Here is a 71,820-nt window from a genome sequence, read left to right as displayed (position 1 = left end):
GTGTGGTAGCCCTGAGTGTCGTGACTGAACAACCATCAGTCTTAGACTGTTAAAGAGGCTAAGAGAGGACACTTGTCAGACATTATTGTGTCTGATCGCCACAACCCACGTGTGCTATTTAAAACCATTGACTCTGCTCTGAATGCCCCACAGCCTGTCTGCCTGGAAGCACCCACTGAAATGTGCAATGACTTCCTGCACTTTTTCATTGACAAGGTTGTTATCAGGAGGGCTCTCATCTCAGCTCCTGCCGCTGACCCCTCTGCTTCTGTCCGTTGCCCGGCTGTGTTCGATAAGTTTGAGCCTGTGACTTTGTCATTTTTAAAGATGTGGTTGGCCACATGAAGCCATCAGGTTCCCCTCATGATTCTGTCCCTCCTCATTTTTAAAAGAGGTTTTCCCCAGTATGGGGCAGTCAGTTCTGGGTGTTAGTAACAGCAGTCTGTCTTCTGGTGTTGTCCCCATTAGTTTTAAACATGCAGTAGTGCAACCACTGCTTACGAAACCTGGCCTTGACAGCACTGTATTGGCTAACTTTAGGCCCATCTCTAAGTTGCCTTTTATTTCTAAGGTCTTGGAGAAAGTTGTGTCTGCTCAACTGAAGTCTTTTCTGGATGAGCATGATATTCTGGAGGTTTTCCAGTCAGGTTTTAAGACTCTGCATAGCACAGAGTCAGCACTGCTTAGGGTCTTCAATGACATCCTCCTGGCAAACGACTGTGGAGATGATGTGATTCTTGTCCTGCTGGACCAAACTGCTGCCTTTGATACAGTGGATCACAATATTTTATTATCTCGGTTGCAGTACCTAGTGGGCATTTGTGGTAGTGCTCTGCGGTGGTTTAGGTCCTATCTGACAGACAGAACTCTGTGTGTAAGCTTTGCTGGTTCTGAATCTTCCCCTGCTCCTCAGTCATTTGGGGTTCCACAGGGCTCAATTTTAGGGCCTCTCCTTTTTTCATTGTATGTACTTCCTCTGGGCTCCATTCTCATCAGCATGGCATCTCTTTTCACTGCTATGCTGGTGACAGTCAGATAGATGTGCCACTAAAGAAGAAAGATGCTCTCTCAATCAAGCCACTTCTGTTATGTCTTGATGACATTAAAGCCTGGATGGCCCTAAACTTTTTCAATTTTAACGAGAAGAAAACTGAAGTGATGGTGTTTGGTCCCAGTGGCTCCTGTGAACCTCCCCCTATTGACTTGGGCCCCTTGGCTCTGTATGTGAAGCCAACTGTTTCAAACTTGGGTTTAAGATGGACAGGGATTTCAAACTAGATCGTCAAATAGGTGCAGTGGTGAAGTCCAGCTTCTTTCATCTGAGGCTGTTAGCAAAAGTGAAGCCCTTTCTTGCAGGAGAGCATTTTGAGACTGTGATTCATGCCTTCATCACGTCTCGGCTTGATGATTGCAGTGCTCTTTACTTTGGAATCAGCCAGTCCTCCCTCTCACGTCTCCAGTTGGTACAAAATGCTGCTGCTCGACTTTTAACCGGAGCAGGAAGAAGGAGCCCATCGTTCTGGCCTCCCTCCACTGGCTGCCTGTGCACTTCAGGGTTCATTTTAAGATTCTTTTATTTGTTTTTAAATCCTTAAATGGTCTGGCCCCCCTTACCTCTCTGAGCTGCTTCACCCTCGTGCTCCTGCTCGGTGCCTCAGGTCAGCTGACCAGCTGCTCCTGGAGATACCGAGGTCTAAGCGGAAGCTCAGAGGGGACAGAGCCTTTTCTGTTGCTGCTCCCAAATGATGGAACGATCTGCCTTTGCACCTCAGACAGGCTTCTTCACTGTCCATTTTTAAAACTAATCTTAAAACCTATATTTATTCCTTGGCTTTTGACCCAGCATGAGACTTTGCTCCTGTTTTAGTATTTTTATTGTTCTTCACTTGATTATTATGTTTTATGACTATTTATGTACAGCACTTTGTTTTCAGCTGTGGTTGTTTTTAAAGTGCTTTATGAATAAAGTTGAGTTGAGTCTTAGTTTTCAAAGACCTTCTGCCCTTGGAGGAGAGTTTTAGGCCTTCCTGGTGTTGCTGGACAGGCGGAGCAGGGACCGAGCAAAGCTGTGGTTTCTAAGAATGGAGAAAGTCCCTGACAACATGACGCTTGGGCCCAGAGTTCAAATACTGAACCTTTCCTTCAAGTATCTCTACATCAGTTCCTTTGTTCCACATCAAAACCACTGTTTTGGCAGTCCAACACTTCATCGGACAGTTGTATAAAACAATGCTGCATTCCTACTTTGCCAGGTTGCCTTGAATGTGGCGTCACTTCCTGTTCTGACACTCTGCTGCTTTTTCAACATTTTTAACAAGAAATGTTTGTTCACAATTCACTGAAACGAGTGTGTTCAATGCCACACATTTACAGACCTTTGTGTTTCCTTGAAGGTTCATGTTGGAACACTGAACGTAGTAAAACCTGTTCTTTAATGGGAAATCCCTGTAGATGAAGTGGAACATTCCAGAACTTCACTTTAACACACTCCAATTCCAGAGCTTCTGTTTGAATGGAGCTGTTGTTCATGGATTTTGATGGACGATGCTTGGTTTTCCATTGTCCAATGAATGTTTGACCCTTCCAGTCCTCTAAAGTGATGGACTAATACTGGCAAGATGCAGAAATCCTCTATTGTTCAAAGCACAGATTCTGTGTTGATACATTGTTGTAGTTTTTATACTTGGAGAAACCAGAATCTGACAGGAAATCACTGTAGAAAGTTGGCTCAGTTTCAGAAAGTAACAACTCAGTAGCTTCACTTGACAGTGACGGACCTTAAACTGGGCTATTTTGATGGACTCCGCTTGCTTTTCCACTGTCAAATGAACTTTTCTAATGGGAAATTCCTGCTCATAGACTGGTTTGTTTCATAAATGAACCAGTAAGAGCCCTGAACTGAGAGAAGAACCTGAAAGGTCCTTGTTCTTCATGTGTTTTCCATGATGGGCCTGTTTTCCTGCAGTTGAAAGCACATTTCTCAACACAAAATGGACTGTAATTTCATCAGTTTGGACTGGGAAAGCTGCTGGGTATTTTTACAGTTTCTTCCATGGAATTTTGTGGAACAGTTCATGACTGTAATTGGACGGTACCGTCTGGAAACGCTGCTGCCAGACTTTTGACCCTTTTTTTTACAGTGCAGTAAAGACCCAGGCCCTTAGACCTGTCCAGCCTCACACCATCTGGAGGTGTTGGTGCTGAATGGGCTTGTTCAGTGAACCCTTGGGGCTCCATCCACCAAAACCTGTCCACGTGGTCTCGGCCCCACTAGGACCAGGTCCTGTGAGTTTCAACTCTCTATGTACCAGGGCCCAGGAGCTGGAGGGCTCCTGAATCAGCAGTGTTGGTTTAGGTTGAGGGACAGAGTTGCTGAAGTTGGGGTTTTTGAATGTAGACACTGAGAGGACGGTCTCCAGTGACCTTTGACCTTGACAGAGGCCTTCCCACACCTGTTCTGGTTTGACCTGATTTGGGCTCTAGAGAGAGGAGAGGACAGGAGAGGACAGGAGAGGAGAGAGAGGAGAGGAGAGGAGAGAGGAGAGGAGAGAGAGAGGAGAGGAGAGAGAGGAGAGGAGAGAGAAGGAGAGGAGAATAGAGGAGAGAGAGAGAGGAGAGGAGAGAGAGGAGGAGAGAGAGAGGAGAGGAGAATAGAGGAGAGAGACGAGGAGAGGAGAGAGAGGAGGAGAGGAGAGAGAGAGGAGAGGAGAATAGAGGAGAGAGACGAGGAGAGGAGAGGAGAAGAGACAGGAGAGAGGAGAGGAGAGAGGAGAGGAGAGGAGAGAGGAGAGGAGAGGAGAGAGGAGAGGGGAGGAGAGGCCTCCATGTGGCTCATGGATCCCTGCATGGAGAGACCGTCCCTTCTCCTTCTCTGTGTCCACAAAGCCACGGCGGTGGAACCAAAGGTCTCCAATGTGCAGGGTCCTTGACAAAGTGGGGCTTCATGGTGGTGGACTGATGGCTCTACCTGCTGCTACAACACAGGCTTGGGGTTTCTCCTCTGGAGCACACAAGGTTGAGGTGGGTTTTCTAGCCCAGCCTGGAAGGCTCTCACACACTCGCCAGAATTCAGTTTCTTTGATGTGTCCTGAGATCAAAGACAGAATTCTAGGATCAAATACACTGGGAAAGCCCCCTGATGACATCATCAGGAATCTGACTTGGATCTGGTCCTCACCTGAGCCGGTTTCGTTGCAGCTCCTGGTTTTTGCGACTGCACTCGTGGACACGTTCAAAGATTTCTCAGTTTTCCACAGCGCCTGACCTTCAGGTCTGAGAGGACTGATGGACGGTGGTTCCTCTCTACTGAGCTGCTGGTTCCTGCCATGACATGAATTCTACCAGTTGGTAAAGGGAGCTGTCAGCTGGGGACAAACCTGACTTCTGCTCAGCTCCACTGATGCTCCACCCCAGGAAGAAGGTAGGAAGTTCCACCAAGGAACCTGACAAGGTGAACCTGAGAGGGGAACCTTTTCAGGTGATGACATCATGAAGCTCCCTGAGAGAAGGACGAGCAGAGGGAGGCCACTTTGAGGAGCTAGAATATCAAACCTGTTCCAGTTCTTAACAATTCTTGGCTCTACTCCATGACTCCATGTATCTTGTTTGATATATTTGATGTCTTCAGTATGAATCTCCAAAGTAGAAGGTAGTCCAAATAAAGGACACCACTGAAGAAGAGGGTGTCCTCACTTCTGAGCGGTAGTGAGTGGCTGCTCTGTCCATGTCCTGTTTTTAAAGTACTATTTATTTAGTGGCTTTAGGGGCAGACAACAAAAACAGCATCCCATTTTTAAAGTGTTGCATCGTGAGGTGTAGAGGTCCCAGGTGGAGGGAGGACTGCTACCCACAGTTCTCTGTGCTGCCTTGACCCCCCCCCCCCCCCCCGCTGAGCCTTCTGTTCAGCAGCCTGTAGCTGCCGTGCCACACGGTGCTGAGGCCCTGCCTCAGTTGTAGAGAGCAACACTCCAAGAGCCAGGATCCAAAAGGGGTAACAGCTCACCTTCACTATCTTTGTCCAACAGAACCCCCACCAGCTTCGGGTGGTGGACCAGGCCCCCAGCTCTGGCTGTGATGGAGTTCTGTGGCCCTGATGGTGTCCACTTGTTTCCAGGCCAGACCAGGCTACCAGGAGACATGTGTGGAAACAGGGAAAGGGTGGTCCACCACCCATTCTCCTAACCCAAACCCAACCCCCACTGAGGAAGCAGCGTGTGATCCCAACCCACTTAACGGCCGCACCTTTGCACCTCCCTGCTGGATTTGTAGGCATGGCTTGTGACCAGGACATGGATGAATCCTGAGGGTTCCTTCCAGTGTCACTGCAGGCAGCATTGCAGAAACACATCAAAACAGGATTACAGTTCAATAGCAGGGATTTTCAGGGAGTTCAAGGTGCTGGGGAGAAGTGGGGTCCCAAGAACTGAAGGACTGTGCACCCCCTTTCTCCTCCTCAGACAGGTCTTTGCCCTCCTCCCCAACCAATTTTGTTGGGTTTTTCTTTTGATCTTTTGTTGTGAAAGTGCCTTTAGTCGTTTGTTTTATTGATCCTTTCATTTAAAAGCACTTTTAGTTGTTTGTTTTGAACTAATGAGCACATTTTTACTCCTAATTTCTAATATCATGTTGAATTGGTGATGTAACTGTTTAATGTGTGTTTTTAATATTGACAAATGTTCATGTACTCAAATAAATGTTCTTCCTTCATTTCACTACGTTCTCTGTCCTCTTTGATCCTCCTAATGACTCACTGATTTATCCTTCTATGGTTCTGGTTCTATCAGTTCTAAAATACAGTCTCCAACAGACAGAACCAGAGACCTGCGTGTGCTCCAGAGTCCCTCTGCTTCTCCAGCTCCCAGGTTCTCCACCTTCTTTTCTCAGGCTGCTTGTCATTGCCTGGACCAAGACCCAGGATCTCCATGAGGTGCAGACACCATGCTGGTGGTTCAGCTGGGGAACCCTCCTTTCCCCCTATGACACTCATCAAACTGCCTTCAATCCTGTCAACAAACTCTCTTAGAAAGTGATGTTCTCTTTTTTCAAGATGGTGTTTCTTGACCAGCACCTTTTCAAGTCTCTGAAAGTGGTGGGAACTCACTGACAGGTGCATCAAGAAAGGATCCTCTCACCACATGGCAACGCGCTTTCCCCTGAAATGGAGGTCCCATGAAGGACTTTAGGTAGGAATGATGTGGTGTGGTGGAAGGTGAGAACTGGGATGCTGCATGTAAAAGGTACTCCTGAGGCTGGAGGTGTCACCCTTAACACTGGAGGGCCTCTTGCCACAGTTGGGGGAGCTGGGAAAGTTTCCGGAGGTCCACATTTACAGGGAATGAACAGGGGTGCTAACGTTGCTGCAGGAACACCTCATTCCAGCCGTAGTGAACGGGCTCCAGTGTGGCAAATGTTGACCGCTCTTAGTTGGTGACAGCAGCTGATTATTGCTGGAAAGGTGAGCTTGGAAGCTTTCCTCTGATGGTGACAGGTTTGATGGGGGGGGGGGGTGACCAACTGTGTCAGGTGAGAGATGAACCCCCCAGAGCGGTCAGGTTTTGTGTCATGTTAGATTAATTTGAACCAGGATTGCCTTCTCTGACTCTGTCATTGTCAAACAATGCACGGCCTCCCATCAACTTCATAAAAACCCATGAATGGGTATTTTAATGTGTGTCAGTATGTGTTTTACACACACACACACTCACACACACACACACACACACACACACACACACTCACACACACGTGAAGGACAGGTACCGTTTCTGGTCTCAGCTCCCTAAGATTCCATGTGACTCACCCCTTCATAAAGGTGAAGTCTTATTTCACAAAAACTGCGGGGGAGCCTTCCAGTTCTGAGGTTAGCACCCCAATATCGGAAAAAAAGTGAAACACTGAAGACAAATCTCAAGAAGAACCTTTGTCCCTTCCCTCCCCAGACGGCAATGTCACGTCCATGCCCTAGCGGTGTTCTTGGTTGGCCTTGTGTCTGTCTTGTCTCCTGGCTCCCGCTTTTATATTGAAATTGAACTCTGCCCTCATTTCTGGTAACTTCCCTTCCCCTTGGTGTGTTTCCCACCAGGCCAGAAAACGGACCGAGTACCGTTTTCTTCATCTTCAAACGTTCTCGTCAAAGAAATCTTCATGTGTAAATGTACATTTTGGTGTATTGTTTGTTTGTTTTCTTTTTTAATCTGTTCCCCTCTTTGCTTTGGAATGTGATACAGCCTGTCAACCATTTGTTTGTTAAATAGACAAAACTAAAGAAGCAAATGAAACATTTCGCTGATTAGTTGTGAGCCTTTTTTTTGTATCACAAACTTTAATTTGTAAATTTGTGGAAAAGGAAAAGAAAGCAGGAGTGACCCTCCACATTAGGAGGGACTGACAAAGACTTGTACCTATGATAACCCAGCCTGTCATTTGGAAAAGAGATTCTATGCCTTGACTGAACTGGGAGGCTAACAAAGCCTGAGGAAAGCTAAAAACAATCCAAAACGTTGCACGCTGAGACTGATGTCATTACGGCTATGAGGGGCCCTAACCCTATGTTCAGCACCTGAACAAAGTACTTGCATGCTCTTCAGTGAAGTATTTTTGAGTAATTCTCTAGAATAGTACTCTCAAGTACTATGACTGGGGTGGCAGTATTTCAGTTTGTTTTATTTAGTACTCATTCCACCTCTCCTTTGCCACCAATACTTGTTGTGGTCTGCATGTCCAGCGAGTGAGAGATTGTGTCAAACGTGGTGTTTTAGGGCTCCTGATCTGTGTCCTCCATGTGACTGAACCTTCATAACTCTTTGTGGCCTCGCTAAAACCACCAGAAACCCTAACCATCTTTGGGTGGTGGACCAAGCCCCCAGGAAGGACTGTGCATTCCTGCTCCCCACGTTTGTGGAGGGCAGGCCATAATTCTAAACCTAGCCCTTACGGTTCCAAAGTGCACCACTTTTGCTGGGGTGGTAGTCTTACCTTATACCTCCACTGATTTTATGTGTTCAAAGAATATATGCCACTTTATCTTAATCACTAATGTTGTGATAGAGTGAGAATTGAGCTGTCGTGTTTAAAATGGAGCTGCCTAAGGCCACAAGGACCAGGTCATATTTAAAGGCTATTAAGTTGACTTTTTTGAAACCCCACCACCTTCAGGCTTCATGCAGGATATCTTAGTAACCCATGCGAAATGGGAGACGAGAAAGCACTTAGGTGGGAGGGGACACTTACCTTAAAACCCTGAACCTTCACCCTGAGCAGCACCGATAGAGTGGACGCCTGTCCGGATGGAGGGCAAACCTTTCACTTGATTTGTTTCACTGCTCGTGGAATTTAAAGTTGGCATCACTCAGGCTAGGAAGCTCCTACACACACCTGCTTGCTACCATCGGAAAGCCCGTACACACATTTGGGGAGGGTAGCCAGCGTCTCGGGACTCTGCCCCCTACAGGTTGTATGTACACAAAAGTTACTGAACAGTTTAGCCTCAAAGAGACGGTGACCTAAAAGACATGCATATCAAAACAGGTACATGGAGAAGGGGCTGTTAGCTCGGGTGCTTGGAGGCCACTTTTGTTCCTTTGCACCCAGCCTGAGGAAGACACAAATTGTGTCGAAACGTCGCACGGGCACATGTTGACGTTTTTGATTTCGTTCATACCGAACCCCTAGCCCTAACCGCTCTCCATGCACCTCAGACAGGCAGGGAGTCAAAGTGTCTCTGAACAGTGACACAAGCAGGTGGAGAGGGAGGCGCTGAAGAGAAGAAAAGAACAGGCAGAGTTTCACATAAGCCATTTCAGCCCATCGGACCACTGGGCTCCGACAGGTAGGCCGACCCTCTACCTGTCCAGGTGGTTGATTTAGTGGACTGGATGTCTTTGGACCTGAACAGCTAGGCATCTGACAGCAATGAGTAAGACTTTGGGGTAAACTCTGAAGAAGAGGAAGATGAGGATGATGGAGAGAAGAGGAAGATCAGGGTGACATTGACAACTACGATGACGGCGTGGCCAGCAACGTGGAGAAACAGGATGCCGACACCTTTGACCCAGAGGAGTACCAGTTCACTTGTCTGACATATAAAGGATCTGGTGAGGACGCCTCCCTCGGTAGGGGTTCCAGGCACGTCCAACAGGGAGGAGGCCTCGGGGCCGACCCAGGACCCTGGAGGGATTATATATCTCAGCTGGCCTGGGAACGCCTCGGGATTCCCCCGGAAGAGCTGGTGGACGTGGCTGGGAGAGGACAGTCTGGGCCTCCTTGCTGAGGCTGCTGCCCCCCCGACCCAGACCAACCGGATCAGAGGAGGACGATGAAGATGATGAAATGAAATGAAATCCCTCTTTTTCCTTTTTTTATTTTTTAACCCTTTAAATAATAAATGAAATGAAAGACACTTGTTTTGACTAATATATTCATCTGAAATTATGTTTTACGATTGATAATAATAATTATTATTTATTATTATTTTAATAATTACATCAGAGGTTAGTGGTTAGGGTTAGGGTTCGGTGAATGAGCAAAAAACCCTCCCCTCAATGGGAAGGGAGGTGCACGGTCCATCCACTTGTCAGACCACCATACCACCAGTCCCCTTGAGGTGGATGTGCACGGCAGCACTGGCCATAGTGCACTACCATCCACGGGTCATCATCCTTGGAGTTCCCCATTGCTGGGTTCTGTTTTTAGTGTATCGGGGTAGCCTTTGTCATGTATTTAATGAATTTTTAAGGGTCCTATATTATTTATTATTCATTATGAAAATATGAAATCAAATGAAATGGAAATAATGTTTTAAATTGTTTATGAAAAATCAAATCAAATTATTTTTAAATCAAATTGCTTTGAAATAAAAAACCAAAAAGTGTGCCAAAAGGCAGCGTTTCAACCCTGGGAAGAATCTTCATCAGGCCTGGCCCACAACAGCCAAGCACAACCCAGTGCTCTCCAGTGCTAATAAACAGGTGTGTAGTTTCCAGTGTCAAAGCAAGAAAGAGCCTCTCCTGCCCCTCCCTCTACTTCTACCCTCTGTATTTTCTCTACAGAAAAAACCATGGAGATGCTCTCTGCTACTTTGGCATTATGCCATGCTAATGAGCCTCCAAGAAGCTCAGCATCATCCTGGTCTTTCCGTCAGCAGGAAGCCTCAGAGCGATAGAAAGAGTCAAGACCATACAACCTTCAATGCCTCTGACAGAAAGAGGCTGTTGGTCATCCACTGTGTTGCCACTGCAGTGAGCCTGCTGTCATTCGGTTGGCATTCTTAAAGACGACATGTATTCCATGGTAGGCTTTCTTTAGAATGAGTGGTCAGTGGGTAATTATTGTTTCTTTTGGGGTGGTAGAAAACTTCAACATTTCAGAAGCATCCCACAGGAATGTGGAAAAATTGTGTGGGCCTGCTGTGCCCAACTGGAAGGGCGGAACCCTGAGACACAACCCAAATCAATCCAACTTTCTATGTCCCCTCATTCAGACCCTCTTAAATTGAATTTATATTTCTATTACTATTCCCATGAAATCATCTTATAATCATACTGCCTTTCCCTGACAGGTACAGAGATTGTCTTCCTGAGGAGTGACTCTGTGGCAACTGTGACGGCCTGCATCACAAAAAGCAGCCCCTCCACAACAGGGAATCCATCACTGATGGTTCTTTAAAGCTATTCCTCCAAGTACCCACATCATGAAAAACAACCATGGTTATTGCACCCACGAGCAAGGTATGTCTTGACCCAAGTCTTAATTTTTCTTCATATGTATCTCTGGCTTGTGACAAATAATAGCAGGGAGTGGTTCCTTTTTTTGGTCAGCATGCATTTTTCCAGCTGTGAGGGCACCATGCTGTTCTTATCAGGGCAAAAATACCGCCACATCACCGGGGAAACCAGTGATTTTAATGACTATCAATGGTGAGGACAATTCACTACACCACACAGACCACGCCGATGCAGTATGCAGCAAGAAGGTTCCGGGTGGGAGTCCCGGCTCGAGTGCAGGATCTTTCTGGGTGAGTCTCCATGTCCTCGCTGTTCCTGTGTGGGTTCTCTCTGGTTCTCCAGCTTCCTCCACAGTCCAAAGACGTCAAGAGGGGACGAGGCTGATTGATTCTCTAAATTGACCGTAGGTGTGAATGTGAGTGTGAATGGTTGTTCGTCTCTGTATGTTGGCCCTGCGATGGACTGGTGACCTGTCCAGGGTGAACCCCGCCTCTCGCCTGTAGACGCTGAGATAGGCTCCACCCCCCGCAACTCTGAATAGAAAGGAATAAGCGGAAGACAATGGATGAATGAATGAATGTTACGTTGGTGATGTCACTGTGAAATCCAGGTTTTGATATCAATGTTGTTTTTCTCCTTTTCAATGTTGACTTAAATAAATGTTCTTCCTTCATTTAACTACATATTCTTGCTTTTTTATCCCTCTTAATTATTCATTCAATTTATCCTTCTGTTTCCATCCATCCATTTTCTTCCACTTATTCCTGTTAAGGGGGGTGGAGCCTGTCCCAGTGACTGTCAGGCAAGAGGCGGGGTTCACCCTGGACAGGTCGCCAGTCCATGGCAGGGCCAACATATCGAGACAGACGACCATTCACAATCTCAGTCGTACCTACGGTCAATCTAGACTGTCAGTCAGCCTCGTCGCCTCTTGATGTCTCTGGACCGTGGGAGGAGGGAGAGAACCCACACAGGGAGAACATGCAGACTCCATCCAGAAAGGCCCGCAGAACCTAGTGTTGGTTGGTGCTAGTGGCTCATGTTGCTTTGGATGAGAGGAGACGAAGGAAAAGCTCAACGTGGGGGAAGGTGGAGGTGAGACTGGCACGGGAGAGCAAGGAAGAAGAAGCTGGGACGAGACTTGGCTCCATTGGTGGAAATGGCACCTATGGACAAGTCTACAAGAGACGACATGTCAAGGCTGGACAGCAGGCTACCACCAGGGTCCTGGACGTCACGGAGGATGAAGAGGAGGAAATTAAACTGGAGGTTAGCATGAAGAAGAATCCCAGCACAGAAACATGGCCACCTACTAGGGTGCTTCCAGTAAGAGGAGGCCTCTGGACATGAAGACCAGCTCTGGCTGTGATGGAGTTCTGTGGAGCTGCTGACCTCACACTCCTGGTGAGGACCTTTCTTTCCTGCCCCTCTCTTTCTTTCTCTATTCAAGAAGACTCGGCCTGTCGTGTGTGTTTATATTTAATCGTGCATTTTATTAAAAAATGCTAAGTTTTTACATTTTAAGAGCTCCTCAAAAGAGAAGACGTAAAAGATGGAGCTTTGTAGTTTTCAGTCCAGGCTTTCTTTGATAGCGATGGGTGGACGGTGGTGCGCTACAGGCGGCGGCGTTGCTCTCATCCAGCGACTGAGCCGCCCGTCCCTGAAAGATGAGGGAAATCTCCCCCAGGTGCTGCTCCACCAATGTCACCAAAACAACCCCACCTCAGGTGTAGAGAGCAACACTCCAAGAGCCAGGATCCAAAAGGGTAACAGCTCAACTTGAACTATCCTTGTCCAGCAGAACACCCGCCACCTTGGGGTGGTGGACCAGGCCCCCAGCTCTGGCTGTGATGGAGTTCTGTGGAGCTGCTGACCTCACACTCCTGCTGAAGAACACTAAGAGGAAACAGCTGAAGGAAGAATGGATGGCCTACATCTCCAGAGAGGTACTCAGAGTCATTGAGGACTTTCTCCTCCAGGAGGGGGGCCTGTGCCCTCCTCCCCACAACACCACGGATGGAACGTAAGCACCGTTCACGGAAAACCACCATCCTGAGGGAGGCACTTGTGTGAGTTGCATTTGCTTCCTGCTAGGGAGGACAGCTTATCTTGCTAGCGTTACGTTAGCTAGCAGCTAGGTTAGAAAGGTAGTATTCTTGTGTGGAGTGGAGGAGCATGGGTAATGCATTCCTACCCATGACCAGCAGAACATGTATGTGACCCATGTATTTTAGAGCAGCCAATAGTTCCCCACCTCCTAGACACGTGTGTTATTTCAAGTGGGTGTCTCATGAAAGTGTGGTTGAACGGTCAGATGGCTGATGCTGAGTCAGCATTCCTAAAGAGGCCAAGGCCGTTTGTAGCCTGCTGCACCACACTTTAGTGAGACGGATCAAAGTTTGTGTCCAGAACAACTTGACATTGGGCCGCTCATCTAGACAACCAGTCCAGTGAAGTCCTGCTGTCAGGTGACCTGGGGGTCATTAGCATGTGTGTTAGCTGAGAGGAGAGGCAGCCAGAGGCTGACACACACAGCTGCTCCCTCTACATGAAGAGAAAAGGGCCAGTTGGAATCAAAGCAGTGTAGGACTTTGGCATGAACTCCATCTGAAAACACTACTTGTCACCTCCTGGATTTGAATGTGCTTTGTCTCATTGTTCTGGCGCTGCTCGCTCATGTTGGTCGTCTTTGTGTGATGCAGGTGAAACTGGATTTTACCAAGACGCTAGAGGAAGGAGCAGACGTGACGCCAGCAGCACGTCAGCCTCCGTGACGCCGGACGCGCGTGATAACGAATGATTTCATCAGCTGAAGGCAATAAACTTCATCTGAAACAAATCTCACAACATGTCTCTCTCTGTCTGTCTTATTGTGAGAATCTGAGTCTCACGTCCCACGGTTGGTGAAGTCTCCAGATATCAGGATACCAGCAGTCCAGGGAAAGGTCTGGGGCCATGCTAGCTTCCCCAGCATGGGGGCCGAAAGGAGGGTTCCCCAGCTGAACCACCAGCATGGTGTCTGCACCTCATGGAGATCCTGGGTCCTGGTCCAGGCAATGACAAGCAGCCTGAGAAAAGAAGGTGGAGAACCTGGGAGCTGGAGAAGCAGAGGGACTCTGGAGCACACGCAGGTCTCTGGTTCTGTCTGTTGGAGACTGTATTTTAGAACTGATGGAACCAGAACCATAGAAGGATAAATCAGTGAGTCATTAGGAGGATCAAAGAAGACAGAGAACGTAGTGAAATGAAGGAAGAACATTTATAGAAACCAACATTTTATATTCAAACAACATTGATATTGAAACATATTTAATGGCTGCATTACAAACGTAACATCATATTTCAAATTATTTGTGAAAACGGTCTTTTTATTTAAACAAAGAACTAAAAGTGTTTTTGAATGAAAGAATAGAAAGTTCACAAATAAAACAAACAACTGAAGGCCCTTTGGAAAAAAGATGAAGAGAAAAACAACCAAAATCTCAGGGAGATCAAACAAAACCAAAGCGCTCAAAGAAGAAGGAGTGTCAACTCAATAGACAAAGTGAAGCCTTGACAGTCAGCATGTAGTGGTCTTGAACCTCCCGGTTCAAAATGGCAGTGCTCCCTCCTTTTGTCCTTCTCAGTAGACACTGTTTCCATCTTCCCCTCACTCTCCCCTGTCTCCACATGTTTCCTGGTTGCTAAAGGTCTTGGTCACAACCTTCCCAAGTTCCAGACCCAGACCATCTTCTGAGCCAGGTCAGATAAAGACTTTCCTGTCCTTCAGATGTTCAGGGTTGATGAGGATCAGGGGCCCGTTTCACAATGCAGGTTTAGTGAAAACTCGGGGTCTGTTAACCCTGAAATTAGGAAAACTCAGAGTTTTCCGCTTCACAAAGGGAGGTCACTCAAACCAGAGAAAGAGGGTTCACTCTGGCCTGTTTCACAGACAGCGGTAACTTAAACTCTCGGTCAGTTACCGCAGTAACAGACGCCCTGAAACTAACCTGGTCGGGACCAGGTTTTTGACAATGAACCTCGAGTTTCTCGCTGACTCCGCCCACTTTCAGAGCCACATCCCCCATTTGATTTCCACATTCATTCATCAGCAGACAAGTTTTGGCGAGTTTTCAACTAACATGGCAGGTCCTTTTGTTGATGATCCCGTGGATGAAGGTGCAGCATTGCTGCGCACAATTAAATATTCGTCAGGAGATGGAGATCAGACCATAGACGTTCTTGCTGTTCCAGACAGTATCGGAACCATTTCACATCACAGTCCATCGTCTACATACACAACCTCCTCCGTCCTTACATTGGCAACATCACCAGTCGTAGTCATGCTCTCATGTCATCTGTCTCTCTCTCTCTCTATGTATATATATATATACTGTATATATATCTCAAGCCATATTACATTTCATGAAGGCACTGGTGTCTTGGGGGTTTTGTTCTGAGGATGAACTCCCTCAGCCACTGGCCTTCCTACACTCTGGCTCAGGTCCTGCTCCTGTGCCTCTGTTAGAGGTGGTGGTGGTGCTGGGCCCCCACCCGTTTTACGGGCATCTGCCTTCTTTCTGTTGGCTGAGTAGAAGTCTGTGTTTGTTTAAAAAGGCTAAATCCTTTATTAGAACATGATATCCATGAAAAGACATTTGTGTATGAAACCAGCATTGGTTGGGGATCAAACAACTATTGTACACAGTCAAACAGCCACTTAATATTTAACTTACAATGCAGAACATGGGGTACCCCTGAGGTGGTCTGACTGTTTGAATCATGTTTCTATGCTTCATTTTAAGTTGCTGCCAAGTGCGTTTCTCCCCCGCGGTACTGCATCTAAACGATATCAATTAATGCGCTACCATGGAAGCAGCTTCCTCCGTAGTAATCATGATTGCAAAGGACTACATTTAAACTTCTGCATTGACCTGAGCAGCAGTGTTCCTCCACGCCATCTCTCTCTCTTTTGCAGCTGCAGCGGTGTTGCACTTCTTATTTAACGCGTGTTGGAACTCTTCACATGATGGCATCAAGATTTCCAACTCCACTGACGTGAACAACCAAGCTCTCCGCTTCTCCGTCGCCATGGTGACTCGGTGAATCGGGACTCCATTCATGCTGGCTTTTTAGAGTTGTCGTGATCGCGCTTTACCCCAGGTGAACCTACTCGGAGTTGATCAAACTGATTCAAATCTGCTGTTCTGAAACCGCAAACTGAGTTTTCTATCTCAGGGTAGATCAACTCGGAGGTCAGGATGAAACTCAGGGTTTGATGAACCTGCTTTGTGAAACGGGCCCCAGGCCATCTACTGGGTCAACGTGGTCCAAGTCTGTCCCTCACAGGTAAGCAGTCACCTTCCAGTTAGGACTCGACTCCTTGAAAACTCTGGTGCCCACCAAGTCAATGAAGACCAGTCCTACCTTGTATTTGGGGTTGGAGGTCAACGTTTGCTGACAGGAGCAACACCTCCTCTCCTAGCCTTTTCTTTTACTCCCCAAAATTTGCATTTGCCATGATGCTGTTTCAGTTGCCATCTTGGGAGGGAAGGAGCAAAGGTTCTTCTTTTATTCATCCCCAGTTTCTCCTTTTTTTCCTTGTGGATCATTTCTTAAAAGGAGCTTCCACTTTTGTGATTTGCGTGTGCTGCTCTTCATCAGAAGGTTCTTTTTCTGAATCAGAGTCAGTGGCTGCAGAGTGTCGATGGTCTGGCTCATTGTTGCTGCTGTCCAGCGTGATGGATGTTGAGGTGCTTGCCCCCATTTTGAAGGGTCCTCCACGGGTTTTTGTGAAATACAACGTCACCTTTATGAAGGGGTCGGTCACATGGTAGAACCTCTGGAAACCTGGTCATCCATCATCAGGGTTGAAGACTGTATACTTTTGATGTTAGTTTTTGTTTTGGGAGTTTTTGAATTGTTGGTTTGTTTTTGTGGAGTTTTGTTTTTCAGTTAAAGTCAAGAAATCAAGAGTGAACGAAAAACACTTTCCCAAAAGTAGAAAGGAACAAAAACACAAAGACAGACGACTCAAATTTATGTAAAAATGAGGACGACTTCAACAACACAAATCTTATTTCAGTATGAACTTCACTCCCTTGTTCGCTGGATAAATGTAGTGCATACTCTTTCTATTTTACAAGAAAAACATATTTAAAACAATTTTCTAACATTGAACAAAGAGAGAACTATCAAGTGTCAGTTCAGAGTCTTTGGTTCCCACTTCCCCAGGGTCGCTACAGGGTTCGGTACTGTGAGTGACGCAGCTCTGATGGAGAACTCCGAGAGGCACTTGGTTTTTGGTTTATCAAAAATAGATTCAAAACAATGTTTTAAAAAGCCGTGTTAAAATATGTCTTAAAAACTAATTTTTACAAGATTTTTACATTTTGATTAAGATGGCAGCGTAGATTTGGTCACACGACAGGATGTAGCGGGAACTGATATTGTAATCAAGTCCTCCAGTTTCCAGCTGTCACTGCATCATAATGTTCTCCAATCATGACCCTGGTCCAACTCGCTCAAACCTCTTCCATCGTTGCTCGGTTGTTCCTGCCGGTGGTTTTTTACGAAAGCCACAGCAAACCTTGTAAGTTAGCAGGCTACGAGGCTATGCTAACTAGCTAGCTTGTGGACAATTTCCAAGCAGTCCTCGAAAACCCCTGAAGACCTGGCCTTCACCTTGCTGACCCTCTCTGATGCTAACACTGTTAGCAGCGTGGATGTTAGGGTTCCCTCCTACCAACTGACTTGCTCTTCATGACTCGTTAGGATGGTGACGAGTATTTAGCTTAGCAACAGTGCTGGTAGCCAGATCCATTTTTAATGTTTTAGAGGGGGGTTGCCTCTTGGTTTGACCCTGCTGTGACTGGCCGTCTCACCCAAATTAGCTCAACATCATTTAAACTTCATTTTGAGGGCGGCTGGTTTTCCGAGTGTGTCCGACCTGCTGCGGCTCCTGCAGCCTGGTTGCTCTGTGATTGGGTGTAGGCCAGGGTTGGGAGGGGTCAGACAGTCTCTCTCGATGACTCCCTGCCTTGTCCGATGCCTCGGCAGTTGAATGCACGGGCCGACGCATGTCAAGGTGTCTCTTCCTCTTGTTGCAATTCTCCACCATCAATTGCAACGAGTCATTGTTGACATTTTGTCTTTTTTTCTTGAACTTTTCTGAGGCTTGGTAAATGACAGTTTACTCAATATAAGGAAGGGCAGCACAGACATATGAATAAAAGGAGTAGTTGTAACGACAGACTGAGCACATCAAATCAAATAAATAAAGAATCACACAGGATAAGAGAAGACAGGCAGCAAAACAAAGAAGAAGAGTGCAGGCGCCTGAGTGTGCTCTCACACTCCCACATGTGCACACTCACATACACACATACCCAACATCTCCCACATATTCCATCTGTGACTGTGGCATACAGGACCATGAGACCTCAACAAAACAAAAGAGAAAAACGGAACCCTCGTGGGGTCATTTGTCTTTATGTAGTCCCATGACCTGTCCCACAGGGTCGCCCCCTGCCTCCCATCATCACTCAATCTGCTCAGCACACATTCATAGGATGCAGTCTCACTCATTGCACAGACCCATTCTTTCGCCTGCGGAATATTTGATGTCTTCCGGTGTCTTCAAACGATCCGACACGCTGTTGTTATGCCAACTGAGATTCCAGAAAAGTGACATTTGGATATTTTGGGTGACTGAGATCTGTCCCCCAGTCAGCAGAGCTCTGGACGTGAGGGGATATCAGCTCTGAGCCAGGTTAAATCAATAGATTGGAGCACTGGACGCAAATTCCCACCAACAGTTCAGCTGTACTGGATGAAGCGAAGACACAGATTAGCTCCAGCTGGAGTCATTTGTTGGACTGAAGCAGGCTGAAGGACAGATTTGATGTCAGTTCAAGCTGTTATCAACAATGTGACCCTCAAGGAGTTTTGATGAACATTTGTAAATGAATTGTTTGTTTGATCAACATCAGGTCTGGGCCTGGTGCTTCATGTGGTTTTATGATCAGGCAGACCTGTCAGAACGCTCCACAGAGAAACTCCATTTAAACAGGGTCTCACTTAGCTAGCCTGGTGTCAAGGCTTTCCACTTTAAAGAGAAAGTGATTCCTGGGAATCCTCTTTCCACACACGGTTCTGTCTCTGAGTCCAAGGACGATCATGGGTCATCCATGTGACAGGAAGTAGAGTGAGTTGAAACATGACAGGATCCAGACTGATGTCGTTCCAGATGGGGTCAAAATTAATTCATGTTTAGCCTCGTGCCAGGTACATTTTTGGTTTCTCCCCAGTGTGTGTTCTCATGTGTTCATCCAAATGTCTTCTGTCACTAAAACCTTTGCTGCATGTTGAGCACCTACAGGGATGCCCATCCTCACTGACTTCTGTTTGAGGTTCAGCCCAGGCAGGGGACTGGAATTTTAAAATGTCCCCTGGAACCAGACAACCTGGGGAGGTAAAACCTCCCATCCTAGCCACTCAGATGCAGCAGCAGAAGAAGCTGTCATCCACCCTGACAGTCAGAGCATGGAGTCAAGAAAACATCACCATCTTGTAGTTCCAAACCTCCACCTGTCAGATTCAGCTGCTTCTGATTGTGGGACTTTAAATTTGAACACCATCAATTTGGACAAGGAGTTTTCCTTCCAGTCCAAACATCATCGTCCAGCCTCCAACCAGAGGTCCATCAGTGATCATGGAGCCACAGGTGGAGTCTGGGTTCTTTTCTGGAATGAGACGGCAAAGAAAGGCCTGCCAAGTGACATCACTGACATGACTTCAGTCACCTGACCGGATGACTTCAGTCACCTGACTGACATGACTTCAGTCACCTGACCGGATGACTTCAGTCACGTGACAGACATGACTTCAGTCACCTGACCGGATGACTTCAGTCACCTGACCGGATGACTTCAATCACGTGACTGACATGACTTCAGTCACCTGACCGGATGACTTCAGTCACGTGACTGACATGACTTCAGTCACCTGACCGGATGACTTCAGTCACCTGACCGGATGACTTCAGTCACATGACTGGATGACTTCAGTCACCTGACCGGATGACTTCAGTCACATGACCGGATGACTTCAGTCAAATGACTGACATGACTTCAGTCACCTCACTGGATGAACTCAGTCACCTGACCGGATGACTTCAGTCACATAACCGGATGGCATCAGTCATGTGACTGACATGACTTCAGTCACCTGACCCGATGACTTCAGTCACCTGACTGACATGACTTCAGTCACCTGACCGGATGACTTCAGTCACGTGACCGGATGACTTCAGTCACCTCACCGTATGACTTCAGTCACCTGACTGACATGACTTCAGTCACGTGACCGGATGACTTCAGTCACGTGACTGGATGACTTCAGTCACCTGACCGGATGACTTCAGTCACCTGACCGGATGACTTCAGTCACGTGACTGACATGACTTCAATCACCTGACCGGATGACTTCAGTCACCTGACCGGATGACTTCAGTCACGTGACTGACATGACTTCAATCACCTGACCGGATGACTTAAGTCACCTGACCGGATGACTTCAGTCACCTGACTGGAGGACACCCAGATAGCAAAGGTCCACTCTTGTGTGTCCTCACTGCTCCACAGGTCTGTCAAATGTTCTGTAAAATAGTTGGACCCAGCAGAGCTGCTAGATTAGGAGTTGATGGAGTCGTTGCAGATACCAGGGTCCAAAGTCCAGCTTGAACCTGGTTTGTGCAGTTCTTTGTCAAGCTAGCAGCCATTCTCTTCACTGCCAAGCTAAAGTGACTTCTGTCAACAAAGGTCAACATACAAAAGGATATTTCTACTGGCAGTTCAAGATTTGGATCAAAGTCCTTTTTCAGAGCTGGAACCTTCCTCTTGTGTCAGCTTTCTGTTCCCATCTCTATGGTAACGGTCGCTTTTGAGCCACGTCTCCAATCAGCTGTCAGATAAACTGAAACAATTTTCTATCCTCCAAGTTGTTTCCATCTCTTGGTGACCTTGTTAGGCTTCCTTATCCATGGAAATACTGGTTTATTATTTTTGTTGTGGGTCTCTGGGTCTTTTTTAGTCCCTAAACCCTGGATTTCTGTTTTGTGACACGTGTGTGTGTGTGTTCAGATGCATTTGTGACACGTGTGTGTGTTCAGATGCATGTGTGACACGTGTGTGTGTGTTCAGATGCATTTGTGACACGTGTGTGTGTTCAGATGCATGTTTGACACTTGTGTGTATGTGTGTGTTTGTTTAGATACATGTGTGACACGTGTGTGAGTTCAGATGCATGTGTGACACGTGTGTGTGTGTGTGTGTTCAGATGCATGTGTGAGGTGTGTGTGTGTGTGTGTGTGTGTGTGTGTGTGTGTGTGTGTGTACTATATACAGTACTAATCAAGTCCAGCCCTGACTGCTACTTTATCTCCAATGCTAGCTCCACCCACCTCAGGGTGAGGGTGAGGGTCAAAAAATCTCTCTGGATGGCTCCACCCACCTCAGGGTGAGGGTCAAAAAATCTCTCTCGATGGCTCCCCCCACCTCAGGGTAAGGGTCAAAAAATCTCTCTGGATGGCTCCACCCACCTCAGGGTGAGGGTCAAAAAATCTCTCTGGATGGCTCCACCCACCTCAGGGTGAGGGTCAAAAAATCTCTCTCGATGGCTCCACCCACCTCAGGGTGAGGGTTAGGGTCAAAAAATCTCTCTGGATGGCTCCCCCCACCTCAGGGTGAGGGTGAGGGTCAAAAAATCTCTCTGGATGGCTCCACCCACCTCAGGGTGAGGGTCAAAAAATCTCTCTGGATGGCTCCACCCACCTCAGGGTGAAGGTCAAAAAATCTCTCTGGATGGCTCCACCCACCTCAGGGTGAAGGTCAAAAAATCTCTCTGGATGGCTCCACCCACTCGTTCATCTACTCACTGACCAAAAATGCAGTCTAATTCCAGTAAATTTGTGCAGAAGAAATGGTCATTTGTGCTGCTTCTTTGTTCATTTATTTGGTTTAGTTGGTATTTTTGAACGTGTTCTCTTTCAATTCACATTTTGTCCATTACCTTCATCACCAGAGTCTCCATCTCATCACATGACTAAAGTCTGGGTTCTGTGTTGGTGGTAAAATACCCTTCCATGCCCCTCACTGGTCTGCACACAGAAAAGCATATTTGACTGGTTTCAGATCTCTTAGCTTGTTCTCTGTCTCAAAGCAGCTGAGGCAGCTTTCATTGTGTGATTGATGTAAAATATCAATATGGAACAGAACCACTGCAATCAGATGTCAGGACATTTGAAGGAATGTCAGTCTCCTGTTGAAATGTTGCAGTGTGCAGCTGAGGCTCTCTGGCAGTGGCACCAGGAGCCACAATGGCAGAACCTGGCAGAACCTGGACCCCCTCTTTTTAGTTTTTCCTTTTTTATTTTTTAACCCTTTAAATAATAAATGAAATGAAAGACACTTGTTTTGACGAATATATTCATCTGAAAATATGTTTTAAGATTAAGAATTATTATTATTTATCATTATTTTAATAATTACATCAGTGGTTAGTGGCTAGGTCACTATTTATTGTTTGTCCATGAACACACATCTGGAACATCTGGATCGGTCCCTCATAGCTCCAAGTCTGGGTCCACTCCTGCAAACACCGCTGGATGTCTGCCCGGTCAACCGCAGGTGTCCGAGTGTCTGAAGCGGGCAGCTGAAGCACCATTTCAGCCTCTTCCTCTGCCGAAAAATCCCTTCCTGGCCATCTTTTCTCGCTCTGCCACGTTCACGGCTTCAAGGACTACAGCGCTGCTTTACACAGCCAAGCTAACTTGACGCACGCCGGTGCGCAAGCCTCCTGTTGGTGCCCATGAAACCTGATCCCCTCATGCTCGGTACCGTTTTTTTCGTCTGTTTATTGGCTAAAAGAATATCTACCTGATATTCTGAAATAATCTCATAGGCTGGTGTCAAGTGTCAATCGAGTGATGCATGGTCCGCTCTGTAAACTGGGGTCTGGTTGGGGTTTCAGCCCTGCGGCTCAACAAGCCAGGCCCTGATTGGCTCAGCCTGCTACTGACGTGTTCAGCAGACCGTCACCGAGACTGAGAAGGAGTGTCGTGGAGATCGGAGCAACACTGGCTGCTAGCTACAGGGAGGGACAGGGGGACGTTAGCATGGCGACCGAGGAGTGGAGTGGTGCCAGCACTCCAGTGACACACTGAAGATGAGAGTTCAGCAGGGAGACAGTAAATTCTACTGCGTGGAGTCTTACAGATTAAGTTCATGCCGATAGTTTGAAGGTGATGACGTTGGGAGCATGAAGGTAGTTTGTGGGTGTTGCTTGCCGGTTGCCTAGCAACATTTTAACTCAGCTCCAGCTACAAGTAACGTTATTCATCGTGATTGGGTGTTTCTCAGTCGTTACACCACCAGGTTTCGAATGAGGTACAACATGATCGGATACATTGTTGCCGCTAAAATCCGTCCTCTTCGGACGTTGTTTACGAGCTGTACCGCCACCGGTACAGCGCTGCTTCAGAGGTTAAAGTCAAGTTCCATGTGTGGGCCATGTTCCATGATATTTTTAGAATATGCTGCGGGCCAATTAAAATCTGACCGCAGTGGGCCCGCGGGCCGTAGTTTGGACACCCCTGTTCTAGAATCATCTAAACAAAGCCTCCCTCAACATCGTGAAGCTAAAACTATTTGGCCTTCATCTGACAGGATGACTTTCTTTTCCCAATGATTCCATTGATAGTAAGTAAGGAAAGGAAGTACAATTGTATTTGTATAGCGCTCTTCGCAGTACTAATACACAGAGTGCTTCACAGTAAAAACAGACAGAACAGAAACAGCCAGGTGACTGACATCACCAACGTAACACAAAACAACATCAGTAATAAAAGCACAGCTCTGTGACAGAGGCCGTCTGACATTGGGTGAGAGTGCATTTTCACCAGCAATGAATAAGACGACCATCCAGCTGTGCAAATGAAAAATAATGGAAAAACTACTATTAAAACATTTGACATATCATTTTTGGGGTTTAATTTCTTTTTGATGAATAAAGATAAAAATAGATATTGTTTTCTGTCATGGTGGGGGGCTCCACCACCCACCCCCCATGGACTATGAAACTACAACCCCCTCCTCTTTTTATATCCAAGAACTAAATACACGGCCTCAAGGCACCACTACAGCCTAGGACCTGTGAGGGACAGACCCAGGACGCTACCACCTGGGCAAGCACTGTGCAGACCCGGCTACAAATCCAGACCTGTTCCCAACACCCAACTGGATCCACCAGGAAGTACGGTCACCAACAAACGTACAGATCTGGCCGTCTAGAATTTCCCCTGCCATCCGGCTGCCATCGGGCTGCCAGTCGGTCTCCAGCCAGTTTCCAGCCACTGGGAGTCCCCCCCCTCCTCCTGGGGGTGTGCCCTGAATCCACTACGATCACGCCCATTTCTTCAATTGCAGGGTGTCACCAGAAGATTTTTACTCTGCTGCATTCATCTTCTGCTTTAGTTTTGCTTTAATACATATTTTCGATCTGCAAATACATAATCCCTGATTTGTCTCTTACAGGATACTGCATGCCTACATAAATGTGTTCCAGTCCCTCCAGGATTTAGGAGTTTTTGTGATTGTGCGATCAAAAAAGCTTGATTTTGCAGCGGCTTCTCCCAAAAATTGCGCTATAATTTGTGAGGCTTCACTGTATGTGAGTTTTTGCAGTAAAATTGTGTCGATTGGCAAAAATTGCAGTTCAATAAAAAATGCAATTTTAAGAGAACAAACTAATGTCAAAAAGTCGTACATCATCACTTTCTTTATAATAAGCGTACCTCAAACTACAGAACCAGTCGAAAATATTTAGTTCTCTTCTTTTTCTAAGTTTGTTTACGTGGAGTTTGCTTTTCAGTTATCACCAAAAATGATGATGTAATTCTACTTGACATGCGCTGGAACAGAGACGGAGCTGCAGCAGAGCTGCTGGAGACCTCCTGTCCCTCTCATGTTGTGTATTTTCTGATCGGTGGCACATTCGCAGATACGGACACTACAACCCTTTAGATGACATTAAAACACTCATGTGATACTGGTTCGACTGTCTACTTCCCCTCTCGTGCTCGTGCCAGCATGAGCAGTGGGAGAGTTGCGCCGGTTCTGCATGTCTGCTGTCATCTGGAGATTCCGAGGCTTGCCAGTGATTTACACAACAGGCGCGCGGCTCTCTGCAAAAATAGACCATGAGACGGCCAGCAGACAGTCATATTAGTGTTGGTTCTCTGCATTGGCCTCTTTCAGTGGCCACACTCTGGAACAATGTGGGGCTGGGAACCTGTTTGGCTGGCCAGCACCCATTGAGCGAGAACAAGAGGATACACTCTGATGCTAATGATGACCTTTCAGCCTTTAAGCTGTTTTAGGAAAAAGAAAAACACACACGCAGAAGATTCTTTTGTGAATTATGTGTTTAACTGTGGAAAATGCAGGGACTGCAACATTACATTTGTCCAGTTTTTTATTGGACAGAATTTATTTTTACGAACAAAAGAAAGCTTTTTAGTTCCTGAAAGTCTAAACATGTCTATCAATATAGAATACATCCATACTGCAACATTACATTGACCCATAACCCTTTTTCAACAACAAGAGACACAAACAAAGTCATGGAAGAGGCTGCAGTGATTCCTCACATGAAAAGATCTTCCTCACAAACTCGTCCTCGTTCATTGTGGTGTGAGGGACGTTTTCCTGTTCACGTCAGAGGATCCCCACGGGCACGTCACTGTACGAACCTCCCTCATCATCAACGTCCTGAAAGAAGGAGCAGGGCATGATCACGTTACCATGACAACACAGCGCTACAAACAGCCTCAGTAAGTACAAACACAGCCCACATGTCCGCCCTGTTCAGTGTCCACCCACTGCCCAGTGCAGACACCGCTACACTCAGGACAGGTGGAAGGAGTTTGCCTCCTCCAGACTTCCAGCTGAGTGGACGCGGAGTCCGGTCATCAAACTGGTGCTTTGAGCGGTGGATGTCCGCTTCGAGTCGAGTCGAGTGTTTGTTTGTTTGTGTCAACCAAAAGCGGACGGTCGCCGGACATGTCGGACCAAAGCGCAGTTATGAGTGGGCAGACACCACGTACTCTCACTGGGTCCCACAATGTAGACCCCCTTAGCAAGTCAGCTGCCAACTTACCGGGACGACTGCTGGTCCGTGGTCCGTGGTGGAGCTAACTAGTTCTGGTGTCTGGCTCAGCTCAGCTTGCATTAGCTGTCTGGGAGCAACATACAAGTTACCTGGTTAGCTACCTTGCTAATAGCAAACTAAGCTAACGCTAGCAGTCGGGACTGCAACGGCATGCAACCAGTAACGTTCCCAGGTTCAAACTTACCGTTTGGTGGCTGAACTCAGGTCTTTCACCGGTGGTTCCAACGTGGGTCCAACAACCTGCGTGCTAGGACCTCAGCTACCACAGCTGAATTCCGTGTCTTTGTTCTGTCCCGTGTCTTCTCTGATTCAAAAAGCCCAGAGCTCACAAACGCCACCACTCTGTCCAAACTGGTATAAACTAAATTTTTGGCAAAATCTGAGGATACTGAGTTGTCTGAGCTCAGTCACATGAGTACAATAAGATAGGCTGTTAAAAAGTACAGTTTACTCAGACTTCAAAATTAATGTAAAGAAAAGACAGGTGTTTAAGTAATACAAATTCAGTTTGTTTGAGTAGAAACTATTGATAGGACTTGAAAATACATGAAGAGGTTAATGTATACATTAAATGCTGCAGGCATAGGACAGTAGAGCCGCTGTCTTCAGACACGGTAACCGCTTATGATGACTGCTCCTCCTGGTGGACTGATCAAGCAGTGCAGGTAATTTCCACAAACGGCGCTTAGGGGCTTTATGGGTCGCCCCGCGCCAATGACGTATTCCCGGGGATCTCATCGCAGTCACGGACCTGCCTACTGCCGAGCAGGGACCCGTCACGGACCGGTCAGGGCCCCAGCACGAGATTGCGCGAAATTCTAGGCGACCAGATCTGTAGGTGCTAAAAGGGACTGCCAAAGATCCTCTCAACCCTCTGCCTCTGGATGTCATTCCTGACCCAGTTGGAAACCCTAAGCCTCCTAAATCCTTGGTTAGACATTCCCCTTTGTGTTCCAGCGTGATGAAAATGAAGCCAGTGTTTCATTAATATCTGTCTTTTTCAGTTCTTCCAATACGTTTCTCCTGGTTCTTGCCGCCTCAAGCAGCTACATTGAAACATTACAGCTCAATTCTCACTCAGTCACAAGTTATCACGATAAAGTGGCATATAATCCTCGAACATGTGTTAGGGTTAGGTTAAGGGAGTGATGAAGGTATAAAGTAAGAGTACCAGGGTTAGGGCGTCGGGTCTGAGCTCCTCCCCAAGCGGGGAAGAGAGGCGCACGGTCCTTCCAACCCTCATCCCCACCATCCCCCAGTCCCCTGGAGGCCCACGGGCACGTTGGCGTCTCCTGCCATAACGCACCGTGATCCACCCATCCTCCATGTTGTTTGTTTGTATTTTTCTTTTTTTTTCAGGCTGATGGGTGGGAGTAGACACATTGGAGCTGGATGGGGTGGACAGAACAGGTGTCCAGTGACTGCTCTGGAAAGGAGAGGAGCTACAGGGGAGGCTGCCAGGGTGGGACGCACTGAGCTTCAACCCCAGCAGTGAAGCACCAAAGTTTTCATCCAGGAGGAGCTTTTCAAGTTCCTCAGTGGTCAGCTTGTCCACATTAGTATCCCCGAATGTGTTCTTCTCTGCATGTTTCTTGGTCTCGGAAAGACAATGAGGTCCTTTTCTGGTCTACTAGCAGAGGGTGTAGGTTGAGGAGCAGTAACGGTAGACTTGGACAGTTTTGGTTTTGAGGATGAGGATGCTCCAGAGGAAGACGGGTATGTTGAAGCTGAAACAGTCTGTCTCTTCTCCCTTTGCAGTTTTGCTAGAGCTTCTTCCTCCATGCGCAGGGCTTCCTCTCTCCCAACAATCCCCTTTGGCTGGGGGACATCCAGCTTCAACCACTACCACTTGATATCTGGGCCATTCTGCCAACTGCAGGGTGCCGTGAACATGACAGCCTTAGGGTCAGGTATCAGGTATGAGGTATCAGGTTGGGATGTGGATTTGAAATTCCCCATTCAAGCGAATGGGAGCGAGTGAAAATATGACAAAGTGTTTAGGGGAAGAAGTAGGGAACCTGTCCCTCCTCCCGTAGGAGGTATAGGATGCACGGTCCATCCCACCTCTACCACCTCCATAATCCTGACCCCCTTTGGGGTGTACGGTTCTGGACAACAGGACAACAGTCCAACCGTCCCCCATTGTTTGTGTGTATGTGCTTCCATTTCTTAAATTGTTTGTTTTTTTATCCAAAAAATGACATTTTTCTTCAAAAATGAAATCAAAATGTTTGTCAATGAAATAAAGTTGTTGTCTTTTGTCTTTTTTTCATATGTATATGTTTTTTTTAATTGACAAATGAAATGACTGAAACGGAGGTTTTCTTTTATGCTTGTAAATAAAAACCACTCCTAAACTAGGAAGGACAAAAAAACTCAAAGCGCTCTCCCAAAAATAGGAAGGATCAAAAACAATATTTATGTATTTATTTATTAGTTCTGTCTATACATCTTTTTAACATCAGCAACTAAGGAAGGTGTGCCAGCTAAAAACAAAAGAAACGTTTCGACCCGTCCCGGGTGTTCATCAGGTTCGGCACACAGAGAACTACCGTGGCTCCCTTGCAGTAGAAGTGGAGCATGAGATGTGATCTCCTTGCTGTCCAAAAGAAGAGTGGTTTTCTTTTTTCTCTTTTCTTTTCTTCTTGTCTTCCAAATACTGAGCCCTCTCGCTCCCCTCCATCCTGATCAGATGGCTGAGAAGCTCCGCCGCGTCCTCCTTCTGGTGATGGGGGCATCGGCGCACCACGTCGGACACGTGCTCCGTGTTCTGATACACGGCGGTTGCTCTGAGCGCGGCGCCCCGGGGGGGGCTCCTTGCTGACCAGCGCCTCCACGGGGCTGGTCTTGGCAAGCTGGCAGTAGTTTGTTGAGCAGCTCTGAAAAAGTGAAGTTGACCGACTTGGCCGTGCCGGTCTGCTGGAAGTGCAGCTGAAAGCCGTGTTCTCCCGGATGGTCCGTGGTGACGGGGACAGTGGGGGTCAGGGGGGAAACGCCATCTCGGGTGGACGCGCTATCTCGGGTGGAGACTTCAGGAAGCAGCTCAAACAGTTTCTCGTCAAAGTTTTTGGCCAGTGCCTCATCACTGATGTTCGGCATCTCCATGTTTCCAGCGTCGGGCCTCCCCTCCGCAGCCACAGGGGGAATTGTGCTGATGGAGGCGGTTACCACGCTCTCCCACAATTCAGTGAAGGAGTCAGGCAGGCCCTGGCTCAGAGGCAGACTGTTGTACCCTTGCTCTTCCATCCTTTATTCCCCTCTTTTCCCAGGTGAGAGAAAAAAAGTCAGGAAGAGCCGATCACTCCTAAACTAGGAGGAAAAATATCCAAAAAAGTAAAAAAGGTGTGCCAACAAAAACAACGTTTCGACCTGTACTGGGTCCTCCTCAGGTTCGGCACACAAAAAACCGACTGGCTCGCTTGCAAGGGCAGTGTAGCAAGAGCTGTTTTCCCTTCGCTGTCCTTTTTGTCAGAGCAGACTACACGCTCCTCGATCTTGGTTCTGGACTGGACCTGATCTTTGCATATGAGACACTTTCTTACACGTGGCGAACAGAGGGAGCAGGTGGCAAATGTCCGCAGGGCCCAAACAGAGTGTCTCTCTTCCTGTCTGAGCACACCATTCACTCCTCCAGTGACTCGATGTTGCTGGTCAGAGATGCACTGCGGGTTCCCACCTGGCCGCTGCTCTTCTCTTTGTGGCATTTAGCCAGAGCCTTGCACAGGCTGGGGTCGGGACACAGGTCTGGAGGGGACTGGTCCTTCTTGTTGCGAATGGTCAAATCTGCTCCGTTAGCAGCAAGGAAGCAGGCGATGGATGCTGCACTCTTCTTTTCTGCCCCCTGGGTGCCGAAGCCCATGATTAACGTGGTCTTGGAGGGTTCCCAGGGTTCCACTTTGCTTTTTAGGGCCTGAGCCAGAAGAAAACCTTTGTGCTACCAGTTTGAACTGGTTTGATCCCTTTATTTAACTCTCTAAATGCTGGAGAATCATCACTCTATTGATACAATGGAGCTCCCTAGGAGACAGAAAGTAGTGATCCCAAATATATTGAACCCTTATTGACAGTGATTAGTCTGAAAACAAGTTTATTTTAACCCTTTACATTCATGAACTAATATGCTATAATAACTATAATAATTAATGTATAATAATGTACATTAATGACCCTTTAAACTAATTGACTAATATGCGCTTCTGAACTTTTTTATTGTATTAATTTTAACTATGTAAGATATCCTAAATCCATTTGTATATATATTCATCTATTTATTAATTCATTAAAATTTGGTTAGGTATCAGGTAAGAGTACCAACCTAGTTAAAGTGGTGCACTTTGGAACCGTAAGGTGTAGGAGGCTGAAAGTTGGTGCACGCCGTTCTGATGGTCGGTGGAGTGATTGGTGAAAGTTTCAAGTGGATTGGAGCAAAGGGGGCGGAGTTATTGGCGAACAAGCCCCTATTTTGATTTTAATTGGCGGATCACTTTTGAGCTGTAGGGGGCAGAGTGCTGAGACTCTGGCTACCCCCAAATTTGGGAACGGGCTTTCCAACGAGCCTAGTCCCAAGTCTGTAGGATTTTAGGAGAAGAGGGGTTTGGGGAACCGCGACCCAAGATGGCCACGGGACCCAGGCACACTCCATCCAGTATTGTCATACCTGTTTCGCCCACATATCTTTACCCCATTGTACACAAATAATCATACAGACACAGTTTTTGGAAAGAACATTGTTTTGTGTCGACAGTTGAAAACCTTTTTGTTTTTGTACATCATGAACCCACTTGACTTGTTTAAAGTAGCCTCTTTTCGCGTCAGCTTTCTCTTCTGTCCGTGGTTTGACCTTTGACCGGACCAGGTCATCTTTAAGATTCTTATTTTTACGGAATGCAGCAATGATTCTTAGATCCTGATGGGGTTGGGTTGATCTCATGACCCTCTCAAAATCATTCTTGATATTCCCGACCAGCCTAACAGTAGAAGGGGAGAAAGTGGTGACCAGTGGAAGAGCAGTGGCGACATGACTGGGCTTGGACCGGAGAGAGGTTTTGAAGCTGTGTCTTAAGAAGGTCCGAGAGTACCCTCTGCTGGACAAAGCGGAGAAGACCACCTTGGTGGCTTCTTTAAAGTCCTCTTTTTGTGTACATATTCTGTGGAATCTTAATAACTGTGATTTAATTAGTCCTCTGAATGTATGCTTGGGGTGGTGACTGCTTTTGTGTAAGAGTGCATGTGTGTCCGTGTCTTTCAAATAAACTTTAATATCGACTTGAGTGTTAGTTTTGAAATGAGGTCCTTCAAATGTGGTTGTATCCAAGAAATGAACTGATTCTTGATTGATCGTAGCTTTAAGCTTCATGGAAGCATTGTGGTTCTTTAAAGTGTGGAGGAATACAGTGAATTCCTCTGCAGAATGTGTCCACACACCCCAGATATCATCCAGGTACCTAGAACAGCACCAGCTAAAAAAGTTTACTAAAAAACCTAACATTTTTCATACTTTATCTTTTGATTAATAAGACAATCAACAAGTTAATTTAATTTCTGGATGTTTATTCTACCTACAAAGTCCATTTGTCACCATGACAGATCTCCCAATCAGCATTAAGAATAGAAACAATGACTCAAACTAATGGCGCGGTCTGATGACGTCACATCCGTCACAGAGGCTCACTCCTGCACTCAGAGGTGGCCTTTTAGTTCCATCATTTCACGCTCTATTTACTGATTGATTATTGAGTGGAACAAAGCTCACTGATGTCTGGGTTCATCAAGGGTATCATTCAAGAAATCCTAACTTCAATCCCATTTTACAAAGTCTAGATCTGCCGTGGGTATTTTCTCGTTCCACAGCAGCTGCACAGCCACGCCCACTTCAGATTTTAAGGCGCCAACAAGAAACCATTTGACGACAACCACCACGGCGGGAAGCAGCATGGATCTGCTCCAAGACGACGACGCCTTATTTCTTGCTGATGTGCTCTTGAATGAGTGTGAGGTCAGCGGTACTTTAACGATATCTCCTTGAACTTTCTGAAAGGGTTAGGGTTGTGTTTTCTGTCCTCAAAATTCAAGGAGACATCTGAGATGTAATCTTGGTGTGATTGCTGCTGTTGTTGTTAGGACTGTGAAGACCCTGGCATGTCTCACACCCCCACTGGGATCCTGACCCTCATTCCTGAGGATGAACCGACCTCCCCTGACTCACTGCACCTTCAGTCTCCAGGTACCGCCATCATTTTGGAAGGAAGAATTGTCATGGATGACCTCGGGAATCTTCCGCATGCCATGTGCTTGCTCGTTGGACTGACTTGTGCTCTGAATTTGGAGTACCCTCAACAACGGAAGTACACCGTTGACTTCACCCAAAGGGTGCTTCTCTCACTTGGACATGAAGCCCTACAACCAAAAAAACAGTCACTCCAAAATCTTCTGATGCAATGAGTGAATGTGTTCACGATGTGACTGTGACATGACATCATGGGTCACATGGATACCTTTACCCTGACTGGAAAAGGGTTGTTTATTTCTCGTTTGCTCCTTTTTTGTGGCCATGTCTTCTCTGTCACCTTCTCAACCACAGGAAGTAAAACTGTTTGTTTACATTCGACATTTATTTCCAACTTTGTAACGTTGTTTATTATCCTATGTTTTGTTATTGGATTTACCTCAAATGGTCTTTTTTTTACTTTTACTGTGTAAGATTTATAACTTACCCCTGTTACTTACTTACTCCTATTTGTATGAATTTGGAACAATTTTTCTTGAAATAAAAGGTATTTGTCTTGTATAAAGAGTGCATGTATTATGAAATTTTCATTTTTTTTTAGAAATCCTCCTGATGAAGGGTGAGTCAAGAAGGGAAGGAATCCCATCCGGGACCAACGCCGTGGAGCTCATGCTCCTGGAGATGACGCACGTGGCCGGTCACCGTTGAGGCCTCAAACAGTCTGCTGGAAAACGGAGGCAGACCCCGACACTCACAAATTCACTCACCTCGATTCACTCCCAAACGCTGCCCTGGCGTACAGCCTGTACTCACAACTACTGCAAAACAAGCACCAGGTGACATCTTTGCTCTTTTTTTTGACAAAGAGGTCCTCAAAGTTTTGTGTGCCAACACCAACAAATGTGTTTGGGAGAAACAGGCCAAGGACAGGCGGATGGACAGATGGACTAACCTACAGCTGAAGAACTGAAAAAATACCTGGGCTTGTTGTTGTATATGTCGGTCTGCAACCTCCCCAAAATGTCAGACTTGTGGCGAAAAAGAACTTTATTTCACGTGGCTTTCCCAGCAACAGTGATGTCCAGAAAAGGGGTCACTGCTATCACCAGCAACCTTCACATGAGTGATCCAGAGGAGGATACAGCAAATGAGGAGCAAAGGGGAACAGAAAACTCCACTCCAAAAACTGAAACCTCTCCTGGATATGATCAGAACACACTGCAAAGGTGTTTATCATCCAAGACAGCCCATTTCTGTTGATGAAAGGATGGTTGCCACTAAAGCCCGAATAAAAATCAAACCTCAAAATGATGCTACGGTGATGTAGTGAGAGTTGCTACTAACCTCAAAATGATGCTAAAGTGATGTCATGAGAGTTTCTAAAAACCTCAGAATGATGCTACGGTGATGTAGTGAGAGTTGCTACTAACCTAAGAAATGATGCTACAGTAATGTAGTGAGAGTTGCTAAAAATCTCAAAATGATGCTATATTGATGTAGTGAGAGTTGCTACTAATTTCAAAATGAAGTATTGTGATGAATGTTGCTACTAACCTAAGAAATGATGCGACAGTGATGTAGTGAGAGTTGCTACGATCCTCCAAATGATGCGACAGTGATGTAGTGAGAGTTGCTACGATCCTCCAAATGATGCTACAGTGATGTTGTGAGAGTTGCCAAAAATCTCAAAATGATGCGACAGTGATGTAATGAGAGTTGCTACTAACCTGAGAAGTGATGCAACAGTAATGACATGAGTAATGAGTCATGTCGTGAGAGTTGCTAACCTAAAAATGATGTTGACAGTGATGTAGTGAGAGTTGCTACTAATCTCAAAATGATGCTACATTGATGTAATTAGAGTTGCTACTCATGTCAAAATGATGCTAAAGTGATGTAGTGAGAGTTGCTTCTAATTTCAAAATGATGCAAAAGTGATATAATGAGAGTTGCTACTAACCTCAGAAATGATGCTACAGTGATGTAGTGAGAGTTGCTACTAACCTCAAAATGATGCTAAAGTGATGTCATGAGAGTTTCTAAAAACCTCAGAATGATGCTACGGTGATGTAGTGAGAGTTGCTACTAACCTAAGAAATGATGCTACAGTGATGTAGTGAGAGTTGCAACGATCCTCCAAATGATGCTACAGTGATGTAGTGAGAGTTGCTACGATCCTCCAAATGATGCGACAGTGATGTAGTGAGAGTTGCTACGATCCTCCAAATGATGCTACAGTGATGTTGTGAGAGTTGCCAAAAATCTCAAAATGATGCGACAGTGATGTAATGAGAGTTGCTACTAACCTGAGAAGTGATGCAACAGTAATGACATGAGTAATGAGTCATGTCGTGAGAGTTGCTAACCTAAAAATGATGTTGACAGTAATGTAGTGAGAGTTGCTACTAATCTCAAAATGATGCTACATTGATGTAATTAGAGTTGCTACTCATGTCAAAATGATGCTAAAGTGATGTAGTGAGAGTTGCTTCTAATTTCAAAATGATGCAAAAGTGATATAATGAGAGTTGCTACTAACCTCAGAAATGATGCTACAGTGATGTAGTGAGAGTTGCTACTAATCTCAAAATGATGCTACAGTGATGTAGTGAGAGTTGCTACTAACCTCAGAAATGATGCTACAGTGATGTAGTGAGATTGCTACTAACCTAAGAAATGATGCTACAGTGATGTAATGAGAGTTGCTAGTAATCTCAAAATGATGCTAAAGTGATGGAATGAGAGTTGCTACAAACCTAAGAAATGATGCTACAGTAATGTGGTGAGAGTTGCTCCGAACCTCAAAATGATGTGACAGTGATGGAATGAGAGTTGCTACAAACCTAAGAAATGATGCTACAGTCATGCAGTGAGAGTTGCGACTGCACTCAAAATGATGACAACAGTGAATGTGAGAGTTGCTAATCATCTCAAAATGATGTTAAAGTAATGTAATGAGAGTTGCTACTAATGTCAAAATGATGCTAAAGTGATATAATGAGAGTTGCTACTAACCTCAGAAACGATGCTCCAGTGATGCAGTGAGAGTTGCTTAGAACATAAAAATGATGCTACAGTGATGTAGTGAGAGTTGCTACTAATGTCAAAATAATGCTAAAGTGATGTAATTACAGTTGCTACTAACCTAAGAAATGATGCGACAGTGATGTGGTCAGAGTTGCTCCTATGCTAAAATGATGCTGACAGTGATGTAGTGAGAGTTGCTACTAACCTCAAAATGATGCTACAGTGATGTAGTGAGAGTTGCTACTAACCTCAAAATGATGCTGACAGTTATGTAGTGAGAGTTGCTACTAATTTCAAAATGATGCTCACAGTGATGTAGTGAGAGTTGCTACTAACCTCAAAATGATGCTGACAGTTATGTAGTGAGAGTTGCTACTAATCTCAAAATAATGCTAAAGTGATGTAATGAGAATTGCTACTAACCGAGGAAATGATGCGGTCTGTCATGTAGTAGGAATTGCTAATTAATTCAAAATGATGCTGACAGTGATGGAGTAAGAATTGCTAATGATCTCAAAATAATGCTTTCAGTAATGTAGTAAGAGTTGTTAATGAACTCAAAATGATGCTGACAGAAATGTAGTAAGAATTGCTAAGAACCTCAAAATAATTCTCCAGTGATGAAGTAATAGTTGCGAATAACCTCAAAATGATGCTCCAATAATGTAGTCAGAGTTGCTAATGAACTCAAAAATGCTGAGAGTAATGGAGAAAGAGTTGCTACTCAGCTCAAAATAATGCTACAGTGATGTAGTGAGAATTGCAAATGATCTCAAAATGATGCTGACAGTCAAGTAGTAAGAATTGCTACTGACCTCAAAATAATGCTACAGTGATGTATTATGAGTTGCTGATGACCTCAGAGTGATGAGGTCAGTCATGTAGTAAGACTTGCTACAATCCTCAAAATGATGCTGACAGAAATGTAGTAAGAATTGCTAAGAACCTCAAAATAATTCTCCAGTGATGAAGTAATAATTGCTAATAACCTCAAAATGATGCTCCAATAATGTAGTCAGAGTTGCTAATGAACTCAAAAATGCTGAGAGTAATGGAGAAAGAGTTGCTACTCAGCTCAAAATAATGCTACAGTGATGTAGTAAGAATTGCAAATGATCTCAAAATGATGCTGACAGTCAAGTAGTAAGAATTGCTACTGACCTCAAAATAATGCTACAGTGATGTATTATGAGTTGCTGATGACCTCAGAGTTTTGAGGTCAGTCATGTAGTAAGAGTTGCTACAATCCTCAAAATGATGCTGACAGTAATGTAGTCAGAGTTGCTAATGACCTCAAAAATGCTGACAGTAATGGAGAAAGAGTTGCTACTCAGCTCAAAATAATGCTACAGTGATGTATTATGAGTTTCTGATGACCTCAGAGTGATGAGGTCAGTCATGTAGTAAGACTTGCTACAATCCTCAAAATGATGCTGACAGTAATGTAGTCAGAGTTGCTAATGAACTCAAAAATGCTGAGAGTAATGGAGAAAGAGTTGCTACTCAGCTCAAAATAATGCTACAGTGATGTAGTAAGAATTGCAAATGATCTCAAAATGATGCTGACAGTCAAGTAGTAAGAATTGCTACTGACCTCAAAATAATGCTACAGTGATGTATTATGAGTTGCTGATGACCTCAGAGTGATGAGGTCAGTCATGTAGTAAGACTTGCTACAATCCTCAAAATGATGCTGACAGTAATATTGTAAGAGTTGCTACTAACCTCAAAATAATACAACAGTAATGGAGTAAGAGTTGCGACGAACCTCAAAGTAATGCGACAGTGATGTAAGAAGAATTGCTAATAAACTCAAAATGATGCTGACAGTAATGTAGTGATAGTTGCTAATAAACTCAGTGATGCTTACAGTAATGTAGTAAGTGTTTCAAAACAACCTCAAAGTGATGCTGACAGTCATGTAGTAAGAGTTGCTCGTCACCTCAAAATAATAAACAGTCATGTAGTAAGAGTTGCTCCTCACCTCTTAATAATAAACAGTCATGTAGTAAGAGTTGCTCCTCACCTCAAAATAATAAACAGTAATGTAGTAAGAGTTGCTACGAACCTCAAAATAATGCGACAGTAATGTCGGAAGAATTGCTAATGATCACAAAATGATGGTACAGTGATGTAGTAAGATTTGCGAATGAACTCAAAATGATGCTGACAGTGATGTAATGAGAGTATCTACTAATTTCAAAATGATGCTAAAGTGATGTCATGAGAGTTGCTAAAACCGAAGAAATGATGCTACAGTGATGTGATGAGACTTGCTATTCATCTCAAAATGATGCTAAAGTGATGTAATGAGAGTTGCTACAAACCTCAAAATGATGCTACAGTGATGTGGTGAGAGTTGCTACGAACCTCAAAAAAATGCTACAGTGATGTGGTGAGAGTTGCTACTAACCTCAGAAATGATGCTACAGTGATGTGATGAGACTTGCTATTCATCTCAAAATGATGCTAAAGTGATGTGATGAGACTTGCTATTCATCTCAAAATGATGCTAAAATGATGTAATGAGAGTTGCTCCAAACCTCAAAATGATGCTACAGTGATGTGGTGAGAGTTGCTACGAACCTCAAAAAAATGCTAAAAGTAATGTAGTCATAGTTGCTAAATAACTCAAAGTGATGCTGACAGTCATGTAGGAAGAGTTGCTACGAACCTTAAAATAGTGCAACAGTAATGTAGTAAGAGTTGCTACTAATCTCAAAATGATGCTAAAGTGATGTAATGACAGTTGCTACAAACCTAAGAAATGATGCTACAGTGATGTAATGAGAGTTGCTTAAAACCTCAAAATGATGCTACAGTGATGTGGTGAGAGTTGCTACGAACCTCAAAATGATGCTGAAAATAATGTAGAAAGAGTTGCTAAATATCTCAAAATGATGCTACAGTGATGTAGTGAGAGTTGCTACGAACCTCAAAATGATGCTACAGTCATGTAGTGAGAGTTGCTATTAACATCAAAATGATGCTAAAGTGATGTAGTTAGAGTTGCTACTAATTTCAAAATGATGCTACAGTAATGTAGTGAGAGTTGCTACTAACCTCAGAAATGATGCTACAGTAATGTAGTGAGAGTTGCTACTAATTTCCACCTCAGACCACCTCAGGGGTACCCCATGTTCTGCATTGTAAGTTAAATATTAAGTGGCTGTTTGACTGTGTACAATAGTTGTTTGATCCCCAACCAATGCTGGTTTCATACACAAATGTCTTTTCATGGATATCATGTTCTAATAAAGGATTTAGCCTTTTTAAACGAACACAGACTTCTACTCAGCCAACAGAAAGAAGGCAGATGCCCGTAAAACGGGTGGGGGCCCAGCACCACCACCACCTCTAACAGAGGCACAGTAGCAGGACCTGAGCCAGAGTGTAGGAAGGCCAGTGGCTGAGGGAGTTCATCCTCAGAACCAAACCCCCAAGACACCAGTGCCTTCATGAAATGTAATATGGCTTGAGATATATATACAGTATATATATATATACATAGAGAGAGAGAGAGACAGATGACATGAGAGCATGACTACGACTGGTGATGTTGCCAATGTAAGGACGGAGGAGGTTGTGTATGTAGACGATGGACTGTGATGTGAAATGGTTCCGATACTGTCTGGAACAGCAAGAACGTCTATGGTCTGATCTCCATCTCCTGACGAATATTTAATTGTGCGCAGCAATGCTGCACCTTCATCCACGGGATCATCAACAAAAGGACCTGCCATGTTAGTTGAAAACTCGCCAAAACTTGTCTGCTGATGAATGAATGTGGAAATCAAATGGGGGATGTGGCTCTGAAAGTGGGCGGAGTCAGCGAGAAACTCGAGGTTCATTGTCAAAAACCTGGTCCCGACCAGGTTAGTTTCAGGGCGTCTGTTACTGCGGTAACTGACCGAGAGTTTAAGTTACCGCTGTCTGTGAAACAGGCCAGAGTGAACCCTCTTTCTCTGGTTTGAGTGACCTCCCTTTGTGAAGCGGAAAACTCTGAGTTTTCCTAATTTCAGGGTTAACAGACCCCGAGTTTTCACTAAACCTGCATTGTGAAACGGGCCCCTGATCCTCATCAACCCTGAACATCTGAAGGACAGGAAAGTCTTTATCTGACCTGGCTCAGAAGATGGTCTGGGTCTGGAACTTGGGAAGGTTGTGACCAAGACCTTTAGCAACCAGGAAACATGTGGAGACAGGGGAGAGTGAGGGGAAGATGGAAACAGTGTCTACTGAGAAGGACAAAAGGAGGGAGCACTGCCATTTTGAACCGGGAGGTTCAAGACCACTACATGCTGACTGTCAAGGCTTCACTTTGTCTATTGAGTTGACACTCCTTCTTCTTTGAGCGCTTTGGTTTTGTTTGATCTCCCTGAGATTTTGGTTGTTTTTCTCTTCATCTTTTTTCCAAAGGGCCTTCAGTTGTTTGTTTTATTTGTGAACTTTCTATTCTTTCATTCAAAAACACTTTTAGTTCTTTGTTTAAATAAAAAGATCGTTTTCACAAATAATTTGAAATATGATGTTACGTTTGTAATGCAGCCATTAAATATGTTTCAATATCAATGTTGTTTGAATATAAAATGTTGGTTTCTATAAATGTTCTTCCTTCATTTCACTACGTTCTCTGTCCTCTTTGATCCTCCTAATGACTCACTGATTTATCCTTCTATGGTTCTGGTTCCATCAGTTCTAAAATACAGTCTCCAACAGACAGAACCAGAGACCTGCGTGTGCTCCAGAGTCCCTCTGCTTCTCCAGCTCCCAGGTTCTCCACCTTCTTTTCTCAGGCTGCTTGTCATTGCCTGGACCAGGACCCAGGAACTCCATGAGGTGCAGACACCATGCTGGTGGTTCAGCTGGGGAACCCTCCTTTCGGCCCCCATGCTGGGGAAGCTAGCATGGCCCCAGACCTTTCCCTGGACTGCTGGTATCCTGATATCTGGAGACTTCACCAACCGTGGGACGTGACACTCAGATTCTCACAATAAGACAGACAGAGAGAGACATGTTGTGAGATTTGTTTCAGATGAAGTTTATTGCCTTCAGCTGATGAAATCATTTGTTATCACGCGCATCCGGCGTCACGGAGGCCGACGTGCTGCTGGCGTCACGTCTGCTCCTTCCTCTAGCGTCTTGGTAAAATCCAGTTTCACCTGCATCACACAAAGACGACCAACATGAGCGAGCAGCGCCAGAACAATGAGACAAAGCACATTCAAATCCAGGAGGTGACAAGTAGTGTTTTCAGATGGAGTTCATGCCAAAGTCCTACACTGCTTTGATTCCAACTGGCCCTTTTCTCTTCATGTAGAGGGAGCAGCTGTGTGTGTCAGCCTCTGGCTGCCTCTCCTCTCAGCTAACACACATGCTAATGACCCCCAGGTCACCTGACAGCAGGGCTTCACTGGACTGGTTGTCTAGATGAGCGGCCCAATGTCAAGTTGTTCTGGACACAGACTTTGATCCGTCTCACTCAAGTGTGGTGCAGCAGGCTACAAACGGCCTTGGCCTCTTTAGGAATGCTGACTCAGCATCAGCCATCTGACCGTTCAACCACACTTTCATGAGACACCCACTTGAAATAACACACGTGTCTAGGAGGTGGGGAACTATTGGCTGCTCTAAAATACATGGGTCACATACATGTTCTGCTGGTCATGGGTAGGAATGCATTACCCATGCTCCTCCACTCCACACAAGAATACTACCTTTCTATCCTAGCTGCTAGCTAACGTAACGCTAGCAAGATAAGCTGTCCTCCCTAGCAGGAGGCAAACGCTACTCATTTAAGTGCCTGCCTCAGGATGGTGGTTTTCTGTGAACGGTGCTTAAGTTCCATCGGTGGTGTTGTGGGGAGGAGGGCACAGGCCCCCCTCCTGGAGGAGAAAGTCCTCAAAAACTCTGAGTACCTCTCTGGAGATGTAGGCCATCCATTCTTCCTTCAGCTGTTTCCTCTCAGTGTTCTTCAGCAGGAGTGTGAGGTCAGCAGCTCCACAGAACTCCATCACAGCCAGAGCTGGGGGCCTGGTCCACCACCCCAAGGTGGCGGGTGTTCTGCTGGACAAGGATAGTTCAAGTTGAGCTGTTACCCTTTTGGATCCTGGCTCTTGGAGTGTTGCTCTCTACACCTGAAGTGGGGTTGTTTTTGTGACATTGGTGGAGCAGCACCTGGGGGAGATTTCCCTCATCTTTCAGGGACGGGCGGCTCAGTCGCTGGATGAGAGCAACGCCGCCGCCTGTAGCGCACCACCGTCCACCCATCGCTATCAAAGAAAGCCTGGACTGAAAACAACAAAGCTCCATCTTTTACGTCTTCTCATTTTAGGAGCTCTTAAAATGTAAAAACTTTGCATTTTTTAATAAAATGTATGAATAAATAAACACACACACGACAGGCCGAGTCTTCTTGAATAGAGAAAGAAAGAGAGGGGCAGGAAAGAAAGGTCCTCACCAGGAGTGTGAGGTCAGCAGCTCCACAGAACTCCATCACAGCCAGAGCTGGTCTTCATGTCCAGAGGCCTCCTCTTACTGGAAGCACCCTAGTAGGTGGCCATGTTTCTGTGCTGGGATTCTTCTTCATGCTAACCTCCAGTTTAATTTCCTCCTCTTCATCCTCCGTGACGTCCAGGACCCTGGTGGTAGCCTGCTGTCCAGCCTTGACATGTCGTCTCTTGTAGACTTGTCCATAGGTGCCATTTCCACCAATGGAGCCAAGTCTCGTCCCAGCTTCTTCTTCCTTGCTCTCCCGTGCCAGTTTCACCTCCACCTTCCCCCACGTTGAGCTTTTCCTTCGTCTCCTCTCATCCAAAGCAACATGAGCCACTAGCACCAACCAACACTAGGTTCTGCGGGCCTTTCTGGATGGAGTCTGCATGTTCTCCCTGTGTGGGTTCTCTCCCTCCTCCCACGGTCCAGAGCCATCAAGAGGCGACGAGGCTGACTGACAGTCTAGATTGACCGTAGGTACGACTGAGATTGTGAATGGTCGTCTGTCTCGATATGTTGGCCCTGCCATTGACTGGCGACCTGTCCAGGGTGAACCCCGCCTCTTGCCTGACAGTCACTGGGACAGGCTCCACCCCCCCTTAACAGGAATAAGTGGAAGAAAATGGATGGATGGAAACAGAAGGATAAATTGAATGAATAATTAAGAGGGATAAAAAAGCAAGAATATGTAGTTAAATGAAGGAAGAACATTTATTTAAGTCAACATTGAAAAGGAGAAAAACAACATTGATATCAAAACCTGGATTTCACAGTGACATCACCAACGTAACATTCATTCATTCATCCATTGTCTTCCGCTTATTCCTTTCTATTCAGAGTTGCGGGGGGTGGAGCCTATCTCAGCGTCTACAGGCGAGAGGCGGGGTTCACCCTGGACAGGTCACCAGTCCATCGCAGGGCCAACATACAGAGACGAACAACCATTCACACTCACATTCACATCTACGGTCAATTTAGAGAATCAATCAGCCTCGTCCCCTCCTGATGTCTTTGGACTGTGGAGGAAGCTGGAGAACCAGAGAGAACCCACACAGGAACAGCGAGGACATGGAGACTCACCCAGAAAGATCCTGCACTCGAGCCGGGACTCCCACCCGGAACCTTCTTGCTGCATACTGCATCGGCGTGGTCTGTGTGGTGTAGTGAATTGTCCTCACCATTGATAGTCATTAAAATCACTGGTTTCCCCGGTGATGTGGCGGTATTTTTGCCCTGATAAGAACAGCATGGTGCCCTCACAGCTGGAAAAATGCATGCTGACCAAAAAAAGGAACCACTCCCTGCTATTATTTGTCACAAGCCAGAGATACATATGAAGAAAAATTAAGACTTGGGTCAAGACATACCTTGCTCGTGGGTGCAATAACCATGGTTGTTTTTCATGATGTGGGTACTTGGAGGAATAGCTTTAAAGAACCATCAGTGATGGATTCCCTGTTGTGGAGGGGCTCCTTTTTGTGATGCAGGCCGTCACAGTTGCCACAGAGCCACTCCTCAGGAAGACAATCTCTGTACCTGTCAGGGAAAGGCAGTATGATTATAAGATGATTTCATGGGAATAGTAATAGAAATATAAATTCAATTTAAGAGGGTCTGAATGAGGGGACATAGAAAGTTGGATTGATTTGGGATGTGTCTCAGGGTTCCGCCCTTCCAGTTGGGCACAGCAGGCCCACACAATTTTTCCACATTCCTGTGGGATGCTTCTGAAATGTTGAAGTTTTCTACCACCCCAAAAGAAACAATAATTACCCACTGACCACTCATTCTAAAGAAAGCCTACCATGGAATACATGTCGTCTTTAAGAATGCCAACCGAATGACAGCAGGCTCACTGCAGTGGCAACACAGTGGATGACCAACAGCCTCTTTCTGTCTGAGGCATTGAAGGTTGTATGGTCTTGACTCTTTCCATCGCTCTGAGGCTTCCTGCTGACGGAAAGACCAGGATGATGCTGAGCTTCTTGGAGGCTCATTAGCATGGCATAATGCCAAAGTAGCAGAGAGCATCTCCATGGTTTTTTCTGTAGAGAAAATACAGAGGGTAGAAGTAGAGGGAGGGGCAGGAGAGGCTCTTTCTTGCTTTGACACTGGAAACTACACACCTGTTTATTAGCACTGGAGAGCACTGGGTTGTGCTTGGCTGTTGTGGGCCAGGCCTGATGAAGATTCTTCCCAGGGTTGAAACGCTGCCTTTTGGCACACTTTTTGGTTTTTTATTTCAAAGCAATTTGATTTAAAAATAATTTGATTTGATTTTTCATAAACAATTTAAAACATTATTTCCATTTCATTTGATTTCATATTTTCATAATGAATAATAAATAATATAGGACCCTTAAAAATTCATTAAATACATGACAAAGGCTACCCCGATACACTAAAAACAGAACCCAGCAATGGGGAACTCCAAGGATGATGACCCGTGGATGGTAGTGCACTATGGCCAGTGCTGCCGTGCACATCCACCTCAAGGGGACTGGTGGTATGGTGGTCTGACAAGTGGATGGACCGTGCACCTCCCTTCCCATTGAGGGGAGGGTTTTTTGCTCATTCACCGAACCCTAACCCTAACCACTAACCTCTGATGTAATTATTAAAATAATAATAAATAATAATTATTATTATCAATCGTAAAACATAATTTCAGATGAATATATTAGTCAAAACAAGTGTCTTTCATTTCATTTATTATTTAAAGGGTTAAAAATAAAAAAAGGAAAAAGAGGGGTTTCATTTCATTTCATCATCTTCATCGTCCTCCTCTGATCCGGTTGGTCTGGGTCGGGGGGGCAGCAGCCTCAGCAAGGAGGCCCAGACTGTCCTCTCCCAGCCACGTCCACCAGCTCTTCCGGGGGAATCCCGAGGCGTTCCCAGGCCAGCTGAGATATATAATCCCTCCAGGGTCCTGGGTCGGCCCCGAGGCCTCCTCCCTGTTGGACGTGCCTGGAACCCCTACCGAGGGAGGCGTCCTCACCAGATCCTTTATATGTCAGACAAGTGAACTGGTACTCCTCTGGGTCAAAGGTGTCGGCACCCTGTTTCTCCACGTTGCTGGCCACGCCGTCATCGTAGTTGTCAATGTCACCCTGATCTTCCTCTTCTCTCCATCATCCTCATCTTCCTCTTCTTCAGAGTTTACCCCAAAGTCTTACTCATTGCTGTCAGATGCCTAGCTGTTCAGGTCCACAGACATCCAGTCCACTAAATCAACCACCTGGACAGGTAGGGGGTCGGCCTACCTGTCGGAGCCCAGTGGTCCGATGGGCTGAAATGGCTTATGTGAAACTCTGCCTGTTCTTTTCTTCTCTTCAACGCCTCCCTCTCCACCTGCTTGTGTCACTGTTCAGAGACACTTTGACTCCCTGCCTGTCTGAGGTGCATGGAGAGCGGTTAGGGCTAGGGGTTCGGTATGAACTAAATCAAAAACGTCAACATGTGCCCGTGCGACGTTTCGACACAATTTGTGTCTTCCTCAGGCTGGGTGCAAAGGAACAAAAGTGGCCTCCAAGCACCCGAGCTAACAGCCCCTTCTCCATGTACCTGTTTTGATATGCATGTCTTTTAGGTCACCGTCTCTTTGAGGCTAAACTGTTCAGTAACTTTTGTGTACATACAACCTGTAGGGGGCAGAGTCCCGAGACGCTGGCTACCCTCCCCAAATGTGTGTACGGGCTTTCCGATGGTAGCAAGCAGGTGTGTGTAGGAGCTTCCTAGCCTGAGTGATGCCAACTTTAAATTCCACGAGCAGTGAAACAAATCAAGTGAAAGGTTTGCCCTCCATCCGGACAGGCGTCCACTCTATCGGTGCTGCTCAGGGTGAAGGTTCAGGGTTTTAAGGTAAGTGTCCCCTCCCACCTAAGTGCTTTCTCGTCTCCCATTTCGCATGGGTTACTAAGATATCCTGCATGAAGCCTGAAGGTGGTGGGGTTTCAAAAAAGTCGACTTAATAGCCTTTAAATATGACCTGGTCCTTGTGGCCTTAGGCAGCTCCATTTTAAACACGACAGCTCAATTCTCACTCTGTCACAACATTAGTGATTAAGATAAAGTGGCATATATTCTTTGAACACATAAAATCAGTGGAGGTATAAGGTAAGACTACCACCCCAGCAAAAGTGGTGCACTTTGGAACCGTAAGGGCTAGGTTTAGAATTATGGCCTGCCCTCCACAAACGTGGGGAGCAGGAATGCACAGTCCTTCCTGGGGGCTTGGTCCACCACCCAAAGATGGTTAGGGTTTCTGGTGGTTTTAGCGAGGCCACAAAGAGTTATGAAGGTTCAGTCACATGGAGGACACAGATCAGGAGCCCTAAAACACCACGTTTGACACAATCTCTCACTCGCTGGACATGCAGACCACAACAAGTATTGGTGGCAAAGGAGAGGTGGAATGAGTACTAAATAAAACAAACTGAAATACTGCCACCCCAGTCATAGTACTTGAGAGTACTATTCTAGAGAATTACTCAAAAATACTTCACTGAAGAGCATGCAAGTACTTTGTTCAGGTGCTGAACATAGGGTTAGGGCCCCTCATAGCCGTAATGACATCAGTCTCAGCGTGCAACGTTTTGGATTGTTTTTAGCTTTCCTCAGGCTTTGTTAGCCTCCCAGTTCAGTCAAGGCATAGAATCTCTTTTCCAAATGACAGGCTGGGTTATCATAGGTACAAGTCTTTGTCAGTCCCTCCTAATGTGGAGGGTCACTCCTGCTTTCTTTGCCTTTTTCCACAAATTTACAAATTAAAGTTTGTGATACAAAAAAAAGGCTCACAACTAATCAGCGAAATGTTTCATTTGCTTCTTTAGTTTTGTCTATTTAACAAACAAATGGTTGACAGGCTGTATCACATTCCAAAGCAAAGAGGGGAACAGATAAAAAAAGAAAACAAACAAACAATACACCAAAATGTACATTTACACATGAAGATTTCTTTGACGAGAACGTTTGAAGATGAAGAAACCGGTACTCGGTCCGTTTTCTGGCCTGGTGGGAAACACACCAAGGGGAAGGGAAGTTACCAGAAATGAGAGCAGAGTTCAATTTCAATATAAAAGCGGGAGCCAGGAGACAAGACAGACACAAGGCCAACCAAGAACACCGCTAGGGCATGGACGTGACATTGCCGTCTGGGGAGGGAAGGGACAAAGGTTCTTCTTGAGATTTGTCTTCAGTGTTTCACTTTTTCTCCAATGTTGGGGTGCTAACCTCAGAACTGGAAGGCTCCCCCGCAGTTTTTGTGAAATAAGACTTCACCTTTATGAAGGGGTGAGTCACATGGAATCTTAGGGAGCTGAGACCAGAAACGGTACCTGTCCTTCACGTGTGTGTGTGTGTGTGTGTGTGTGTGTGTGTGTGTGTGTGTGTGTGTGAGTGTGTGTGAGTGTGTGTGTGTGTGTGTAAAACACATACTGACACACATTAAAATACCCATTCATGGGTTTTTATGAAGTTGATGGGAGGCCGTGCATTGTTTGACAATGACAGAGTCAGAGAAGGCAATCCTGGTTCAAATTAATCTAACATGACACAAAACCTGACCGCTCTGGGGGGTTCATCTCTCACCTGACACAGTTGGTCACCCCCCCCCCCCATCAAACCTGTCACCATCAGAGGAAAGCTTCCAAGCTCACCTTTCCAGCAATAATCAGCTGCTGTCACCAACTAAGAGCGGTCAACATTTGCCACACTGGAGCCCGTTCACTACGGCTGGAATGAGGTGTTCCTGCAGCAACGTTAGCACCCCTGTTCATTCCCTGTAAATGTGGACCTCCGGAAACTTTCCCAGCTCCCCCAACTGTGGCAAGAGGCCCTCCAGTGTTAAGGGTGACACCTCCAGCCTCAGGAGTACCTTTTACATGCAGCATCCCAGTTCTCACCTTCCACCACACCACATCATTCCTACCTAAAGTCCTTCATGGGACCTCCATTTCAGGGGAAAGCGTGTTGCCATGTGGTGAGAGGATCCTTTCTTGATGCACCTGTCAGTGAGTTCCCACCACTTTCAGAGACTTGAAAAGGTGCTGGTCAAGAAACACCATCTTGAAAAAAGAGAAACATCACTTTCTAAGAGAGTTTGTTGACAGGATTGAAGGCAGTTTGATGAGTGTCATAGGGGGAAAGGAGGGTTCCCCAGCTGAACCACCAGCATGGTGTCTGCACCTCATGGAGATCCTGGGTCCTGGTCCAGGCAATGACAAGCAGCCTGAGAAAAGAAGGTAGAGAACCTGGGAGCTGGAGAAGAAGAGGGACTCTGGAGCACACGCAGGTCTCTGGTTCTGTCTGTTGGAGACTGTATTTTAGAACTGATAGAACCAGAACCATAGAAGGATAAATCAGTGAGTCATTAGGAGGATCAAAGAGGACAGAGAACGTAGTGAAATGAAGGAAGAACATTTATTTGAGTACATAAACATTTGTCAATATTAAAAACACACATTAAACAGTTACATCACCAATTCAACATGATATTAGAAATTAGGAGTAAAAATGTGCTCATTAGTTCAAAACAAACAACTAAAAGTGCTTTTAAATGAAAGGATCAATAAAACAAACGACTAAAGGCACTTTCACAACAAAAGATCAAAAGAAAAACCCAACAAAATTGGTTGGGAAGGAGGGCAAAGACCTGTCTGAGGAGGAGAAAGGGGGTGCACAGTCCTTCAGTTCTTGGGACCCCACTTCTCCCCAGCACCTTGAACTCCCTGAAAATCCCTGCTATTGAACTGTAATCCTGTTTTGATGTGTTTCTGCAATGCTGCCTGCAGTGACACTGGAAGGAACCCTTAGGATTCATCCATGTCCTGGTCACAAGCCATGCCTACAAATCCAGCAGGGAGGTGCAAAGGTGCGGCCGTTAAGTGGGTTGGGATCACACGCTGCTTCCTCAGTGGGGGTTGGGTTTGGGTTAGGAGAATGGGTGGTGGACCACCCTTTCCCTGTTTCCACACATGTCTCCTGGTAGCCTGGTCTGGCCTGGAAACAAGTGGACACCATCAGGGCCACAGAACTCCATCACAGCCAGAGCTGGGGGCCTGGTCCACCACCCGAAGCTGGTGGGAGTTCTGTTGGACAAAGATAGTGAAGGTGAGCTGTTACCCTTTTGGATCCTGGCTCTTGGAGTGTTGCTCTCTACAACTGAGGCAGGGCCTCAGCACCGTGTGGCACGGCAGCTACAGGCTGCTGAACAGAAGGCTCAGCGGGGGGGGGGGGGTCAAGGCAGCACAGAGAACTGTGGGTAGCAGTCCTCCCTCCACCTGGGACCTCTACACCTCACGATGCAACACTTTAAAAATGGGATGCTGTTTTTGTTGTCTGCCCCTAAAGCCACTAAATAAATAGTACTTTCAAAACAGGACATGGACAGAGCAGCCACTCACTACCGCTCAGAAGTGAGGACACCCTCTTCTTCAGTGGTGTCCTTTATTTGGACTACCTTCTACTTTGGAGATTCATACTGAAGACATCAAATATATCAAACAAGATACATGGAGTCATGGAGTAGAGCCAAGAATTGTTAAGAACTGGAACAGGTTTGATATTCTAGCTCCTCAAAGTGCCCTCCCTCTACTCGTCCTTCTCTCAGGGAGCTTCATGATGTCATCACCTGAAAAGGTTCCCCTCTCAGGTTCACCTTGTCAGGTTCCTTGGTGGAACTTCCTACCTTCTTCCTGGGGTGGAGCATCAGTGGAGCTGAGCAGAAGTCAGGTTTGTCCCCAGCTGACAGCTCCCTTTACCAACTGGTAGAATTCCTGTCATGGCAGGAACCAGCAGCTCAGTAGAGAGGAACCACCATCCATCAGTCCTCTCAGACCTGAAGGTCAGGCGCTGTGGAAAACTGAGAAATCTTTGAATGTGTCCACGAGTGCAGTCGCAAAAACCAGGAGCTGCAACGAAACCGGCTCAGGTGAGGACCAGATCCAAGTCAGATTCCTAATGATGTCATCAGGGGGCTTTCCCAGTGTATTTGATCCTAGAATTCTGTCTTTGATCTCAGGACACATCAAAGAAACTGAATTCTGGCGAGTGTGTGAGAGCCTTCCAGGCTGGGCTAGAAAACCCACCTCAACCTTGTGTGCTCCAGAGGAGAAATCCCAAGCCTGTGTTGTAGCAGCAGGTAGAGCCATCAGTCCACCACCATGAAGCCCCACTTTGTCAAGGACCCTGCACATTGGAGACCTTTGGTTCCACCGCCGTGGCTTTGTGGACACAGAGAAGGAGAAGGGACGGTCTCTCCATGCAGGGATCCATGAGCCACATGGAGGCCTCTCCTCCCCTCTCCTCTCTCCTCTCCTCTCCTCGTCTCTCTCCTCTATTCTCCTCTCCTCTCTCTCTCCTCTCCTCCTCTCTCTCCTCCTCTCTCTCCTCTCCTCTACTCTCCTCTCTCTCCTCTCCTCTCTCTCTCTCTCTCCTCTCCTCTCTCTCTCCTCTCCTCTCTCCTCTCCTCTCCTCTCTCTCCTCTCCTCTCTCTCCTCTCTCTCCTCTCCTCTCCTCTCCTCTCTCTCCTCTCCTGTCCTCTCCTCTCTCTAGAGCCCAAATCAGGTCAAACCAGAACAGGTGTGGGAAGGCCTCTGTCAAGGTCAAAGGTCACTGGAGACCGTCCTCTCGGTGTCTACATTCAAAAACCCCAACTTCAGCAACTCTGTCCCTCAACCTAAACCAACACTGCTGATTCAGGAGCCCTCCAGCTCCTGGGCCCTGGTACATAGAGAGTTGAAACTCACAGGACCTGGTCCTAGTGGGGCCGAGACCACGTGGACAGGTTTTGGTGGATGGAGCCCCAAGGGTTCACTGAACAAGCCCATTCAGCACCAACACCTCCAGATGGTGTGAGGCTGGACAGGTCTAACGGCCTGGGTCTTTACTGCACTGTAAAAAAAGGGTCAAAAGTCTGGCAGCAGCGTTTCCAGACGGTACCGTCCAATTACAGTCATGAACTGTTCCACAAAATTCCATGGAAGAAACTGTAAAAATACCCAGCAGCTTTCCCAGTCCAAACTGATGAAATTACAGTCCATTTAGTGTTGAGAAATGTGCTTTCAACTGCAGGAAAACAGGCCCATCATGGAAAACACATGAAGAACAAGGACCTTTCAGGTTCTTCTCTCAGTTCAGGGCTCTTACTGGTTCATTTATGAAACAAACCAGTCTATGAGCAGGAATTTCCCATTAGAAAAGTTCATTTGACAGTGGAAAAGCAAGCGGAGTCCATCAAAATAGCCCAGTTTAAGGTCCGTCACTGTCAAGTGAAGCTACTGAGTTGTTACTTTCTGGAACTGAGCCAACTTTCTACAGTGATTTCCTGTCAGATTCTGGTTTCTCCAAGTATAAAAACTACAACAATGTATCAACACAGAATCTGTGCTTTGAACAATAGAGGATTTCTGCATCTTGCCAGTATTAGTCCATCACTTTAGAGGACTGGAAGGGTCAAACATTCATTGGACAATGGAAAACCAAGCATCGTCCATCAAAATCCATGAACAACAGCTCCATTCAAACAGAAGCTCTGGAATTGGAGTGTGTTAAAGTGAAGTTCTGGAATGTTCCACTTCATCTACAGGGATTTCCCATTAAAGAACAGGTTTTACTACGTTCAGTGTTCCAACATGAACCTTCAAGGAAACACAAAGGTCTGTAAATGTGTGGCATTGAACAGTCGTTTCAGTGAATTGTGAACAAACATTTCTTGTTAAAAATGTTGAAAAAGCAGCAGAGTGTCAGAACAGGAAGTGACGCCACATTCAAGGCAACCTGGCAAAGTAGGAATGCAGCGTTGTTTTATACAACTGTCCGATGAAGTGTTGGACTGCCAAAACAGTGGTTTTGATGTGGAACAAAGGAACTGATGTAGAGATACTTGAAGGAAAGGTTCAGTATTTGAACTCTGGGCCCAAGCGTCATGTTGTCAGGGACTTTCTCCATTCTTAGAAACCACAGCTTTGCTCGGTCCCTGCTCCGCCTGTCCAGCAACACCAGGAAGGCCTAAAACTCTCCTCCAAGGGCAGAAGGTCTTTGAAAACTAAGACTCAACTCAACTTTATTCATAAAGCACTTTAAAAACAACCACAGCTGAAAACAAAGTGCTGTACATAAATAGTCATAAAACATAATAATCAAGTGAAGAACAATAAAAATACTAAAACAGGAGCAAAGTCTCATGCTGGGTCAAAAGCCAAGGAATAAAAATAGGTTTTAAGATTAGTTTTAAAAATGGACAGTGAAGAAGCCTGTCTGAGGTGCAAAGGCAGATCGTTCCATCATTTGGGAGCAGCAACAGAAAAGGCTCTGTCCCCTCTGAGCTTCCGCTTAGACCTCGGTATCTCCAGGAGCAGCTGGTCAGCTGACCTGAGGCACCGAGCAGGAGCACGAGGGTGAAGCAGCTCAGAGAGGTAAGGGGGGCCAGACCATTTAAGGATTTAAAAACAAATAAAAGAATCTTAAAATGAACCCTGAAGTGCACAGGCAGCCAGTGGAGGGAGGCCAGAACGATGGGCTCCTTCTTCCTGCTCCGGTTAAAAGTCGAGCAGCAGCATTTTGTACCAACTGGAGACGTGAGAGGGAGGACTGGCTGATTCCAAAGTAAAGAGCACTGCAATCATCAAGCCGAGAAGTGATGAAGGCATGAATCACAGTCTCAAAATGCTCTCCTGCAAGAAAGGGCTTCACTTTTGCTAACAGCCTCAGATGAAAGAAGCTGGACTTCACCACTGCACCTATTTGACGATCTAGTTTGAAATCCCTGTCCATCTTAAACCCAAGTTTGAAACATTTGGCTTCACATACAGAGCCAAGGGGCCCAAGTCAATAGGGGGAGGTTCACAGGAGCCACTGGGACCAAACACCATCACTTCAGTTTTCTTCTCGTTAAAATTGAAAAAGTTTAGGGCCATCCAGGCTTTAATGTCATCAAGACATAACAGAAGTGGCTTGATTGAGAGAGCATCTTTCTTCTTTAGTGGCACATCTATCTGACTGTCACCAGCATAGCAGTGAAAAGAGATGCCATGCTGATGAGAATGGAGCCCAGAGGAAGTACATACAATGAAAAAAGGAGAGGCCCTAAAATTGAGCCCTGTGGAACCCCAAATGACTGAGGAGCAGGGGAAGATTCAGAACCAGCAAAGCTTACACACAGAGTTCTGTCTGTCAGATAGGACCTAAACCACCGCAGAGCACTACCACAAATGCCCACTAGGTGCTGCAACCGAGATAATAAAATATTGTGATCCACTGTATCAAAGGCAGCAGTTTGGTCCAGCAGGACAAGAATCACATCATCTCCACAGTCGTTTGCCAGGAGGATGTCATTGAAGACCCTAAGCAGTGCTGACTCTGTGCTATGCAGAGTCTTAAAACCTGACTGGAAAACCTCCAGAATATCATGCTCATCCAGAAAAGACTTCAGTTGAGCAGACACAACTTTCTCCAAGACCTTAGAAATAAAAGGCAACTTAGAGATGGGCCTAAAGTTAGCCAATACAGTGCTGTCAAGGCCAGGTTTCGTAAGCAGTGGTTGCACTACTGCATGTTTAAAACTAATGGGGACAACACCAGAAGACAGACTGCTGTTACTAACGCCCAGAACTGACTGCCCCATACTGGGGAAAACCTCTTTTAAAAATGAGGAGGGACAGAATCATGAGGGGAACCTGATGGCTTCATGTGGCCAACCACATCTTTAAAAATGACAAAGTCACAGGCTCAAACTTATCGAACACAGCCGGGCAACGGACAGAAGCAGAGGGGTCAGCGGCAGGAGCTGAGATGAGAGCCCTCCTGATAACAACCTTGTCAATGAAAAAGTGCAGGAAGTCATTGCACATTTCAGTGGGTGCTTCCAGGCAGACAGGCTGTGGGGCATTCAGAGCAGAGTCAATGGTTTTAAATAGCACACGTGGGTTGTGGCGATCAGACACAATAATGTCTGACAAGTGTCCTCTCTTAGCCTCTTTAACAGTCTAAGACTGATGGTTGTTCAGTCACGACACTCAGGGCTACCACACCAGTGTCAGTGTGTTCTCTTGGAAAGCCAAGCCTTCTGTCAACAGTTGTGTGCTTCTTGAGAGGAACAGAGACACCAACACTACCTTCTTAGCTGCTGTTTGGTCCACAGGAACCTGCATTGTTTGTTGTTGTGGGAAATCATGTCCTAAAATGCCAGTTTGTTGTTTTTGAGATAACCTTTGACAACATTTGGACATGGAAGTGGGCAGGCAGACAAAAAGTGCCACAGCTGATGCCTTCCAGGAGGTGCAGAGATACCTGGCAGAGGGCAGTACTTCCAGGGCCCAGGATCCAGTGAGTTACTGGGCCAACCAAAAGACAATCTGTCCAAACCTCTACCAGCTGTCCCTACAATTTCTTTGCACTCCAGCCTCATCTGTGCCGTGTTTTCGACAGCTGGAGAAGTTTTATCAAAAAAACGTAACAGACTTAATTTTAAAATGTCAGAAAAACGAATTTTTTGAAATAAAAATTTGTAAAAGTCCTCAAGCGTCCTCATTACCAACATTTTCACTTAGATTTTCACATTAAGATACATCTTCACATTGTTTAAAGACATGGAATGATCCAATATGAACGCAAAGACTTCAATGACATTATTGTGTACACCAGGTCATCAAATCAGTGTCAGTTCAGTCTGTCAAGCCTGCAGGGAAGTTTAAAGTCCAGCAGGTGTCAGTATTCAGTGACACAGTATCAACACAGTGTGTCATTGTGTCGACACGCTTCATGACGCTTCATGACGCTTCATGACGCCTCATCCACCCATCACCAGTGTGGAGCGTTTGCTTGGTGAATTTAAAATGAAGACATTTGAATCAACTTGATGTCGTCCATAGTCCACTGATGCAGCGGTCATGTTCTCAATGTGTGTCACAAAGTGCATCTGTTGCTGTTGGCTGTTTAGTTGGAAACAAGAGTTTGAAAACAGCACACCAATTTGTTTCCTGATGTCGCAGAGGATTATGGGGAATGTAGTCTGATAGTGTGTGCTAGTCTGCAGGCATTCAATGAAGTGTCATCTAATTCAAAGGACTATGATGATGATGTATTGTTTCATAGTGTGTGGCTAATTTGGCTAATGCTTGACAACACCAACAATAATAATAACAATAACAATCATAATCATAACAATAATAATAACAATTACAATAATAATTATAATCCTAATAATAATAATAATCATAACAATAATCAGAATCATAATAACAATAATAACAATAATAATAGCAATAATAATAATAATGATAATAACAATAATCATCATCATCATCATCAGAATCATAATAACAATAATAACAATAATAGCAATAATAATAATAATAATGATAACAATCATCATCATCATCATCATCATAATCATAATCACAATAATAACAATAATAATAATAATAACAACAATCATAATCACAATAATATAGATCACAAAGTAGCTTAGACCAGGCCAAGCCTTATGTAGTGATCCTGGAAACATTGTTTCATGGATTTCTGATGATCATTCTGTCCATATTGCATGACTAGCCTCCTCCTTCATAGTCAAACTTGAATGCGATGGTGCGAATGTGTAAATTATAAATAGAAAAGTATTGTTTACAAGTAAATTGGGCTCTGCATAATTAGCATGATTTTGCTCATGTTGAAGGGAAATGTAAATTATTCTTGGAACTGAAATATACCCTTTTATTTCCTTGTCCATCCTAGGACTCTTACCTGCTCCAAATTGGTCCCTTCAAAATAAATGGTCAAACCAAGAGGAATACCACTTGTGTATTCTTGAGCCCTTTCAAGTAGGGACGATTCATCAGAAAACTGGACAGTGGGGCTCCCCTGGCGATGACTGGTCTGCTGTCTCCCCGTCCCGGCTGAAAATCCAGTCTGTGTCAGTTTCAGGGACCTCTCTTCCTGCACTGCTTTACTGGGGAGCGCAGCCTGCTGACAAATGACTTGGTCATAACTTTATTCTTTGAAACCCTCTGAAGATCTGGAATCTTATTAAACAATTGCTTGGAATGTCAGATGTGTCAATCCACACACCTGTATCATAGAACCATTTGTTCAAGCCAGCGATGATGGACAGTGTGCTTCTGGAATGGAGGAAGAGAGGACTCTGTTCCACTGGAGAAGATGGTTGATAACAAATCTGCTTCATTCCTTCAGCTCCAATCTGAACACCTCCTTCCTCAGACACACTTTGGCATCATTGTGTGCGAGGATATTCCAGAGTTCACCATTAAACCAAAGAGCAACATCTTTGAAGATTTACTTCTCTCACGTGGAACTCCCAACATTTGATTTCTCGCTTGGTCACTGCCTTTGATTCCAGTAGACGCCAGTCCTCTCAGGGAGGCCTGGGCCAAAGAACTGGACGTCCCAGTGTCAGAGGCACTGTGGGAGGAAAGCCTGGTCAGTGTACAGGAATGTTCCATCGATTCGAGATACAGACTGATTCAATTCAAAGTCTTGCGTATACTTCATTTTTCCAAAATTGGGCTTAGTCAGATATTTGGATCTGTTTCTCCCACGTATGATGGATGTCGTAGTGCTGAAGGATCGATGGCACACTTCTTCTGGCACTGTCCTGTTCTCAGTAACTTCTGGTGGGATATATTGGATTGGTTTTCCAAACAAGACTGGAACTTTGCTGTATTTGGTTGCTCTGACAGGACGAGGACTCTTCCTCCTTTTCAAAAACAGGCTCTACAAGCAGGCATGGTTGCAGCTAAAGAATTCAAATTATTAAACTGGAGGGCTCCATGTTTCAAGAGGTGGCTTCAGGAAATGCTTTCTGTTGCTGAGATTGATAGGAAGTGTTTTTCTGTTGTCTTATGCATTATCTGTTCATGATACTTTGAACTCATGTGTACTTATAAGTCAAGCATATACATGATACAAGTTCACGTGGATCTAATAGTGAAAAGGTGGCACAAATCTTTGATAGATTCTTTGAGGGCACACGTTTTGAATTCATATCTTTGCTTCTGGGGGGACCTGAAACAACATTTTCAGATGGGGGTCGTGGCCAATTACACATCATTTTTGGTGTCCTTGTCATGGAATGGTTTGAGAACCCCTGACAGAAAGTTTTTTCAGAAAACAGGATTTAGAAGCCTTTTTTTTTAGAATCGGCTTCAGCTGTAAAAGGGTTAGTTATGTTTCATTTCAAGAGCCACACACCATTCCTGCGATGTCAGGAAGTCTTGGAAAGGTGGTGAATATTTCAGAGGACTTCACTGGATTGTGAACCATTGCTTGGCGATGGGTGAAGGTCTGTTTCATCTTCTCCTTCATGATTACCTCATCAGTTGTATGCTTCATCAGTGTAGCAACCCTTGGATCCCCAAAGAGAGTCTCGACTGATGCCTAAGGCGTCTTTTATTTTAGTGAGAGCAGCGTCGTCACGTTCACCAGAGCACCGTGAAAACTGTGTCAGAGTATACAAAACATAAAACAAACAAGTCACCATACAGTCTTCACAGTATGTTACGTTCCTTGCGGCAACACAAGGAATAACACAAACAGCCAAGTGGAAAATTATAAGTGCAAGAATTATTTATTTCACAAAGGGGTGATCAAAACAACAAGAGTTGTGTACAAAGTGGGAGGGAAGGTAGGCCGTGAGGGGATTGTGCCAAACAAATTAACTTAACATATCAAAACAAGGCCTAACTGAAATCTTCCTGACACAAGAAACACAAGTAGCAAAAGGCCTGCCCGTCTAACTCATCAAGGTTGTCAAAAACGTACAAGGATGGCACCAACCCATAAACTAGTGTGGTATACAAAAGAAGACTACGTGATGTAAGGTGTGGGGTACCCCAATCTAACCTCAACCGACCACCTCCCACTTCCAAATAAGTTGATCTTACAAAGTGGTTTCTCAGAGTATGTTGCTCAGCAGGCCGCCAGAAAGAGAGAGAGACCCAGAACAAAGCAGGGGAGTGGCTGATAAAGAGGCCTCCCTGGAACCAGCCAGGTGGAGGGGCAACCAGGCTCCAATCAACTCTTCTCCCAGATGTCAGGTGGGAGGGCAGAACAGGAAGCAGCCAGAGTCCTCCTGGATCTTTCCTAAGAGCAGGAGAGGGAGGAGGGAAACAAAGAGAGGGAGAAACCATGCAGGGGCTCACCTGAGCCAGCTCTACATGTCACACATGGAACACAGTACAATCTTCATAATTTTGTCCATAATATTACAACATCAACCAAACATTCCTTCAAACAAAGTGTTCCATGCACACTGATCCAAACTCACAATGTTGCAATAATACAATGTTTCAAGATAAACAAACATACCTCACTGCGCTCACCAAGGATGCTTCAATACTTTTAATCTTTTCTTCTGTTTAAACAGGCGTCAATGTTCTTTTCTGTGCAAATGAAGCAGAAGTTACGCTGGAGCCTGGAGATCAAACCTTTGTGGCCCAGGCTCAAACAAAGCAGCCTCCTCATTACCAACTCCTGTTGGGTTACCTTTACCTGTCTCTCCCTCTTGTGGAGCTACGGTGTCACTCAGAGGACAAAATTCAATCTCCCAAATCCATACAACAGTCCTACACATACAGGAGTCACTCACAACTTCACCTACCAACTATTTTAAAACACACACACAAAAATAGAAGCATTAATTAATAACTTTGAGAGTTTATATTTGTTAATAAAACGGAATGTAAACAATACACATTTAGAATATTTCACTGAGATGAAACAAACACATGCAAGGACTAGTGTGGTCCTTTACAATCAGTGCGATGGCCTCATGACACTGGGTTTCTGTGGTTAGCTGCTTTTCCTCGCTGAAAGGGGTTCTGTCGCCAGCATCTGGACCACCTGGAAGTGTTGGAACCACACATACTGCTGCGACACTTTCCAGTTGCAGGATGCATCTAGATGTTTGCCCAAGACCCAAACTAGTGAAAACATAAGATCTACAATCTCACAGCATTGTGAGCTTGTAGATCAGCCAATGTCACTACTTTTTTAACACTTATTTTCTAATTTATGGAATTTTTTTTGGTTTATATTGTTTATAAATGAAATTACTTAAATCACAGCAGAGCCCCAGTCTTATTTGTCACCACTGGAGCAAAAAAGCATTCTTTGCACTGTTCACATAATAACTTTTTCTTCTTTTATTTTCTCCTTAAAATGAAAAAACACGCACCCTTCTTGAAGAACTGCTAAAATCAAGGTCAAAGGGTCTGACATCTGCAGTGCTGAACTAGGAGTCAAAGGCTCTGACATCTGCAGTGCTGAACTAGGAGTCAAAGGCTCTGACATCTGCAGTGCTGAACTAGGAGTCAAAGGCTCTGACATCTGCAGTGCTGAACTAGGAGTCAAAGGCTCTGACATCTGCAGTGCTGAACTAGGAGTCAAAGGCTCTGACATCTGCAGTGCTGAACTAGGAGTCAAAGGCTCTGACATCTGCAGTGCTGAACTAGGAGTCAAAGGCTCTGACATCTGCAGTGCTGAACTAGGAGTCAAAGGCTCTGACATCTGCAGTGCTGAACTTGGAGTCAAAGGCTCTGACATCTGCAGTGCTGAACTAGGAGTCAAAGGCTCTGACATCTGCAGTGCTGAACTAGGAGTCAAAGGCTCTGACATCTGCAGTGCTGAACTAGGAGTCAAAGGCTCTGACATCTGCAGTGCTGAACTAGGAGTCAAAGGCTATGACATCTGCAGTGCTGAACTAGGAGTCAAAGGCTCTGACATCTGCAGTGCTGAACTAGGAGTCAAAGGCTCTGACATCTGCAGTGCTGAACTAGGAGTCAAAGGCTCTGACATCTGCAGTGCTGAACTAGGAGTCAAAGGCTATGACATCTGCAGTGCTGAACTAGGAGTCAAAGGCTCTGACATCTGCAGTGCTGAACTAGGAGTCAAAGGCTCTGACATCTGCAGTGCTGAACTAGGAGAAAGCTCAGCATCCAGAAATGTTCAATAATATGTTGTTTACAATGCACTCAACAGTCCTATTTTGAGCAATTACAGACTTGTTTTATCTACTTACATGGCCCAAATTGCCCTGGGGGTCTGCCAGATAAGGGAACAAGGCAGTGATGCCCATTGCACATTCCTCTTTGACACGCCTTGAAGGACTTGCCCTACAGGGTACACACACACACACACACACACACACACACACACACACACACACACACACACACACAAGATACAAACAAAAGTATTGTTTCCTGATGCCTTCTGCAAAAAAAGGCTCTTGGTCTGCACCAATTAAAACAAAAAGTGTACATTGGGTGCTCATGTTCATCATGCCGTCATACCCATGTTCACTGGCCATGTGTGCCACCAGTATCTTCACCATGTCACGTCTCCGAGAATCTGTCAGACTTTTTGTCTGAGCATGCTCATTCATGATCCTCTCCCCTCCAGGTTTCTCCTTCAGAATCCTTTCAATCATCGAAGTGGGAGAAGGTAAACGACTATTCTGTCAATCTCAGGTTGCAACACGAAGGGGGCTGAGTCACAATGACAATATGAAGGCACGAGAATAAGTGAGTGGCCACCATCCCCCCTTTACTTCAAAACTGTACATGGGCTTTTCCCCCTTATCAGAATCAGCATCTCGATTTCAAACAGTCATCAAGGCTCACCTGAGCGAGACGAGTCTGGTCAGCTCTGTTACTTCGGGCAGGACTTGGCTGCAAAATGATGACGTCATCAGAGTCCCCCTCGTTTTCCACACTGGAGCTGAGAAAGGAGCTTCTGGAGCTGGCAATGGAGTGGCTTGAGGGGCTTGCTGAATCTAGCAGTCCAGGTGTGATACTATCAGCAAGAGGGGATCATTTGCAACACGTAGAATGGAAAAAGATTATGTTCGATGAGGATGGATCCATGTTGCATTACATTGGGTGTTTTGAAACAAAGAGCATTTTGAAGTGCAAAAATACTTCACATTCTAGGTTAGCAAGGACTGTGTGCATTATATGACTCCGAGTAATAAGTGCCACACCTTCAGGATGTGAGCCTTGAGGTAAACGCACCTCAAGCACACCCAGGTGTGGTTTATTCACAAGAAACGTAAACGCCTACTCATCAACCTCAGTGTTCAGATCGTCATAGACTTTTAAATCCAAGATTGGAATTGCAAATTTCTTGGAAACTGCAGACAAAACAAGATTGCACAACATTGATGAATCTGACTGCAATGTATTTATTTTATTATTATTAAAGGCCATGCATCTGTGTCACTATAATTCAAACCACTTTAACCATTAACCCATTTTGGGCGGGAACACCTCTTGGTGTTTTAAGCATTATAGCGTCATGCTTTAACTGTTGAAAAATAGAAGATCTACAAGCGCAAAGTCTGCCCCCGAGTAGTGCACTATGAGCTTGCAGATCTGATATTTTTTCAAGAATCTTGAAAAGGTGCCTAAAATCTTTCACAGTCAACATTTGTAACACAAATCTTTTCTTCTGTCCCTGAAACAACAGATATTCAGATGGGGGTCTGCGGCCAAAGACATATAATTTTGGGGGATCCTTGACATGAAATATTGAGCGCCACTGATACAAAAACATAAGACTTTTTTGTTGTTCTTTTCAGAAAACTGTTTGAATATCAATATTAGCAGATATACAAGCTTGTAGTGCACCACTGAGTGCTGTTTTGTGAGCTCGTACAACTGCCATTTTTGAAAAAGCATTAAAATTTGTGCAAATATTTGTCTAAATATAATTTTTTAAAGCAAACATTTTCAACTCAAATCTTTCTCAGGGCCCCTGGAACAACATATTTATAGATGGGGGCTGCAGTCAAAATACACTATTTGGTAGATGACAATTCTATTCCATGTGCAATTTGTTTCACTCACCACACTCCAAAAATGAATTGAAGGTCAGTTGCCCTTCATAGCAAATGTACTTCTGCCTGTGGAGACACTTCACCCTGACAGCTTGCATCCTTTGAGGCAAATAAAGAGATACAATATAACACAAGTGGACTCTTGGTTGTGCAATAAAACCTCAAGAGTTAAAGATCTAGAAGGGTCAAGAGCTAAAGAATCTAGAAGGGTCAGTTTGGGTTAGCAACTCTCCATTTAGCTGGGGACCACCTGGAATTCGCTCAAGGACAACTGGGGGTCCCCGGACTACTTGTTGAAAACCACCGACATCGGGCACAACAGTTCAGGCATTGACTATATGATTTGACATTATATGATTCGAAAATTCAGCGTTTTGTAGATGTACGGCGGACGAGATATGAAGGACAAGCAAACCAAATCACTCTGTTCAGAGTCAAACACACGTGTCTCGGCGAGTGCGGCCACCATTAAAACGTCGAACAATTGTTCCGTCTCCTGTACGATGTCTACTTGTCTTGTTGCATAGTTTATCGATGTCAGTTTTTGTATGGATAGTTTTATGACCACAAAAAGCCTGCTCAGGGGCTGCAGATGGAAACGAGCTTCAGGGTTAATTCTGGACGATTCACATGAATGTGAAAACCGACATATTGATTTTTAATGTGAACCATCCCTCCCTTGTAAATACACGAATGAATATGCATGACATAGCCTTGCCAATACTGTTCCTAATAATTAGTAGTACTCCTGGTGCTAGCAAACATGCTAACGTCTGTGGGTAAGTAGCTGTGGCCAGCTGAAAAGTTGCAAATCAGTAACAAACATTGCTGTTTACTAAGTTAAACAATAATAGTCTGACCTGGTTTCTGATCCATCAAAGTGAGGAAAAATATGAAGTCCAATGTACGGTATTATTGTGGTCCCGTCTGCAGACTCTGCGAGTGCCGAGTAATGCCGATGCGGAGAAGTGCGGGCTGAGACAATGGCGCCTTTAGAATTCAAAAACCTGGACATAGTAGGCGGGGCCTTACTGTATTACTCCAATAGAAATTCTTCTGGAAAATTGCTCTCACTCTATTGGTCACAGGAGATATTTATGACTCCAAATGAGTAGATACGACTACTGAAGAGGAAAATAATAACTCTAAAATAATTACTCTGGGAAAATTACTCCCCAGTTTTTCCTCTGGTCCAGGAGAGACCTGGTCTCTGCTACCAGTTCTAGTCAACACGTGGCAGCAGCGTTCTGGACCAGCTGGAGAGTCTTTAGGGACTTATTAGTCCAGCCTGGTAGGAGGGAGGTGCAGTAATCCAGCCTGGAAGTGACAAAAGCAGGGACTAGTTTTTCTGCATCTTCTTGAGCCAGGATGTGTCTGATCTTAGTGATGTTACGTAGATGGAAGAAGGCGTCCTGGAGATTTGTTGAATGTGGGAGTTAAAGGGTCCTGGTCAAAGAGAACTCCTAGGTTCCTTACAGTGGTGCTGGGGGCCAGGGTGGTGCCATCCAGGGTACCTGTCTCATCAGATCAGGTGGTCCTCAGGTGTTTGGGCCCAGCACCAGAACTTCAGTTTATCAGAGTTTAATAAAGGAAATGATGGTCCTCCATGTTTCCTGTCCTTCAGACAGGCCTCCAGTTCAGTCAGCTGGTTTGTTCCATGTGGATCATTGATGAGTTCAGCTGAGTGTCGTCTGCATAGCAGTGAACATTAATGGAGAGTTTCCTGATCATGTGACCTGAGGAAGCAGGTACAGGGTGAAGAGGACTGGTCCAAGCACAGACCCTTGAGGAACACCAGAACTGACTGTAGTGGTCTCAGAGGAACCATCATTAACTGGTACCAACTGAGATTACCCAGTAAATATGACTTGAACCAGTTTAGTGTGGTTCCTTTCATACCAGTGACAGGTTCCAGTCCCTGTAGAAGGATATGGTGGTCAATGGTATCAAAGCTGCACTGAGATCTAAATCAGACCAGCACAGAGACCAGTCCCTCATCTGGTACCAGCAGGAGGTCACTGGTACCTTTGACTAGTTCTGTTTCTGTGCTAGGATGAACCTGGAACCTGACTGAATCCTCCAATCAGCTGTTGCTGTGGAGAAGTCCCAGAGCTGTTTAGCAACTGCTTTCTCCAGAACCTTGGAGAGAAAAGGAAGATGTGATGTTGGTCTGTAGTTGGTAGAACTTCTGGATCCAGGCTTGTTTTTGAGGAGGGTTTCATTCCTGCTACTTTAAAGGACTGAGGGACGGAACCAGATACCAGCGCCACATTGATCATATCTAAGAGGGAGGTGCTAACGAGGGGAGAGAGTCTTGGAGCAGCTTAGTTGGGATGGGGTCCAGGAGACAGGTGGAGGTTTAGAGGAGGACATTATTGAACTGAGCTCATGAAGGCTGATGGGAGAAAAACTATCCAAGTGTGTGTCTGGTCCTCCAGCTGCCTCTAAGGTTCTGGGTTCTAGGGGCCATGTTGTCAGCTGATGGCAGCAGGAGAAGAAGTTTCTCTCTAATCAGGAGAATTTTGTCGTTAAAGAAGTCCATGAACTCTTTGCTGCCCAGGGAAACAGGACTACTTGGTTCAGTAGTCTGGCTCCAGTACTGAAGAGGAACCTGGGTTGTTCTTGAGTTACTCTATTAGTGCTGAGTAGTCGGCTGCTCTGGTTCTACCAGGGGCTTTCTTCTAGGTTCTAAGGCCATCTTGCCAGACTCCATGTGACTCCTCCAGTTTGGAGCAGCGCCATCTTCTCTCCAGTTTCTGGGTTTCTTGTTGAAGCTGTCAGGTTCCACAACCGTACCAAGGTGCTTGTTTCCTTGGGTTCATAGTTTTCTACTTTAGGGGGCCAGCAGAGTCCAGAGTTGTTGCTAAGGTGCCTTCTGCTCTATGGATGAAATGATCAGTTTGGGAGGGACTAAGGTGGACAACAGCGCCCTCTGTTACAGTGGGACATGACACTGAATTTAGCACCAATGTGTCACCAGTGGATCAATAAGAGGTCCCAAAGTAGGAGGAAAAAGGAACTGAGATTTGGCGAGGCTCAGAAGACTGGATTCACTCAAGGAGTGCAGAAGGACAAGGCTGAACACAAAGAAGTTCAAGTGGCACCGTACTTTATAATTGTGAATCCATAAATATGAGACAGTGACAAGATTACCAGGATGGAAAAACATGGCCATGAGGAAATATTTACAATACGGACGCTCTTCAGACCAATACAGCGTAAGAAGCATTCCACAGTGCACTGATTGTCCTGGTGTCTGACCTGGAGGTCAGAGGTCAACACACACACAGTCCAGCAGTTCTCCTGGTTGATTGTCAAAGGAGGAGAATGTCTGAGTGTGGGAAGGAGGTGACTGTGATGGTGATTGTGTGGATGGGAGCTGGGCAAGCGTGTGTGTGTGTGTGTGTGTGTGTGTGTGTGTGCGCGTGTGTGAGGAAAAAGAGGAGAGGACAGCAAAAGCGTTGCCTGCTCACGGGGGCGGAGCCTCCTAGCAGCCCAGCCAGAGCGGTGGAGGTCCAGCACCTTCCTCCAAAATCTTGTTTGTTCTGGTTTTGTTTCCTGTTGGGAATATATAGAGCTCGCTGAAGGGGAAGGATGTGGGAACTTGGAAGAACTAGAACTAGTTTGACCCTGTAGAGGGCGCAAGAGAGCAGCCTATGAGGAAGTGAATGGACTGCGTTGTTCCTGTGCTGTTTCTGCCTCCCCAGTGAGCCTCTCGTGGCAATAAAGGTTTGAATGGATCTTCCCTCCTGCAGTTTCGACAGCTTTACAATCAACATCTCTGATTGGTGTCCCACATCCACACACTCCACATGTTGAGTGGGTGTTCTGGGCCTGTTCTGAAGACAGCACAGACCACTGAGTCAAACTAGGATGTGGAGTGACTTCAGGATCATTTCAAAATAAAAGCTTTCCATTCTTGAGTGTCCAAATAAAGGCATGAAAGCACAGACCACGGCTATTAGAACTCCTCCATGAAATTCAAGCGTCAGCTTCAGCTCAGGGCCAAACACACCTCCTGTCTTCATGAGCCCAGCATGGTTCTCCCTTCTGAAGCTGGGTGACTCTGCCGTGGTGTCACACATTATCTCCCCTTGGAGAAATCTGCCATTTGCCATCACCCATGTACACAAGAGGAGATGAAACTTGGAGTCAAACGTTAGGAGCCATGAAACATTGCAGGCTGCTCTGGGTGCTGGTAAAATGTAGCCACAATTGTTCAGATGCTCTCGATGTGGAGACATTTTCTCTCCTTCCAAAGAAAATCCCATGGCCTACCTTTTCCTTTGTCTCCGTCAAAGTCTTTGATGGAGAGGCCCCTCCACCTGGGCTTCATCACACTCTTGATGAGCTCCTTCTTGGTCGACATGTCCTCTTTATGGGGTGGCGTCCACAGCTTCAGCAGCGTTTCCTATTTGGGTTTGTTTGTTCCCATCTCAGGCTCTCCACACATCTGTCCAGCTGCTGCTGAGTTGGTTGGCCACGTCTGAATTTGGCTGGAAGAGAAAAAGAACTTCCGTCAAAAACCTTGTTGAGTTGAGGCAGTTTGATTGGTGGAGCCTGTTTTCACCAGAGAGTTTGATTGGCGGAGCCTGTTTTCACCAGAGAGTTTGATTGGCGGAGCCTGTTTTCACCAGCGGTTTGATTGGTGGAGCCTGTTTTCACCAGCGGTTTGATTGGTGGAGCCTGTTTTCACCAGCAGTTTGATTGGTGGAGCCTGTTTTCACCAGCAGTTTGATTGGCGGAGCCTTTTTTCACCAGAGAGTTTGATTGGCGGAGCCTGTTTTCACCAGCAGTTTGATTGGCGGAGCCTGTTTTCACCAGCAGTTTGATTGGCGGAGCCTGTTTTCACCAGAGAGTTTGATTGGTGGAGCCTGTTTTCACCAGCAGTTTGATTGGTGGAGCCTGTTTTCACCAGCAGTTTGATTGGTGGAGCCTGTTTTCACCAGAGAGTTTGATTGGCGGAGCCTGTTTTCACCTGAGAGTTTGATTGGCGGAGCCTGTTTTCACCAGAGAGTTTGATTGGCGGAGCCTGTTTTCACCAGCAGTTTGATTGGCGGAGCCTGTTTTCACCTGAGAGTTTGATTGGCGGAGCCTGTTTTCACCAGCGGTTTGATTGGCGGAGCCTGTTTTCACCAGAGAGTTTGATTGGCGGAGCCTGTTTTCACCAGCAGTTTGATTGGCGGAGCCTGTTTTCACCAGAGAGTTTGATTGGCGAAGCCTGTTTTCACCAGCGGTTTGATTGGTGGAGCCTGTTTTCACCAGATCAAATCAAAATAATAAAGTAGTCCGGGGACCCCCAGTTGTCCTTGAGCGAATTCCAGGTGGTCCCCAGCTAAATGGAGAGTTGCTAACCCAAACTGACCCTTCTAGATCTTTAACTCTTGAGGTTTTATTGCACAACCAAGAGTCCACTTGTGTTATATTGTATCTCTTTATTTGCCTCAAAGGATGCAAGCTGTCAGGGTGAAGTGTCTCCACAGGCAGAAGTACATTTGCTATGAAGGGCAACTGACCTTCAATTCATTTTTGGAGTGTGGTGAGTGAAACAAATTGCACATGGAATAGAATTGTCATCTACCAAATAGTGTATTTTGACTGCAGCCCCCATCTATAAATATGTTGTTCCAGGGGCCCTGAGAAAGATTTGAGTTGAAAATGTTTGCTTTAAAAAATTATATTTAGACAAATATTTGCACAAATTTTAATGCTTTTTCAAAAATGGCAGTTGTACGAGCTCACAAAACAGCACTCAGTGGTGCACTACAAGCTTGTATATCTGCTAATATTGATATTCAAACAGTTTTCTGAAAAGAACAACAAAAAAGTCTTATGTTTTTGTATCAGTGGCGCTCAATATTTCATGTCAAGGATCCCCCAAAATTATATGTCTTTGGCCGCAGACCCCCATCTGAATATCTGTTGTTTCAGGGACAGAAGCAAAGATTTGTGTTACAAATGTTGACTGTGAAAGATTTTAGGCACCTTTTCAAGATTCTTGAAAAAATATCAGATCTGCAAGCTCATAGTGCACTACTCGGGGGCAGACTTTGCGCTTGTAGATCTTCTATTTTTCAACAGTTAAAGCATGACGCTATAATGCTTAAAACACCAAGAGGTGTTCCCGCCCAAAATGGGTTAATGGTTAAAGTGGTTTGAATTATAGTGACACAGATGCATGGCCTTTAATAATAATAAAATAAATACATTGCAGTCAGATTCATCAATGTTGTGCAATCTTGTTTTGTCTGCAGTTTCCAAGAAATTTGCAATTCCAATCTTGGATTTAAAAGTCTATGACGATCTGAACACTGAGGTTGATGAGTAGGCGTTTACGTTTCTTGTGAATAAACCACACCTGGGTGTGCTTGAGGTGCGTTTACCTCAAGGCTCACATCCTGAAGGTGTGGCACTTATTACTCGGAGTCATATAATGCACACAGTCCTTGCTAACCTAGAATGTGAAGTATTTTTGCACTTCAAAATGCTCTTTGTTTCAAAACACCCAATGTAATGCAACATGGATCCATCCTCATCGAACATAATCTTTTTCCATTCTACGTGTTGCAAATGATCCCCTCTTGCTGATAGTATCACACCTGGACTGCTAGATTCAGCAAGCCCCTCAAGCCACTCCATTGCCAGCTCCAGAAGCTCCTTTCTCAGCTCCAGTGTGGAAAACGAGGGGGACTCTGATGACGTCATCATTTTGCAGCCAAGTCCTGCCCGAAGTAACAGAGCTGACCAGACTCGTCTCGCTCAGGTGAGCCTTGATGACTGTTTGAAATCGAGATGCTGATTCTGATAAGGGGGAAAAGCCCATGTCCAGTTTTGAAGTAAAGGGGGGATGGTGGCCACTCACTTATTCTCGTGCCTTCATATTGTCATTTTGACTCAGCCCCCTTCGTGTTGCAACCTGAGATTGACAGAATAGTCGTTTACCTTCTCCCACTTCGATGATTGAAAGGATTCTGAAGGAGAAACCTGGAGGGGAGAGGATCATGAATGAGCATGCTCAGACAAAAAGTCTGACAGATTCTCGGAGACGTGACATGGTGAAGATACTGGTGGCACACATGGCCAGTGAACATGGGTATGACGGCATGATGAACATGAGCACCCAATGTACACTTTTTGTTTTAATTGGTGCAGACCAAGAGCCTTTTTTTGCAGAAGGCATCAGGAAACAATACTTTTGTTTGTATCTTGTGTGTGTGTGTGTGTGTGTGTGTGTGTGTGTGTGTGTGTGTACCCTGTAGGGCAAGTCCTTCAAGGCGTGTGCAAGAGGAATGTGCAATGGGCATCACTGCCTTGTTCCCTTATCTGGCAGACCCCCAGGGCAATTTGGGCCATGTAAGTAGATAAAAAAAGTCTGTAATTGCTCAAAATAGGACTGTTGAGTGCATTGTAAACAACATATTATTGAACATTTCTGGATTCTGAGCTTTCTCCTAGTTCAGCACTGCAGATGTCAGAGCCTTTGACTCCTAGTTCAGCACTGCAGATGTCAGAGCCTTTGACTCCTAGTTCAGCACTGCAGATGTCAGAGCCTTTGACTCCTAGTTCAGCACTGCAGATGTCAGAGCCTTTGACTCCTAGTTCAGCACTGCAGATGTCAGAGCCTTTGACTCCTAGTTCAGCACTGCAGATGTCAGAGCCTTTGACTCCTAGTTCAGCACTGCAGATGTCAGAGCCTTAACAATTCTCCATCAGCAGCACATCCTGCAACAGCAGCCACCAGAACCTTCCTTTACCAGCAGGAAGGTGGAGCAGATCCAGGATCGGTGGGGACGGAGAGAGAGCAGGAGAGAAGGACAGAGACAAAGACAGAGAATGAGGAAGACAGAGAGACAGAAGGACAGAGAGGGACAGAGATAAAGAGAGAGAAAGGAGGAGAGACTGATGGACAGAGACAAAGACAGAGAATGGAGGTAGACAGAGACAGAAGGAAAGAGAGGGACAGAGATAAAGAGGGAGAGAAAGGAGGAGAGACTGATGGACAGAGACAAAGACAGAGAATGGAGGAAGACAGAGAGACAGAAGGAGAGAGAGGGACAGAGATAAAGAGAGAGAGAAAGGAGGAGAGACTGATGGACAGACGAGGACGTGAGCAGGTGGAGCTACGGGTGGCAGCTGGAGCCTCTTCAGGTCTGGAGCCTCCTCCACCAGCACCAGGATCTGGGATGAGGGGAGAAGAAGAGGAGTCAGGAACACGTATGAGGACAGGAGGAGGAGAGAGAAGCCCAGTGCATCATGGGAGATCCCAGCAGTCTGAGCCTATAGCAGCAGATCTTAGGGCCAGCCTCAGCAGCTGCTCTCTGTCACAGTTGAGACACTGAAGACAAAAACTTTCATGGCCACAATATTACTTTGGACCTCTCAATGTTCTGTTTCTGATGCCCTCCCTTCCTGATCCTGAGCTCGTTTAGTCTGGATTTGCGCTCTCGTGATTGTGACAGCTACATGACGCCATCCAACTGGAATCAGTCAGGAGTGGCTGGTGTCCCTCATTCTGGTGGAGTTCTTTGGTGGAAAGGGCGTTCTTGACCGTGATATGGAGGTCTCTGGTGGTGCGGTTCCATTGTGATCAGTCTTCATGGGGCCAGAAATCCCTGCTGCACCCTGCATGCAGAAGTCAAAGCTAGCTAGTGTTGCTCTCAGCTAGCTTGTGCTATTTTGCAAGTTAGCCAGCAAGCTAATGTTGGCTCAGGCTGACATTCTGCTAACGTGGACATTTGCTAACTCATGGACTTCAGCATGTTTCTTATCTTGATAGAAGGAGGCTTCATGCTAACATTAGCAGCTCAGACTGGGAGTGAACCAGGCACCACTGGAACAACACCTCTGACTACAGCTGTTCTCTTTAGCTGAACTTTTCTCAGCAGACATTTTTGTCCACTTTGTACAGCTCACTTCCTTCAGGGAGAACATTTCCAGTGTCTGCCTCATTGTTACGTTCCTTGTGGCCACACAAGGAATAACACAAACAGCCAAGTGGAAAATTATCAGTGCAAGAATTATTTATTTCACAAAAATAGAAGTGACCACAAGAACAAGAGTTGTGTACAAAGTGGGAGGGAAGGTAGGCCGTGAGGGGATTGTGCCAAACAAATTAACTTAACATATCAAAACAAGGCCTAACTGAAATCTTCCTGACACAAGAAACACAAGTAGCAAAAGGCCTGCCCGTCTAACTCATCAAGGTTGTCAAAAACGTACAAGGATGGCACCAACCCATAAACTAGTGTGGTATACAAAAGAAGACTACGTGATGTAAGGTGTGGGGTACCCCAATCTAACCTCAACCGACCACCTCCCACTTCCAAATAAGTTGATCTTACAAAGTGGTTTCTCAGAGTATGTTGCTCAGCAGGCCGCCAGAGAGAGAGAGAGAGACCCAGAACAAAGCAGGGGAGTGGCTGATAAAGAGGCCTCCCTGGAACCAGCCAGGTGGAGGGGCAACCAGGCTCCAATCAACTCTTCTCCCAGATGTCAGGTGGGAGGGCAGAACAGGAAGCAGCCAGCGTCCTCCTGGATCTTTCCTAAGAGCAGGAGAGGGAGGAGGGAAACAAAGAGAGAGGGAGAAACCATGCAGGGGCTCACCTGAGCCCGCTGGGTGACATCACGGCTGCTCGGGAGCTGCGGGGGAGCTGCTAGCGGTGGCTAGGCTAGGTGGCTCCGCACCCGCTAAGGTGGACTGAGCAGCTCCTGAAGGTAAAGGACTAGCGCTAGCTTCCATGGTGCGGAGCCGAGGCTCTAACTCTCTAAGCCTCGCCTCCAGGACTACAAACAAACTACACTTTTTACACGTACCATTAGCACTAAAGGAGGCAGAGGAGTCACTAAACATCTGGCACATGGAGCAGGAGAGGGAGGGAGAGGTGGGGGAGAGGTGGAAAGAGAGAGAGCGGCCATAGCTAGTATGCTAAGGTGAGCTAGTGGACCTGTGGCAAATAGAACAAATAGAACGAGGAATTTCAGAGCAAAGTCCTGCTAAAGACTGAAGTGACAGAAACCTCTGTATTACACCAAAACGTCGTATACAGTGGTGCTTAAAGCGATGAAGTTAGCAGTACACCTGAGGGAGCATTGAGAGAGTGAACAACACAGCGACAGGATTACAGGCAGGAAATGACGTAACACGCTCACCGGTATCGGGTCAGCAGTCAGCCCCACCAATCATCAAGGCTTTCCACTTTAAAGAGAAAGTGATTCCTGGGAATCCTCTTTCCACACACGGTTCTGTCTCTGAGTCCAAGGACGATCATGGGTCATCCATGTGACAGGAAGTAGAG

At 45.6% G+C, this 71,820-nt stretch overlaps 4 long non-coding RNA genes and 1 pseudogene across 5 annotated transcripts in view; 2 read left to right on the top strand and 3 right to left on the bottom strand.

Moving 5' to 3' along the window:
• Window positions 1-5,231, top strand: part of LOC147260900 (uncharacterized) — an 8,527-nt gene extending 3,296 nt beyond the window's left edge. Inside the window, exon 4 of the long non-coding RNA XR_015116030.1 lies at window positions 5,025-5,231. This is a non-coding gene — a long non-coding RNA (uncharacterized LOC147260900). The remainder of the gene's footprint in view (window positions 1-5,024) is intronic.
• Window positions 5,232-28,476: 23,245 nt separating this feature from the next.
• On the bottom strand, window positions 28,477-29,174 carry LOC147260899 (cellular tumor antigen p53 pseudogene; annotated as a pseudogene).
• A 25,970-nt stretch (window positions 29,175-55,144) lies between these two features.
• On the bottom strand, window positions 55,145-57,076 carry LOC147260898 (uncharacterized). The gene is made up of 3 exons (XR_015116029.1): window positions 57,001-57,076; window positions 55,741-56,091; window positions 55,145-55,635 (listed from the first exon to the last, which is right to left on the bottom strand). It is a non-coding gene; the product is annotated as an uncharacterized LOC147260898 (long non-coding RNA).
• A 2,463-nt stretch (window positions 57,077-59,539) lies between these two features.
• LOC147260897 (uncharacterized) lies at window positions 59,540-61,557 on the bottom strand. 2 transcript variants are annotated; one of them, XR_015116028.1, is made up of 4 exons: window positions 61,536-61,557; window positions 60,312-60,483; window positions 59,982-60,107; window positions 59,540-59,801 (listed from the first exon to the last, which is right to left on the bottom strand). It is a non-coding gene; the product is annotated as an uncharacterized LOC147260897 (long non-coding RNA). The 2 variants fall into 2 exon arrangements; XR_015116027.1 differs by lacking the exon at window positions 61,536-61,557 and having other exon boundaries at window positions 60,312-61,047.
• Window positions 61,558-67,172: 5,615 nt separating this feature from the next.
• Window positions 67,173-68,988, top strand: LOC147260896 (uncharacterized). The gene is made up of 3 exons (XR_015116026.1): window positions 67,173-68,288; window positions 68,493-68,618; window positions 68,785-68,988. It is a non-coding gene; the product is annotated as an uncharacterized LOC147260896 (long non-coding RNA).
• Window positions 68,989-71,820: the final 2,832 nt, after the last annotated feature.

Source organism: Aulostomus chinensis, chromosome 5, assembly GCF_037954235.1.
Source record: "Aulostomus chinensis isolate RoL2024-O1b breed Wild chromosome 5, RoL_Achi_v1.0, whole genome shotgun sequence".
Taxonomy (NCBI): Eukaryota; Metazoa; Chordata; class Actinopteri; order Syngnathiformes; family Aulostomidae; genus Aulostomus; species Aulostomus chinensis.
The sequence above is the reverse complement of the archived record's forward strand: the minus strand, read 5'-3'. Positions and strand labels throughout refer to the sequence as shown.